We start from the raw sequence: 72,089 nt of genomic DNA on the forward strand, positions 1-72,089 counted from the left end.
AAAATAAGTTCTTACGGGTTCGAGCTATATTAATTTATACATTTTCTAGTTTTATTTGTGTACAAAGTACAAATATAGCACAACTGGTATAGATGAGATGTCTTGGCCAAGTCAATGGTAGAGCACTGTCAAGTGACGTGTGTTACAATAAGTATATTAAGTTTTAAGTCCAACACTTATTCAACCTAAAATAAAAGTGAGAAAAAGATTTCCTTACGGTTATATATATATTTGCAAAACTATAAAGTAGGATAGTAAAATCAACAACAAATTAAATCATATCGTAAAAAAAGATAGTCTGTACAAAATTTTAATATTACAATTATTATGGATAGATTTTAATTAATACAAATAAACACAAGTAGTGTTTTAACACTGACATTGGTAACACAACTATATGGATAGTAATTTAGAATATGATCAGTTATCAACCCAGAAGTAAATGAATATTTCTTGGAAAGATGAAGGGTTATATAGGTTATATCAATCCAAATGGCTACTCTTGCCAGCAAATTACTCCTGCTTTCAGCCCAAATGAGTCTCTATGGACGAATGAAACTTAATCAAGCGTTCCATCTTGTGTTCTGAATATCTTGTTATTCATCTCCACCAAACTGCTTCATCTCCATCTCATTCACTGCCTTTTGTTTATTTCATCAACATGTAATTCAAGGAACAAAAGAGTGAATAGATTAGTTCTTTTACAATAGAGAATTTGGTGTAGCTAAACTTAGTAGGATTAACATAATGTTTAGTTATTAATTAAAAATTATGATAAACATATTAATGTTTAATCCTCCTAGAGCTAAACAGATTGACAGTTTTTGACAGTATACACAATTTAGGCATATGCCTAATTAAATGTGAGTATTCACTTTAAAACCGTAGGCTATGATTTGAATCTAACTTTGATAGAGCATGAGTAATTTTTGACACTTCTGATATTTTTCCCACCTCCCTTGGACCTTGAGCTTTAAAATGAATCCTTAACACCCATGCTACCTTTTTCTCCTAGCTCGAGAAATTTCGTGGGGACCGATTCACTTACGAAATTATATATATATATATATATAAATTACTGACTGGCATAGTTGGACAATTAATGTGGCGGTGAAGTAGAGCAATAAACTGTAATTATCAAGTACAGATCCAATTTAAATTTGGTGGGTTTAAAACTCTTCTTTTGCAATTCAAAATTGATAAAACACCAATGAGGTAGGATTGGACAAAAGTATTAGATCGTAACCAACATTTTAATATGTGTATATTAAAGTTAAAATCTTTGACTTTCCCTTACCTGAAAACTTTAGTTTAATTATTTCGGACTAGACCACGAGTGATGGAGAATTTTCACACAAAAATTCACCCTCGTACCCTCAAGTTAGGAGATCTGCCAATAGTTAGTTTCAAGTAGAATTTAGATGCAGAACTACTTTAAATGCATCAACCACGGAAGGAGTTAAGACACGGATGTTGTTCTTAGTGTCAAACTTTTAATTGAATTTAGGAGTCTGTAATGGTAACACGTGTCTGCAGCCTCATCCATGGCAACTTTAAACTATAACATATGTAAATCTAAGGAACTAATCAAATTAAAACACTAAAAAATTGTTAAACTTTTTTATGTTTGCATTTTATTATTTAGTATATGAGTCAAGGGCGGTCCCAGGGGGGGTCAAGGGGGTCGTGACCCCTCCCCAAACAATTTTGCACATAGGTAGGAAACTTTTCTAATTTTATAATTAAGTCAACCTGAGAACAAAGTTGTTGTGAAGTTATTGTCTGATACATTAACCACTATGTTGTTGTTTCATAGCTATAACACATCCAATTGGTATTGTGCTATTCCTAAATATGATATCGCGTCCTCTTATAATTAAGAAAATATAAACACTTACCCTATTTAAATATTGAAAGTTTTAAAATTTACAATATTAGGCCTATAGGTAATCATTGAATTACAAAATTCTGTTGTTTGTTGTTATTCTATGTTTGCCACAAGTGTATGACTACAATGAATTTGTTTGAACGATTTGACATAGCAATAAAGTTTGGGGGTTTCGACCCCCTTTGACGCCCCTGGGACCGCCCTTGCGAACAAGAAAATGTTTTGTTTAACATTTTACTTCACCTTGGTTACAACAAAACATAGCTGAAACTAATAACTTTTGAACAAAGAATCATAAATAAGTTTCCTAGCAACAAAATTCATATTTGAAATAAACTTCAAACAAGTCACGAGCTATCTGTATCGTGAGTAATATATAATAAGAAATTGAAGAGTAAAACTGTAAATTAGAAACATGTAGATAAGTTTGATCATATCCTTAGCTTTACATGAATTGATGAATTATTTATGAGAAAGTGTAGATTATTTTGTACACGATTAAAAGTATCTTAATCGAATTTCTAGCTTAGCTTTGTTAAACTCATCCCATTTCTATGATAGTTTGATTAGACATAAGTTTGACTTCAAATGTTTTTTTTCTGATTGGGATAGGAAATCCTAAATTATTTAAGTTGAAATGTAATTTAAAAATCGTACAAAAATTAAAATTGATTGATAAGGAAAAACAATTACTTTCTGGCCCATTTTAGGTTAATTATTGAACACTATTGGTTGTTTGATGACTTCATAGTTCCAAGCTCTAAAATCACTAAACTTGAAAAAATGAAAATATAGTTTCAAAATGAAATTACATGAAGGATTGTAGTTGGTACTGCATTTCATCAACACTCCAATTCATAAATTTGGAAAACTACTACCTATATAAGTTCATTGAAGATATTGTCTATTATTATATTTTTAATAACAAATATTGAGTTTGAAATTGTTTAAAGGTACACTTATTATTTATCAATAGCTAAATAGTTTTGATTTTGGAAAACAATAGTATGTTTTATTTGTTGTTTGTTTACATAAAATAGAATAAAAACACTTTATACTTTTAATTAGCATATTTTTTTTTGAATGGACAGCTATAGATTTAACCTTCAGTATCCAATAGTCAATGAACCTCAGTTAAATCATTGACTATTGGATACTGAAGGGTTCAATGAGAAATGTTTTGTTAATAAAAACCAAATTTTAAACTTCCTTTATACTGACTTATATATTTACAAAATGAAAATGATGTTGAATTAAATAAACACAATGTTACAAGTTTTTTTTTTATACTTTCTAACTAGTTTTTAAGTAGCTCAGTGTCTTGATGAAAGAAAACAGCAATAAGATCAAGGTAAGTCTGTTTAGTTATTTATAGGCTAAAAATTGTTAATTGTTTATTATTTCAAGATGCAAAAATTGTTAGAAGGTCCTATTATTACTTTATTGTTTTAAAGCTAATGTGCCTAACATAAAATAACAATTTTAAGAATTATTTACTAGCTGGTTGGCTAGATCAAATATTTTTAAATCTTATACTAGAGGACCCATGCTGCTATGCAGCAATGAAATTCAAATTTATGATTTTTGGTAGAGTAATACAGTATCTTGAACTTAACTGATTCAAACGATCAATAGCTCAAATTAAAGCCTATAATTTACTGATTAGGCCTATTTTGAGTCCAAAACATATAAAAATAAATAAACAATACTGGAGCTATTCATTTTTAATCATAGAAAAACCTTATAAAATTGTTATGTTGGTTGTTTAACTTGTGTTTGCTTGAAACTCGTCCGATTTTAATAACTAATAGCTTAAAAGCCGGTATTTCACTGAAGGTTCTTTAGACCAACAAATATCGGATTATATAATTATACTGGTGAAATATATCTTAAATTGAAGTAAGAATTCGAAAATAAATGAAATTTATGTGGTTTGGTCAAGTTATACAGTAGATAAATAAATATATGCCGATGCTTGATCTGAAATCTGTGTGTGCATACCTTCAATTTGAGACCTCAATCATGAAAATCGTTCGGGTAGAAGAGGCAAACGAACTCGGAAAAGAAAGGTCAATTTTTTAAATATATAAGATTTTATGGAAGATAAAACAAAATGATGAAGAATACAGTATTACTGCTTTTGACTGAAGAGGGATCATGTAAATAACAATATTTCTCACACATATTTTCAGTTCCGGTACGTCAAATATAACAAATCAAGCTTTAAAAAACACATTTATCAATTTAACGAGTGTTTTCATTAAAACTGTATCCTTTTCACAACAGTTTTACCTCAGCAAGTATTTAGCTTATGCAAGTGACAGAAATTATGTTACAAGTCTTTAAGGAAAATACTTTAAAATGTTTGTAACTCGCCCCTTAATTATACCTACTTGTTAGGTACTTTTATTGACATACTTTTTTGAAATAAAATAAGTACCTAGTGTTATCTTATTAAAAACGATACTCTCATGTTTCTTTTTTCTTGTGTTTCAGATTGTTTGGGAGGAGACTTACACCTGCATCTTGCAGCCATGTTAGCTACTTTTTACCAACCTTTCAAAAATCTTCGAAGGACTTGACACACACACACAAACTACACCAGGGTGGTCCAAAGGACATTTTGCAGGTTTCCTCTTAGAGTCTTTTATAGGACTCATTGGAGACTTGTAACGTGTCGGCCCTGTCCCATGCGGTTACTTCATCTGACAAAGCCTAAACGTTTTCAATGCAATCATCTCATATCTCTAAAAACTTCAGACCTAGTTACTCTATGAATATTCTCTGTTTGTCTTCACATGTTATTTTACGACTCACTTGTCTTGACCCGTAGTGTTCAGACCACCTTGCAACCTCCCTGTATCCTTTCCTGTGACATCTGTCACCGCGACAAACTACACATAGTTGGGTGAAGGAGTTACCTGCTTACGAGCCTGGTAAACTTACTTTAACACCCATTACACCTCAGAATAGTAGTTTGTTCACTCCCTCGTGTGTGGACCAGAAATGTTCTAGGTGTCGGATGAGGCGACTCACACAGTTTACACTCCGCTTCAACAAAGTATTTATTTCTACATGGTTGCAGATTTATAAAGGCCTTATCACTCTGAATTGAGTCAGAAGAATGAAAAGGAAACTTTGGACACAACCCTACAACAGGTAGCTTTCCATGTTATTTTATTTTGGTAGCGTTGGTGTTTTGGAATATGGCAGAAATAAAAATTTTCAAAAGTAAACCTTTACAGATAGGTAATCAATCAGTAGGCTAAACATATATGAAATGTCTTTCTACATCTCACAGTAGTGTAATTCAAAATACATCCATCAAGAATCAAGAATTTATTTGACCCTACAGGCTACAACAAATACATGCTCAGTCTCATCATAAAATAAATTACAAAATGTTGTAAAAGTTCATAGGTAATAAAAGTTAAGTAGCCCACAACAAATAAATTACAAGGTACATTTACGTAGCCAGGATATACACAGTCAGCAATGGCCTACATTAATGAACAGTCCAGATTTAAAAATTCAACGGAGTTATAAATAGGGCTGTTGATCGAAAAGTTTTTATCCTGTCCTTTAACTTGTTTAATGGCAGGTTTTTGATTACAGTAGGAAGAACATTGTACAGCTTAAGTGCAGTTACATCAAAACGTTTTAAGGTCATGCAATAATTATCGTACTTAATAAATATGTGAGGTGAACAGTAGATGGTTGAAACCAAAAGCAATGTTCTTTTTTGAGAAATAAATTAATAAGTACTCATTTATTGTGTTCCTAAAGACAAGTAAAATTAAACTTGGCAATAAGAATGATATCAGTAGGAAAATGTCCCTAATGACTAATCTCTACAATAACAGCTCTAATGGTAATCAATAAAACATAATCCCCACTAAATGTGTTTTTTTTCTTCTAGACAAGCAACAAGCATCATCTTTCAACTCCTTGCAACTTCTGAGCAGACTGTCAGAGAAAAACACATCCAGTTCATCTCCATAGGTTTCCAAATTAAATCAGGTAAATACTCTACACAAAAATACCTGTATCAGTCTCGATTTCTTTCTGTGGCAATCGGTAAGTGGAAACATTTCTTATTTAGTTAACCAGCATAAAAACTTGTAACATTGTGATTCATCTTAAAGAATTTAATTTTATGGTCTAAATAATCCTCAGTCAAAGGTGTTGAGTTAAAACTAAACGAGGTTTTAGTTTGTTAATTTTACTGGAGGAGGGAAGTATGATAAGAGGTGATGAGATAACGAACATACCTACTGTACTGACCACCTGCCAAATAAGTGTAACATTTGCATTAAAATAATTTAAACAGTAAAACAAGACTTGATTATGTTTAATTTATGTGTTTCCATATCTTTCATCTGTATTTAGGATTCGGTGGGTAATTTTGAACAAAACTCCTCCATAAAAACATTCATATATTATATCTAATGCATTACATAACATGAGAGGGTATAAACAAAATGAGTAAAACAGCACGTGTACATTAAAAGTAGAAAAATACATATTACATCATTTATAAATTCAGTCCATAAATTCAGCCTTGATTTATGTAGGCACCGCATCAGGGTGGCGTTCCACAAGCATTCCTACACCCTGTAACAGAGTTTAACAATTAGGTTAACTTTTGTAAGATAAATGATTTCTTAATATTAACTATAAATTCTACTGTAGAGACTGGGACATTGAGAATTACTTGTATAATTATTTTCCGTTGAACATTGCTGAACTGCTAGTGATTTTGTTTTCGTTTCATTGTAAAACTAAAGCACACAAAATAACTATTATGTAGGCCTACTAAAATAAAAGCACATAATGATGTAAAATGTATTACACTCTTAAAAAGTGGTCAAAATTGATCAATTGGAAATTCACACAGTTGCCAAGAATCTAGGTTTATATTTTAGAAAAGCTATGACATATTCATATATATTCATATTCATATTCAAACATCTTTATTCGTAAATCATGTACATTGGTGGTACAGTGAATAGTGTCAGAATACTTAAAATAAAAATACTATTTCTATTTATGGGAGGTGGAAAATTCATTAAAAGAATATAATGCTAGATTTATTAAATGCCACTTTAGAATTTTCTTGAATTTAGATAGGGTTGTTTCTTTTTTTATGAATTCAGGGACAAATTTTTGAAAATCATTACCAGCGTATGAGGGTTTTTTTCAAAAAATTTTAATTTGTGAGGCTGGACAAACTCCCTTCTCCTCCTAAAATTATATGAATGCACTGAATTTATTACTTGCTCAGATTCATTTTTTTTTTTTTGCGATAAGAATTGTTTTATAAATATATTGCCCATAAACTGTAAAAATTTGTAATTTCTTAAAATGTTCTTTTGCTGAATCATCTCGTTTAAGATTAAGCATATTTCTGATAGCTTCTTTTTGTCCCTTCAGAATACTATCCATATTTAATATTTTTGTTGACCCATATAATGCTAAACCGAATGAAATATGGGAGTGAATGTGTGCAAAATATATACTTTTTAGGGTTTTCAAATTACAATGAAAGGACATTTTTGATAATGCGAACATTCCAGAGTTAGTTTTGGTTAAAACTTTCTGTGTGTGGTTTATCCCAATTCAAATTTTCATCTATCGTTAATCCCAGAAAATTGATTTGATGTTCCTTTTGAATGTTATTTGAGTTGTAAGTTATTGTTGGATATTTTGTAATTCTGTTCTGTGCTGTTCTGAAATTTATAAATTTAGTTTTTTGTGAATTAATAAGTTATGATTGTAGAAATAGTTCCCAATATTCTCTAATTCTACATATGTAAGAATTTTAGCTTCTTCTGGAGAGTCAGATGATACAATCAAATTAGAACCATCATCGTAAAGACATAATTTAGAATTTTTCTTGTAGGTTTAAGTATCTTCCATGCCCTTAAGGTAACACAAAAAAAGCAAAGGCCCCAAAATTGAACCTTGTGGCACCCCAAATTTAATTGGTTGATAAGTTGATGATGATTTGATAATTCTATTATTGTACCTGATCTTCCAAATCTAATTATTTTTCCAATGGTGATGATATGTCTCGGTAATGTGGGCGTTCAATTAAAAACAATTATTTGATTTAGTTCTAAGTAAATATTAAACCTGTTAATTTCCATAGCTGAAATAAAGCTGAAAGCAGTCGGTGACTTACCTGTCCTCCCGCAGCACAAGCTGCAATGAAGGCTAGCTGTCCGTCTTCTCTGACTAGTCTGTTGGCAGCGTGCACCGTCAGCCTCACCCCTGTAACAACCATACACCAATGTAACAAACATTCATGGTAGTGTTAAATGGTTTTTCCAAAGTCTTATCGTAGGCCAACAAAAAACTTTACTTTCATAGAGAAATGTCTAGATTTCCATATTTAAAATTCAAAATAAGAAACAACAATCTGTAACTTGAGTTATATGAGGGTTGTTTACAGTAAATTAAAGTCTCCACCAAGGTCCTGTCGCAAATAAGCAAGCTAGTACAAATTTTAAACCAACTTTGTGTTTCTTACTTCATCCACTACCATTCAAGCCCGTTCCCACTCTTATGGGTCAATTAGACTCGTCATAATAATTTAAAAAAAAAACCTTGTGAAAGAGAATTGACACTCTTGCCAACAATGGGGGCCCTAGAGATTGCGGGGCCCAAGGCAAAGTTCAATAGCGGGCCTCTCTTAATACCTGAAATAGGGCTTAGCGGGGCACCTGAAAATCGCAGGGCTCCGGGCAGCGCTTTATTCGCGTTCATGTAGGGCCGCCTCTGCCTGCCAAAGATAAATCTAGGTTTCTACAGGAAGGAGGTCAATACCTTGTGATATCTGTATCTGTATCGTGTGGTATCTGTGTTGTGATATCTGTAGTAAAACAAGTATAAGCAGAAAAGTGTTTTAACGCAAACAATTACCATTGTTAAGGGAGCACAAAAGGCTGTACAAAATTACATGAGGCTGGGTTCATCAGAGTTCATCAGAGTTCTTTGATACAGTGATTAAATTTGAATTCTATACTTTGTTGATCTGCGTGTTTCAGACTACCAGGGCTGACCATAGTCCTAGGCAATACTATAGGGACAACCCCTTCTAATTAACAATCTCTCTTGTTTCACACCATGATCCGTCAACAAAATTCAATCAACTAACTTTGGTCACTACTTCAAAAGAAACTGATGAACAAAAGTGATTGGTCTTCACTCTTCACCATAGAAAAATCATGTTTAACATTCAATAAATGTTTAAGACAGGCCACCACCCCTTCCCCCCGTTTTTTCATACGTGTCTATCAACCGGTGATGAACTTCAGTAGCAATTGACAGCTAAAACCACCAAAATCTAATACCAGGCTGTGAGTCTTATCATCTTATGAGAACCAGCAGGTTTTAGCTGGGATGAGAACCAGCTAAAACATGACATTATTCTAAAATTTTAACTAGTTTGTGACGCAAAATTCTAGGGGGGGAATAAACTAGTATTCACCTAAGTCAGGCTAGGCCTACCCTAGAACCGGCCACACTCAAATTTCTTCCCCGGAGTGCTCAGAAGGAGCCGAGAAAACTCCAGGGGTCGATACAAAGTTGTCACGGCTTTGACTGATCAATTAATTTAAATCTAATCGAAGGCTCAGAGCTCAGGAAACGTTCAGGAAATCCTGCAGACACTCAGTTATATATCATCTATATATCACTCAGCTATATATCATCCTTACCTTCGTTAAAGTGTTTTGTTAAATTTTGCCTAACCTTTGGAATGACTCTGTAGGGCCGACGAGTATTCAACCTTAGCCAATGTGATGTAAATACTCTTTTTAAAATTTCGACTAATTAGTTTAAGACGTTGGTAATCGATCTAATATCGAATTTAAGGTAAAACAATTCCTACAGACTCGTCGGGGCCTAATTAATATAACTGAACGGATAATTTATCGTGATATGATTTAAAATAAATTTAGTATTCATTTTCGTAGCTGATTATTAAACTCAGCCTGCTCCCAGGACTTGATTCTTTCACCCGCCAAAGATGGGGTTTAGAACTCAGACGACAAGTCTCGGGGTATTAAACGACGAATTGACTAGAATAATTTAAGTGATAACTAATCAAACAGAATAAACGTAATTTCGTAGCAAATTAATTTAAACGAACCGAAAGATATCCACCGCTAGTCACTGGCAGGCAGGAACTGGCGGGTTTTATGCAAGTCGGCAAAAGCGAAGTTATTAGAATTTATATAATTCGAATCGGGATGTAAAGAAAGCGAAAAGGTACAATAGATTAAAATGAAAATAACATAAAACGTGAAAAGGTCCTAACTAAGTATGCTAGCTAACCTTCGTAACAAAATCGTACAGTCGTGTCGATTATCGTGCGAGCGTAGATGTAACGACGAAGTTACTTCGAAGACGGCGTGCGAACGAATAATCCTGTCTTTGAGTAAAATCCTTCGTTCCTGCCCGCTCGAGGCTTACGCGCTCGAGGCTTACGCGCTCAAGCGGCGAACTTTGGTACTACTAGATAACAGCTGATCGAATTCACTTGTTGAGCTGGTCTAGTTTCGTCTGTCGTCTGTCAACAAATAAACACCAGTTTGGGGTTATGTCGTCGGCAGAGTTAAATATCTGTAAAATCGGCCGGTTTAACTTTATTATGTGAAACGAAGTGCTATTATGAATAAATATGTAGTTGTGGATGTGTTTGTGTACTTCACTGTGAATAAAAATAGGCCTACGTTCTTTGGCCCATAGCCCAAGCTATGGCCAACACATAGGCCTAGAAGTAGGCTATTGTGGTTAAAAATCTGGTAAGTTCTGATGTTCATTTATTCGTAGTACGTTTTTACCCCCCTTAAAATTTGGTACCTTACAAGTTTGTTTGGATTTGACAGGAGCTCGATGCCGATGGAGACCTTAATTTATGGACAACACTTGTAAATATATGAACAGTGGAACTTGGATAACTCAAACACCAAAGGGACCAGTAAACAAGATAAACCTAAAGCGTTTGATGGCTATTTTTGTTTGGAAATAAAGGGCCTGAAAATTTTAAGGTCACAATTTGGATTGCATATTGTATTCAGTTAACTAAACACCAAATGGTTAATGATATCTCTGCTGTAAATGTTCTGTTTTGTAGAATATTTTTGGTTTGAAGATGTCATAGTTGTTAGATTGTTCAAGTATAAACAAAATCTACACATAGACAAAGATTTCAAAACAAACAGATCAACGATGTGTAGAGGTTCAATGTGAATGGTCAACTAAACTGAAAGAAATAGACTATGCTGTACAATATCGATTTTGGTAGTACAGTATATTATTTTTATAAACCTAAAGAGTATCTTGAAGAGTGTTTAGAAAAGTTGACTAACCTGTAGCAGCAAAGGGGTGGCCAATGCTGAGAGAACCTCCCCATGTGTTGAACTTCTTCATGTCAGGCACTCCCACCTTGCCCTTCAACCCCATGTAGTTCTGAGCAAACCAGTCAGAGTCCAGGGCCCTCAGGTTGGCTAGGATTTGGCCCTGGAACACATATTGGAGTAATGGTGTTGACAACACAGTGGAATCTTTTTAAGGCGGGTTACACACATATGCATCTCGCACGGTGCGACTAACATATTTGATGCCAGTAGCACTGTGCGAGATGCATGCATGCTGCATGGTCGTGGCACGTGCTAGTGGCAAGGTGAGGCTTTTTGGCACTCAGTTCATTGGAAAATGTCAACGTCGTCATCGGTTGATAAAATGCTGTAAGGCAAAGAAAATATTTGGTACCCTCTTATTGCCGCCAAAATGTTGAAAGTAGCCAATGCATGATCAGCTCTTGGAACATCCAGAGGAGTTACGAAGTTGTACCGCATGAATCCAGACATACTGTATTTATAAAATATGTGAACTTAAAGACCACAGTGACAAAAAATAGTAGAAAGCGTGATTCTGTCTGTGTTAGGTTTGACTCTCAATTTTATCACAGTATGTAGTATGTGAATGAATACATAAAGAGTTTTGCAATAGCCATGTGACTTGGAAATGTGTTCTGCGCATGCTTCAACTGAAGATGCACGCTTCATGCAGTGCCAAAACACCGACCGATCAGTTCCGAGTGGCGCTGCACGCTGCGCTAGCTGCACAATGCCAGTCGCATATGTGTGTAAGCTCCAATTGATTAACACAGGCTGGTCTTCAAGCTGCATGCTAGTAGCAAGAAAAATGCTAGTCGCACCTTGCGAGATGCGTGCGTGTAACCAGCCTAATTGTCTAAGGTATGTTGAAATTTTCCGATTATTGAAAAGTCAGATTATCAATAATAAATACATCATCCACTGTAAAATAAAATCATTAATTGTGAAAATGCCAACATTATTCAACGATTCCCCTTTGTCCAGCTATTGTATAAATGATATTTTTTCACTTATTACAAGTATGTTACACATGTTTTACTCCTGACATGTTAAGCACTCTTTTTTTATAAACTAACATGGTTCATAAAGATAAGATGTCTACTTCAGTATTCAAAGCCAATACTAAAAGAATCATTGCCCTTTAACAATTCTTTATGTGGAGATTGCTAGTGCTGGATAGAATAGTAAGCATCATATCAACCCTTTTACTATAGCCTTGACAATATAAAAATCAAACTATGTTTTCAACATAAAAATAGTTATTTAATTTAAAACTGTAACTAATATAGGCCTACTTCTACTTATAACAAACCACTGCACTTACAGCGAACGCCTCGTGGAACTCCCAAACATCAATGTCTTTGAGTTCAATCCCAGCCTTGGCCAGAATTCTCGGTGTAGCGTAAGCAGGTCTGAAAAATGTTTTCATAACTCACTACAGTACACTAGTTATGGCCCCGTTCTACTTACAATATGTGCCACAAATTGAACTACTGCATGCAAATGCTTGTATAATAACAGGGTCAATGAAAAATAACACTTCCCCCAACGTGGCTACTTTCAATAAAGTTTGAGGTAATTTGATGGAAAGTACAATATCTCTAGTGAAAAGAAAGCAGAAGATAAGTTGTTGTATGCTGGTTTAGTTAACTGATTCTGTACCCATATGTGAGCTTCTTAATGTACTGTGCTACTTGACAGGGGGCCATGTGGTTGACATAATATAATAGGGTAGAAAAATATGTTTTACAATTATCTAAACCTGATTATACAACCATTTTCAATGTTATATTTCCCTGTACATAAACTACATTATTCTCCAATGTGGGAATCATAATTACAAAATGTTCAAATCAACTCACCCCAAGAGCAGTTGGTCCTTGGGGTCTTGTGACACATAGATGAAGTCTCGCAGGTAAGCCTTTGGTTTCAAGCCCAGTTCCTTGGCCTTAGCTTCTGTCATGATCATGCAAGCAGATGCACCGTCAGTCTGTGAACATAAGTGTTTGCCGTTTGCTAATTATTAAACATATTCAAATTTAAAATATTTGAATCAGGATTTTAAATGTCATTTAGAATCTCAATTTTTTTACTGGAAGAAATACACAATCAAAATACATGATTCAAACTGCACTTAATTAATCATATTAACTAATCTTTACTTGTACTGCAATAGGTAGTCCTTGCTAGGCATGCACGTGGGTGGATTCGCACAAGTAAGGCCAGGGACACACTTACCGGCGAAACCGCCGAGCGCCGGATCCGGTGGATCCGCCGGAGGTTGAGGGTCAGAACACACTTGTTCCGGCAAAAACTATTTTGCCGGAGCCGGCGACAATAAATAGAGTGCAATGAACTCTGAATGAGTTTTGTCTTACACTAGTACAGTTCTATAGTACAGTTTAGTCTTAGTAGAAATGGAGCTGTCAAGACCTCAAAAGTTGGCTTTGCTGTTTTTGATCCACCACAGAAGGAAGAGAAAACACCACCGAACTGTTTGGGTGCATCCCATTCTGGAGATCAGACAGGTACATGGAGCTTTTTACACTCTTTTTACAGTTGAGAAAAGAATAAAATAAGTTTTTTAATTATTTTCGAATGTCTGTCCCCTCATTCAAAGAGCTACTATCGAAGATTACAGTGCAAATACAAGGACAAAACATGCTGGAAAGGCTTGATTCAGTGCGGCACAAATTTGTCGCCAGATGCTGCTGTCCCTCGTTTTGTTTCTGTCTTTGTGAATTTCCTAAGACCTACCACAAAGTTCTGGTTTCTCATGAACCTAATAAGTAAATCCATATCAACATCTACCATGATGATATAGAAAACTAAACAGACTAAAAATAAAAACTAAATTAACTAAATAGCAAAACAAAACTAAATACACCACTTGGACACTGCATTAAAATCATAAACAACCACCACCCTCGAGGGTTGAACCACAACTGAGGAGTGGGGGCAGTGGCAGTCCGGGTGTTTCGCCGGTAAGTGTGTTCATCTCCATTAAGCACAATGCCCCGCTACCCACTGCTCCGGCGAAACCGCCGATCCGGCGAGGTAGAGAATATCCGGCGGTTTCGCCAGAGCATTTTCCTGCCGGATCGGCAGATTCGCCGAACCGGAGAAATGTGGCCTGCCCCATGCATCTCAACTTGCTCCGGCGCCGGGTAAGTGTGTCCCTGGCCTAAAGTAGTTAAAAATAGATTTTATCTTCGTCTACTTCTCAATCAGTTGTAACTTGCGTTACCGCCATTTCGGAATTGCAATCAGACATCTTCAGCTGAAGCAGTGTCATCACAGTAGAAACACATAATACGGATTACATTTTTACATTTAATGAAAATAAAACTAAACAGGCCTGTTGCACACGGTACCGGTTGACATGATCTGAACTGGATGTTAGAGTTAAGGATGTCGATTTTTGAGAATGTTGGAGTCGGCATCCAGTTCAGATCATGGCAACCGATTACCGGTGTTAAATTTTATATTTGTATTTTTCTTAAATGTAAAATGTGGTCTGTGTAAAATGTGTTTCTATAACTAAGTTTGGGGATTTAAGCTAGAGTTTGCTAGTTCAACAATCATGCAGGCAGGTGGCTGTCCATAGTGAACAGATCAAAACAAAAGGGGGACTATAGTCAGTTTTAATCCCCTTGGATGTTTACAAACTAAATGACTTACCAAAAAGGATGCATTGGCTGCAGTGATAGTTCCATGGGGTTTGACAAAAGCAGGCTTCAGCTTGGCCAGCTGTTCGGGAGTTGACACTCGAATACCATTGTCTTTTGACACTATCTTGTCACTGTTTGGCACTGGAAATCAAACTGTATTATTAGTTAAAATTTTACTTAAAATTTTTGGACATAGGATTTGTAAAATGTCCTATTTATGGAATTCGGTATTAATAATTTGTCGATACCCTTTAAGTTTAAAATTAAAATTAATACAAAATACAAGCTTAAAATGAACCCAAATTTATACTACCAGATTTGTTTAAACTAAGAATTATTGCACGAAGATATTGCAGATGAATGACTGAATGCCCAAGCTACCTGCACACCCCCAGTGTACACAGCAGACTTGATGGATGAGGGCTTTACTGCTTTCAACTATTTCCGACACATGCTGGGGTGCAAAATACTATATCATTTTACCTTTGTAAGGCAGCAGATCAGTGAAGTATCCTTTGTCAAAGGCTTCCTGTGCCAGCTTGTGTGATCGTAGTGCATAGTCGTCTTGCTCTTGTCTCGTCACCTTGAACGCAGCCGCAAGTCTGTCCGCCGAGTGACCCATGGTCTCTCCCGAGGAGAACTCCGCCACTGCCGGGAGCTACACAAGAAATACCACATGAGATAACTCAACACTGAGAATTGAGACAGGACGTCTACTTATTGGATGAAAATAGACGATTAAGCTTTTCCTGTAGCCTAAATAGCTAACAGTAGTGAATGTATAGTAAGTTTAGTTTACCTGATATTCTTTGAAATTCAAAAGCCATGAGAATGAACAAAATGAACTACGAGAACGTATAATGTGCAATACGACTACAGTATATCAACCACATGTTTCATAATTAATTATTCAATATCCTATGTTGGCAATAAGGAAATATCTATTATATGTATAAGTTAATTATTAATAATAGTGTTAAGTCATCAACAACTTTACAAACTTTTATCAATCAATTATATATTGTAAAATAAATCTTTACAAATGAAGCAACCTTTTTCAATCATCAAACTCAACAAATATGTGTGCACACACAACTCCACGACAAGTACTTTTTGTCTTGATTAAATATATCATTAATTTAATGATAATCGCCCTACTATCTCACAATTCCAATTTTGGTAGTGTTGCGACTATATGAACTGAATATAAATATACAAAATATGTCTTAAAAATAAAATCTGTTAAAACTAGTTCTGAATTGAATAGAAGTAAAATTTACAAAAGAATCATAATTGATGAGAATTTCTAGGAATGGAATTTCTGACTTTTTTGAACACTTTCCATTTGGCTCAAGATTCCCTAACAAATTGTTTGTGCTAAGTCCTAATAGCTTTTTCAATTATACCGGGTGTCCGAAAAATAACTCCCTAGTTTTGATAAACGATTGTTTATTGTAGAGAATACATATTCTTATATCTAATACATGAAATTAAAGAGGGTTTAACTCAAGTTTACTTAAGTCAAGTTTTTACTCAAGTCATTTACTCAAGTTTATTTTGACATTAGTACACCTCGATATGTGACCCATTTGTAGCTCTACAGATATCTAACCGGTATTCGATCTCTCTCCAAGTGTTAGTTAACATATCAGGTGTCACTGATTCTACTGCAGCTACGATTCTTTGACGAAGATGGTCAATGTCACGTATCTTTTCTGAATAAACCAAGTTCTTAACGTAACCCCACAGGAAAAAATCCAGTGGTGTTATGTCTGGGCTTCTTGGAGGCCACGCGATCGGGCCAGCTCTCCCCATCCATCATGCCGGGAAACGAGCGTATCCCAGACATAACACCACTGGATTTTTTCCTGTGGGGTTACGTTAAGAACTTGGTTTATTCAGAAAAGATACGTGACATTGACCATCTTCGTCAAAGAATCGTAGCTGCAGTAGAATCAGTGACACCTGATATGTTAACTAACACTTGGAGAGAGATCGAATACCGGTTAGATATCTGTAGAGCTACAAATGGGTCACATATCGAGGTGTACTAATGTCAAAATAAACTTGAGTAAACCCTCTTTAATTTCATGTATTAGATATAAGAATATGTATTCTCTACAATAAACAATCGTTTATCAAAACTAGGGAGTTATTTTTCGGACACCCGGTATAAACTCTCTTATAAGCAGTCTTTTTTTAAATCTTGATATTTTTTTTTTATTTGACGTGAAAGGTATGTTGACAATTCACAATCTTAAGATAACCGACACTGATTTCCCTACTGATACGACTTACCTCAGGTATGAAGTAGTCAGGTCTAATGCTGGCTAACAGTTGCAACTTCTGCATTGGAGTCTTGGCCTTGTTGGCTCTAAGCAGAAGATTCCTCATCTTGCGTGAGTGACGGATCGGAATATCAGACATGTACTCCACTCCTCCTGCTACGATGATGTCGTACACTCCAGCCGCAATCAGACCGATACCTAACAATAATGTAACAATGAGATACAAGTGTCCGGAAAGCCATGAAATAAAATCCAAGGACAATTTAGCGTAATCTATATTTTAACTGAAAATGTTCATGACCAAACCTTATTGGCGCCTAATAAGTTCAAAATAAACCAACAGCAATAGTATTTATTGCTTGAACTTATTGAGCATCAAATTATAGAGATATGGACTGCAAGCAACTAAATTTTAAGAAATTTAAACTGGGCAAAATTGTTCTCAGTGACCTTTACATGTTCTTTTGGAAGTAAGTGAAAATCATTAACATAATTCTTACTAAGCATGTAGATTGCAAAAAAATGCCAAGCTTTTATGATTAGAGACAAAATAAAATGACTCTGTCAACTTATATGTTGTTGTGTTATTTTGTTTGGGAAAACTTTTTTAAGAGAAATCAGTTCAAGGTCTTTAAATGTGTGTGTAGGCTATGACTGAGATCAAGCCCGTCCCTTGAACCTAAGTCTTAGACCCCAACCTAACTAAGCAACTACTCTAAACGATTACCGGTTTTACTATCATGAAGCACTGTTAAGTGTTCATCTAAACAAATACTAAACAAAATTCAGATATACTAAAGAGTCTTGGTTATTAGACCTTCAGTTATCCAACTTTCCGAAATATCTAGCCTTTGTCTCGTATTCACAGTACTATCCTCAACATATCTCACGGTCTAGGCAGCAGTGCAAAGATCTTATGCGATCAAGGCGCCATTGGTCATCGTGTCTTAAAAACATGGTCCCATCATCAACATGTCTCACAGTCACTGAGCCATCTTAAACATTTGCAATCAAGGAGCCATCGTCAACATGACCCATGCTCGGGGCGCGATTGTAAATATATTCCACGGTACAGGTGCTATCTTCATCATGTATTGTGGTTACGGCGCCATCTTGAACATATTTCACGATCACGACACAATTGTGAATATGTCCATCACTCGAAGCGTGATCGTCAACACATCCTGCGGGCACAGCGTGAGCGCAAACATCTTTTTTTTAATTTTCCGTGTTATCTAACATTTCTGCGGCCGATTCACGTTGGATAATCGACACTCTAATTTAATTTCCTATATTCTACCTAGAAAAACATACAGTATCAAGGCTGCAATGATACTTTAAGAATAGGCCTTTAACACAGATAACTAACTGTATTTAAATTCATTTTCACTGTACATGACAATGTGTACATAAACTATGTAGGTATTTCAAATGGCAGTTTTAACAATATTAACTTTCCTAAAAATAGGGGTCTGAGGGTCAGACTTTTTTGGTTCGGGTCTGGTTGATAATTTTGGCCCTCGGGTTCCGGACCACAATCGGGTCGGGCCAAAATCATGAATTAACGTGTTTATATTTTTTATTGATAAAATGCAAAAAAAATGTTAGCTTATGTATATTATTTCATTTTCATATCTTATTTACAGCTTGGGAATTGCCCTCAACTTAACAATAAATAACCAAGAAAATAAAATGTGTACATCAAGACATTCTTTCCCACTTTCATAACTGTTGAAATAACCAAAACTAAATCACAACAAGTTTGTTTGAATTAAACTTAATATAAAAAGATCATAAACAAATCAATTTACATACAATTTTTACAATATTAGGGCCTGTTCTATAGTTGGGAAAGTTAGTCAAAAATTCTAACTAGTTAGAAGTTATTAGTTAGTCCAGTAAAAAGTAACTGATAGAAGTTATTAGTTAGTTAGTACAAAATAAAGTTAGTTTTCGTAGATGTCAGCTGTTTGTTGGACAGTTGTTTTAAAGGATTTCGTATGTAATGAAATAACGACACATCTCGGTAACTAATTGTGCTTTAATCAAACATTGTCACATTTACATTACATTTTACATTCATTACTACAAAAATCCATATCTATATTAATTGTGCAAGCCGATTCTTTGCGTCAAAATTGTGGGCGACTGGGAAGACGTAAAATGACGGGAGAGGGCTCAAATTAAAGGTCTCGACCCCGTGATGGTCGATAAATGAAAAAAGAATACTGGGAAAAACAGTGGAATTTCCAAAATGGTAACACAAAATTAGATGTAACTTAAAATGTTCTACATAAGAATAGCATTATAAGCCATTTACTGCTGATTTTTTTTACTTCAAATCAGCAGATCGTGTTTTCTAGAAAGCAATATTACATTTGGATTACTCATTTGCCCAGTCGATTCTGCATTGTACTGTACACTATATAAAACCAGGGATAACGTTACCTACAATAATTAAGACATTTTAGTTACGTCTTAGAAAGTTGAATAACCTCAATGGCCATTATTAGAAAACAACCCCTGGGAATAAAGATGAAATAGATTCGTACAGTCCAATGGATGGAAATACAATATTGTTTGGAGGAGATTTTAACCTGGTACTGCCTGTTGCTCCAAGCAAGAAAGGTTCAGTTTCTTAAAACTAACCAAAATTATGCATGTCGAAGATGCTGATGAAAAGTATTTTCGTGATTGACCAGTCTCAAAATAGTTAGTAATCAGGTGTTGATTAGACCCTTTTTTGATAGAATAATTGTGTAAAGTCAATCGTACCTTTAGGAGGAATACCACTACATAAACTTACACTAGCCTAATAGTAGTTTTTTTATGTTGATTAGAAACAAATATAGGGTTAAGTTTGGTCATGGAATGCCTTTACTTTACACCAATTTTGTTAAACCTTTACAATAGCAGCAAGCGGTTTTGGCAAAGTACCAGAGTTAAACCTCTAGAGTCATTCAAATTATTTATTCAAAATAACATCAACAAAAACAAATTAAGACAAACAATTAACTGTTTTTACACAAAAGATACAAGTACAGGGATATCTATTATGACACATAGATAATATACTTCTGTATTTGTTTAAATATTGTAATATTTGTTTTACACAATTAAGCTTTTTAGGGACTTATGTCCCTACAAGCCACTAGTTTACTTTAAATGCCTATTAAATTTTAAAAGAAGTTGTTTTTCTAAACTGGTGTCACTGATTCTTCCTTGACTGTTAGTGATGACTAGGCTTGCTGCACTGAACAGACGTTCACAGTGCGCTGATGATGGAATCGCTGTATTGAATTTTATAAAGAGGTTCTTGCAGAATTCTGACATTCCTTTCACGTCGACTGTGTCATGGAGATAGCATGCCAACTCGGATTCTGCCTTGGCCCTCTCTATCTGGGAACTGTCAGTGTTGCCGTTGGACTCTTTGGGTAAGTCGATCACCGAAAAAAACTTGTCTATTTTTGCATTCTTTGATTCTGGAGGAGCCTTGATTCCTGCTGTTTTGGTTCTAGTGGAGGGTTCATTTCTCACAGCCTTCAAAAACTCGTCATAGAGGGTGTTGCGTATAGTCTGCCTTTCTGCGAGCTGTGGCACCCAGTTAAGCTTAAACCTTGGAATTAGGCAGGCGCCTATTTCAAGCTCCTTGTTTTCAAAATACTTTGAGAACCTGCAAAAAATAATTATAAAAAAATATTATAACATGGGAATAATACATTTATCACAATTTCATACTAAAGACTAGAGATGGGTCAGTACTTCACGTCGGTTCCGCCGGTTCTTGGCAAAAGATGGTGAAATTAAGGTACCTCTGGTATTGATAATTCCGAAAAATTAGCGATATTTCCGCAATCACGCAAACAACAATGATGTTTGCGTGGCCGCGGGAGATGATTCTGCCACGACAGCGATCGTGGATGACGACGATGATGTCTACATGGCCACATGAGATGTTCATAATTTTGCCACGATCGTGGACGATGACTAAGACTTTTCCATGTCTGTGGAAGATGAAATGGTATTGGTATTGAGAATTGTTTTTTTAGGTATCGATATCCAGGATCGATAAATTTTGGTATCAACAGACCACCAATTCATTAAATATTTTTATCACTTCTGCTATATCATATATTATTTTCATTTGAATGTGTTTGGCTATTTAAGTTTGTTTTTTTTTGTACAAATAAGTTTTATTTTCTTAAATCCCTTAATTTTTGTACCAACCTAATACTAATGCAAAATACTGTAAAATTAAAATACTGTATGGATATTTGTTTTACTAAAAAATTAAGTAGCCTATCCTAAAAAAAAAAATAATGTTCCGATGATACCGAGAACCGAGAATCGATTTTGGTTAATAACCGGTATCGGTACCAACTTTGAAAAAGTTGTAACGACCCATCACTACTAGAGACATAACAAAAAATAGGTTAAACATCAAGAGATTGACAGTTAATGTCTGTAGCAAGTTAATATAAAACTTATCATGTGATTAAAATATGTTATTAGTCATTGTTGTATTTATTTAATGAAATTGGATAAACACAATTGGAAACGGCGATTGACTACAAAACAAGCATTTACCGTTTATCAAATCCTTTGAGAAGAGCATGTTTCAAGGGCTCACACCACTGGAGTTCTGACAAGGAAGTTAATGCTGATTTCACAACTGTGAGCGTTGGAAGAAGAAAGCCCATGTACATTTCTTTCTCACCCTGAAGAATGTCCAAACCTTGGGCAATTGGCTCCATCACCTAGAGAAACATAAATTTATACAAATAAACAAACTGAAAAAAGTCTCTTAATTCATAAAGTAAACATTTGAACACAAATTGATTTTGTTTATGCTTGTTTGTGTATAAATTCATATTATAAAAGACCAATAGATCATGTACAGATTTAAATTTGATGGAAAATGTGTACAATAGTATCGTAATTAGTTTAATGTTTACACTTGGTGACGAATACTAACCTTACAGTATTCAGCAAGAAACTGAATTTCCTGAGGCCTTTTAAACATAGGTATATCCAAGTCCTTGCATAGACTGTCCAGCTTATCTTCTGATTTTACAAGAAGCTCAATAGCGTCAAACTGGGAGTTCCATCTGAAAAAAAAAAAACAGTACTGTTTATGGGCGGGCTTGGAATGAAACTAGACATTATATTTCTTTTACTGATGTTTCATTTAGTTAGGCTAATTGACCATTTTCAAGTTACACTTGATTAAAGCGATCGTTCCAACATTTTGGTCATTCCTTTGATCCGAATAGTGCTCAGCTAAATTTAAAAACGCTGTTCGTTTTGCCATTTAGAAAGGTAGTTGGAATATCTAATTGGCTGGTGTTCCACTCATTTTTAACAATTTGAGAAAGTAGTCTTCTTATCAACAACTGATTGTTGTTGACATTATCGCAACCGGTCTTTACATGAAATTTATTTCATTACTAGTCTATAAAAAGAAATTTCAGAATTGTTAATCAAAAATAAATTATTGGAGTAATACCATACCTTGTTGCTCCAGGTACAAGAAAGTACCTGCCTAGGTGCTTTTTTACGATGTCTGCACCCAATTGAGACTCGTTTTGTTTATTGAAGATGGCTTGGCATTTGGAAAACGTCAGTCGGATAATTTTCCTATAAGCAGGGTCACATTTCGCAGCCTCAGCATCAGTTGTTGCTAACAAATTCAGGGTTTGGGCAGCACAGGAGTGGTGCGGAGGAAGACGTCCATAATCATCAGAGTCTTCCAAAATCGGTGCTATGGCTATAATGTCAGGGTCTGGCACAATGTCACCCCCATCATCTTCAGTGTCTTCACAACATAAGTCTGAATAGGGTCCCGAGCCCCCAAAAAGCCTGAAAAATAAGTATCCTGTTGTTAGTAGTTCAACATCAACGTTTGTAAAAATCTATGCCATTCTACTTTCCTTCAAATTTAATTTTATTAGAAAATTTTGCAAAATTGAGGAAAATTCAAAGTATTTAATTATTTGATTATTCAGATCAAGTAGAATTATTTGAGTATAATACAAACAACTATATGTTATGTCATCTAAATATATCATTTCAAGAGTAACAAGCAACGACAATATAATTATAATAGAATATTACAAAATAATAATAAAACATATTCATAATAACTAAAAACAACACTCATCCAAAATAGTAGCAACTCTGAACGTACCGAAATGCCTTTAGAAAGTTTGATCCGTTGTCAGTGATCATCATTGAACATTTGTTTTTTATCTCAAAATCTTCTAGGATTGATTCAATAGTGTCAGCAATTACATCATATGTAGGTATTCTTCTACATGCTATACCTCTAGATCTGCACTCTAACGTTGAAGGATCGAGCCAATGGATAGTCATTCCAATATATAATCTATAAACATTAAACACATATAATCAATGTAAAATTAAAATTACCAAAGTATTAAAATGAATAATAACTATCATAATAGACAAATATCTACGTTCACGGTTGTCAGCAACCGGGAATTCCGGGCATGTGGATGGTCTAATGCCCCTAGGTCTGTTGGTATTTATTAATCACTCTCAGGAATGTAAGACATGTAAAGCGAGATGTAAAGACATGTAAAGAGATGTAAGTGACTGTGGCGATAGTCGCACAGCGAAGGCATGAGTATGTGATGTAACTTTTAAAAATATATTCTCAGTGAGGAGTTAGTAGACGAGGCTCTACTTGGAAGTTTTGATTGTTCCAAGAACTAACAAGCATTCTACATTTTAATCTTGAATATACGAAGGTTACCTAAAACAAATGATAGACTACCATTTGCGCAATGACAATTCAAAGTTTGTTGGGACAAAATTTTCTGTTTATATACAATTTAATGTGTAAAAAAATTAAATGATTGTGTGAGGAAATTTAACCAAAACAGAATCGTAAATGAATAAAAAAAATAATGTTAACAAAAAAGTACTCGTACATTATGGTTATTTAAACCCCATTAACAAATTAAATATTATTTATGTGACGACTGAGTAAATTGTAATGTTTTGAGGTGCTGCGCATGTGTCGGTGTGCATCAGTAGCAGCGCAATTATCGCTAGACTGATACCCTAGGCAGTGGTCCGCGACTGTAGCTAGCGACACTTGCGACAGTCGCTCTAAGCAAAACAGGACAACGCAAACTCCGTCAGAGCAGTGCCCGGCTACTATTTCAGAGCAATTATCGCTAACCGACTATCGCTGCAATCGCTTCAAGCAAAATAGGCCTTAAGGGATGGTAATGGGTCTGTACCTCTGGTATGTATTTTGTATATTATAAATATAAACAAGGACAGAGTGATGTCATGGTTTGGTTATGTTCTGGTTATGAATGTCGAGGGGCTAATCATACCAGGTCAGCTGTTATTGGTTCTTGCATTCCCTGGATTGTGAGTCATGCAAGGAGATATATAACAGTGTGTTGATCTTTGGATTGTTTTTTGCTAAGTAATGTGTTTTCATAAGCGCATCATAAATCAGTTGTAGCACCAGCCAACTATAATTATTTGATAAAAATTAGTAAACTGGATATTGAGTAACAATAGTAATATTTACCTTCTAAAGACTGACCAGCAGTCGGCAGTGGCACAAACTGTTGAAACTTCACTTAAAGAGCTCAGCAATTCATTTTTCATTTCGATGAAGGATTTATCCAACATGTCTATTAGTTTCTTTTTATTAGGAGGATTGTTCCCACCACATGTTTGTATAAGATTTAGAAAATCTTCGTGCTCAACAATTGAAAATGGAGAACCAGTGCCAACGATAAACCTAAGCACAGCTTTATCTAGATCGTCAGTTGTCTTTGGAATGTCGTCACCCAAATGTGCCTGTTTTTCACATTTTATCACAGGTTCGGTAAGACCAGTACAATAACTTTTTCGTTTGCGCCCCCTCCTTTCCATTTTTTCATTAAAATCACAAATCTTAGAAGGATGTGTGACCTACAAAACAAATTAAATATAGTTAACACTAGCAATCAAAATTTCTAAGTACAGTACAATTACACTGAACTAAATTACTAAAAACGTTGAATTTATAACTCACAATGGACATCACAAAACGACTATCGAGTTGACTTAAGAGCTTGAGCTTGAGCTTTTAGGGTTAGAAACAAGCAAGTGTAGATGGGGCGTGTGGGCAAATAGGCTACGCATTGTGTGTGTCAGTGTGCCTCGGACTCGCAGTATTGCCAACAAGTCAGACACCAGACGTAAAAGTAGAAGGTAATAGTACGAGTTGAATATTTAATAATAGTATTTATTTTATGAATTAAACAAAAGCTATAGATTGCCTTTTCATTGTCATTGATTACATGTTTACGATTTGTCCATAAAATATTCGTTTGCTGATAACGTTGTTAAATTTTTTACCTTTCAAAGGTAGGTAGGCTACCGTATGTTTTCATAACAATTACATTATTTATACCCTTAAATGGAAGCAGAATATAATTAATTGCAGCATAAAATGATTGATCAAATTTGACTTATTAATGAATGTAAACAAATCTTGAAATATTCCACAATTGCAACAATGTTATTTAACGGTACAGATTTCAAGACTATAGAGTTAAGATTAAGATTAATAAATATTATTTTAATAAAAAAATAAAAATTATATTCATTAAAAAATTATATTTAACTTTAAGTTAAAAACGAGACCATCATGTTTTTCTCCACTTACCTTAACATGCGCTCTCAAATTTGAAGCACTTGTGACTGATGCCTTAATTATTTTTGTTTTGGGCAAACACAATAAACATTGTAACGAGATTCCACCCTTTTCATTTTTTTCAATCTGTTGAAATATGTCACATATAGTTGGCCACTGGATATCACACTCGCCCATTGCAAACAAATAATTTAAATCTACTGTAGGCCTACTAATTAAAACTATTCCACCGTAATAACTTATTTATTAAAACTATTTAACTACCGCTAAAATATATACAAAGTAAAAACAATATTGAACTTGGGCAGCTTAAATCCCGTATCACAGGATGACGTTACTACTGCAGAAACAAATGATTAAAACTTGTCACTGTCAGATGATGAACATCAACTAAAGTGAAGTGAAGACAACAATTTGATCCTTACTTCAATCGCCAAACAAACATTTCCCCTTCCAACCACCCCTCGGCGCTTGGGGCGTTGTTATTGGCTGCCACTGCCCCCCCCCCTCCAGGCCCACTGCATGCATTCCAAAGCAACTGGACTTTGACATTCTCTTTCCCCACCCCCCGCGTTCATTGTCCGCAAGGGCGCTGACCCCTCACGGCCGCACGCAATCCTCACTGATCACGTGAAATAAATAACCCGTATTTTAGATGCATTCGCCTGATCAAAAGTCTAGCGATTTAAAAATAACGAATATATTTTCCATTCGTTAGCTATAAATCTATGTGAGTAGAAGTTATTTCCAGCACTTTTTAAAAACTAACGAATAAAATATAAGTTAGCCTAAAAAAACTAACGAATATCGCTATTTGTTAGGATTTCTATTCATAATTCCCAAGTGTGCTGTCGTCTGGCTTCAAGACTGCAAGCAAGAAGAAAATAAAAATGCTGTTTCCACCATGCAATATGTATTGATCATTCCCTGCCTCCTCCCAAGACCCCACAACACATGTAGTGTAGTGGGGTCTTGCCTAACCTCCTAAGTATAAAACCCAAACACTTGCAACAGCATTATTAGTTACATCATCATAAACACATAATTTATCTATAATTGCCGTAGTAGACCTACGCTACAGCTTTACATAAGAATTATTTAAGTGGAGAACACATTTAATAAAATATACTGATTTACTATCAAACTAAAAATAACAAAAATAATAACACATTGTTTATTGTATAGTTAGTAAAAACTCCAACTGCATATCATGTCACGAGTGAACTAACTTACTGCACGAGATTGAAATCTAAAAGTTAACTGATTTTAATAACTAATAAATGAAAAAAAACATTTTAAAATCAATAAACTCAAGTAAAACAATATCATAATTAATTAGGTACACAAAAAGGAACTCTTAACTAATATATAGATGATTATTATATCAAGAGAAAAGAAAATCAATGCTAACTTAGCAACATACAGAGATACTAGTACCCTAATTAGCAATAGCAACGTAAGTCAATGTTTTTGAAACTGCAGGGCTTTAGTTCTCGGAAGGAAGGATAGTAGGAAAACCATTAATCATTCTCGCCTGCCAGGCCGAGGGCACTCAAGGTTATAGACCCTCCTCCCCCACCCCTCCTACAACACCCCTCTGCTCCAATTGCTGACAAAATTGTGTAACGAAACTAGGAAGTAAAGGCAAAAAGAAAATTTCTTTATTCAAAACATAACACTTTTACAGATTATTTACAAAGAAATTAATTCATGGTAGTTTGGGTATTGTAAATATTTGATTGAATCTTAAGAATTATGCTTTTTGAAACCCCATCTAACTTACGATAAAAATCATTTAACTGTTGTAAAACTTTCCTAAAATTAAAAAACGCATATGCCTAACCTCTTTGTTGAGTTACTTGCTGATGCCGTACCAGATTATCAGCACCAGAAGTGTTGTAACATAATGACAATAGGAAAATAAAGGAACAAGATACAGATACACTATATCAGATATTTCTTTTCTTTTCATTATGAAAAATACAAAAATATATTTTAAATAAGGTATGGAATAAACAATAAATAATTAAACTAGTACCTTTGGATATTTATAGTCTTAGTCTAGTCAACAGTTATACAAGGTAATGGTAATAATAATAGTCTTTGACTTTGTTTTCTTGCAATGTTGCGTCATTATTTTATTAGTAGGCGACTAGCTCGGCTAGTGGCAGTGCGGCTATTGTTCTGCTTTCTGTTGTGTCTTTTAAATGTTTTGAGCAAACTTAATGTTTAATTCTTATTTGAACATTTTAGTTCCTCTGCAGTAATATATATATAATATATTAGTCCTGGACCTGACTAGGGTTCAGTGTTCATGTCGTGTATAGAGAATTTTGCTTTTGCATTTCAATATAGGTGGCTTAGGAAGTGTTTTCCACTCGAGTGTCGTCAAGTTCGCACCTGACCTGGTACGTTTTCGAGCTATGACGTCATCAACATGGCGGCTCAGCAATTTTTGAATGCGTATATTTTAGTTTAACGGATCGCGATGATTCTTTTTTTGTTTGAAAGATATTTTTACAAACTATCTTTTTTGTATTTACACATTTGTTGTAAACTTAATATTCACCCCACAATATTGAAAAACGTCGTTGTTATTATTATTATTATATTTATTGTTTTGCTTATAACTTCTTAACCGCTGATAAAATCAAATACCACCCGTTGCAAAAGTTGCAGATAATTCTGGGTACCCTTTCCAATGATACCAAACAATATGTGATTAGACCTAAAAATAAAGCAAAGAGATTGAATAAACCGTAAACAGACACTGAATGTGGTGTACGGTCCGGGAAAGATTTAGTCCTGGGACCCATCTATATAAATAAAATTACAGTTTTGTCTGTACAGTGTACATTGCTTAGAATCATGCAGTTTTTGGTTATTTTTACGTTTCATAGCCTAAGGAAGCCGAAACGAGCCTTATCTCAATTTCTGTCTGTATGTCTGTTTGTCCATTCTGTGACTCCGTCTGTAACGCCAAAATGTCATTTCACGCGGCCTACTCCTAGAAAACTAGAGTACCGATCCGATCAAGGTTCTAATCGTTTTTCTGCATTTACTGGATTGGTGAGAGTGTCTTTGGCTATAAAAACATGGCCTCGCTTCGAAAACAAAATAACGAACCACTAAAAACCCAATTTTTTTCGATTTTTGTCAAATTTTCTCCCAATGTTTACTATTACATTTTATGAAATAACGATCAGCTGTTTGGATTAGTTCTCACTTCTAAACTAGCTGTCACTGATATGTTTACATTAAAAGTTGTTTACAAATACCGCAACCATTTCCGATCAAGTTTAGTCAGCACATCCAAACCAAGTGAGATTAAAAACGTTGTGCCTTACTTAACCGGTTTAGTTAATCGCAAGTGCAACGATTGTTCTTGAGTTTTGATAACCGGGGAAAATACCGTGAATCAGAGTTGTATTAGTGCAAGGAAACTTACATTTTTTTATCATCGGCACCAATACCGTAGTTTACAAAGGTTTCCACTCATTGACGGCGCTTCAAGGACAGTTGTGTAAAGTGCAAAGTAAAAAATCACAACCACAGTGGGTGATCGTGGATGTTGCTGCGATCTTGGAAGATCTGTCTGATTTCGCTGTGATCGTACCGTAACGGAGTAAACTCGCTTTTCCAGTGTCACTTTTGGTTTCTATTTACTTACATTTCGACAACGATATCGGTACTTTTCCTATTTAGGAAATAAAACTACGTACAAAACCCCAGATTTGTGCGTTTTTTGTAACATTTCCTCCGAATGTTTGCTAGATATGTACCTACCGATTATCGTTTAGAGATTGCGTAATCTTTTAAATGAGAAACCTTTGTTTGGATAAAGGTGATTTCTTCAAACTGCCATTAATATGTTAACATTAAAAGCTGCTTACAAATAATGCTATTAATGGGAAATAACTTTGATTTTCGAAAACTTAAAAAAAATTTAAACCAAAGGAGATTAATAACTTCGGTACTGCACCACATCAAGTGAAAGTTTTTTTAGCAAACCATAGTAAGTTTTTAAAGCTTTACGTTGTTAATGTTACATGTTTTGTGGCCTGTGTATTTATTTATTTATATATTTGCCAACAGATTAATTAACACCTATAATACAGTTTGATTAGAAGGACATAAATGGATATTATAAATACATAATGTGAAAGTTTGTTTGTTTGTTTGAAGTTCAATCACGCATTAACTACTGGGCGGATTGGGCTGAAATTTGACATGTTGATAGCTCACATTCCCGGTTAACATATAGGCATATTTTATCTCAAAAATCCTTTCGGGACCGCCCCAGTGGCTCTGTAGTTCCCCATGTTAACCGTATGAGTATTCATATTTAAAGAATTTAGTCAGCTGTTACAACTAAAAAGGTTGGTTCTATCGTTCTATGATATTCCAATTCATTAAAAAGTTATAAGATTTACCAACAGGATGCAGCACTATATCTTTTTGGCTTTTTTATGAAAACAGATAATTTGAACTAAGCAGCAACAAAAAACTGTGATACCCAATGAGAACTAACAGGGTGCACACTGGAGAAACCTGTTTCAGGAAACTTGTTTCATTAAATTGGTTTCAAATCAAATCAAATCAATCTTTATTCATTCATAATGTGTACATGAGTAATCATACAACGGAATAGTGTCATTTCCTTATAGCTAACAGGGCTTATAGCGTATAATACATATTTACAATTGGTTATACTCTTCAATTGAATAAATAGGATTTGATGTAATATAATTTTTTAACTTAATTTTAAATTTATTAACATTATTTTCTTTTTTTTTATTTCTTTAGGTAACGTTCTAAAAAACTTTGCTCCTGCATATGATGGTTTTTTTGTATAGAGTTGCAATCTGTGATGAGTGGGAATGATTTCCGATTTATTTCTGGTATTGTATGGGTGAGTTGGATGGTTTATTAATGGCTTGCTTGAATTCAAAGTTTTGTAAACCATAATTGTATCAAAAATATATTGTCCATAAACTGTAATAATTTGAAGATTTTTGAAATGCTCTCTACAGGATACTTCTTGATGAAGATTTTTAATTATCCGAATTGCTTTTTTTTGTAATTTTTGAATTTTATCAAGATTTTCGTGTTTAGTGGAGCCATAAAGACAGATGCCAAATGATATATGGGAATGTATATAGGATTGGTATATTAGTTTGAGTATTGATTGACTACATAAATCTGCCATTTTTCTCAAGGCACATAAACCTGAATTGATTTTTGATATGATTTTGTCCACATGTTCATTCCAATTTAGGTTGCCATCTATTAGTAGACCGAGAAATTTTGTGCTAAGAATTTGTTCAATAGGTTCGGAATCCATCATAACAACAGGTTCTGCTGTGGTTTTTGACTGAGCTGTTTTAAATGAAATATAATTTGTTTTGTCAACATTTAGCTGTAAATTATGATTTTTGAAAAATTGAACATTTCCTAATTCTAGGAAAGACAAAATTTCAATATGTTCTATTGTTTTATCTGAGATTTTTAAGTTAGTATCATCGGCGTATAAACATATACTGCTTTTCTCAGGGTTTGATAGTGAAGTTGATGTATTTTTTAGATAGCATATGAAAAGAAGGGGCCCTAAAATTGATCCTTGAGGAACTCCAAATCGTACTTTTTTAAATTGTGATTTATGATTTGAAATTACATTAACAGAACAACTAGTTAATTGGACAAACTGGAATCTATTGTCAAGGTATGAACAAAACCAATCTAATGTAGATTTGACTATCCCCAGAGACTTTAATTTACTAATAAGTAATGTATGATTTACATTATCAAATGCCTTTGACAGATCCATGAATATACCAATGCATGGGTCTCCAAAGTCGATTGAGTCAATTATTGATTCTATGAAAGCAATACTTGCAGTAATTACCGATTTTCCACAGCAAAAACCATGCTGAATGTCATCTATTAAGTGGTTCTTAACTAGAAATTCTGTTAATTGAATGTAGACTGCTTTTTCATAAATTTTAGAAAATGTTGGTAACAAGGATAACGGGCGATAATTTGACGGATTTTTAACATCATTTTTTTATGTAATGGAATAATTTTTGCAATTTTTAATTTATCCGGGAAGACTCCTGAGACAAATGATGAGTTTATGAGATGACTTAAAATACAGCTGATTTCATTTTTAATGGATTTTAACAAAAATATAGGGATTTCATCATACCCACTCGAACTCTTATTTTTAAGGGAACTGATGATTTCTTCTATTTCTAGTACTACCACCTCTCTTAATCTAAACATTGGTTTCATTTCCCATTTGGCAGAATCTAATATTACATCATTACTATCTGTACAATTGTTTATTTGAGATAAATCAATGTTATTTTTTACCACATTTACAAAGAAATCATTAAGGGCCGGTTGCTGAGCTCCAGATCTATAAGTCCTGGACTTAATGAGTCCAGGACTCAAATAAGCTCTCGGATCTAAATCGTCTTGCTGAGACACGGATCTATCTCTGAAACTCCAGGATCTATAAGTCCTGGACCTATTTGAGTCCAGAACTTAAAGCAATAAAGATTGAGGGAATTATAGAGTATTTGGCGTTGTGATGTTGGCAATGGGTGACAGCCGAGCCGGGCTGTCTGCTCCGCGCTTCGTAAACAATAGACATCACCCCACGATACATACTCGCGATTGGCTAATGCTAGAATTCCAAAGTGACACTTTCTTCAAAACTACTTATATCGTGCGTTTTTGGTCACTTTTGACAGTTAGACCTATCAGCTGAAAGTGACGGAGAGAGTGACAACGACCGAATCATAATATATATTTTTTTCAATTAAATTGAGTGGCAAACTTATTATTTTAATTTTTTTATATAGGGTCGTAATATTTGTAATGAAAATATTATAGTTAGAGGTAATGGCTGAGAAAAGCGTTATAGCGTTATAGTGAACAGCGTATCGTAGTGTTTTAAGTATAAGGTTGAAATAAAAAATCAATGCAAATCCAGTTAAATGCGATTTGGAGTACCACAAAGGTTCATTCATAATATAAATTAATGTTTTTAGATAAATTATGTTATTAGATCAATTATTATTTTTATAAATTATTATTTAGATAAATTATATATATTAGATAACCAAAATCGAAAAGAGTAGTTTTATAATGTGTTGATTATTCTAATTTAACAATTTCTGGGTAGGTGCAAACTCACGAAAGACTCAATTTACTGGAAACTATTTAAATGTCAAAACTTGTAGAGCCGAAATATTATAGCTTTTGTACAGGAAATACAAATGATATGGTCCATGTTATTTTTTAACATAAAATTCAGCATGAACAAAAAAATGGCCCTAAACAAACACAACATATAAACTAAAACTAAAAATACCAGGTCTGGGACCTGTTTCATAACAAAATACAAACTAATAATATTAGTCTTGTTATTTGTAAAACTGAAATTTTGTTTTATAACAGGAAAATACTAACTTACAAGCTACACAAATTACAAAATAAAGTAATATTGTATGCTTGTACGTCGCCTGGCCCAAACATTTTCAAATTTGTCAAATGTTTGAAATCAGTTCAAATAGACACGTATCCACTCATGAATAGTACCAACCCTAACACCTACTTGAAAAAAGTAATCTAAAGGCAAAGTGGCTAACAGAAAAACCTTTACAGTTAGGAGAGGGTAAATTGGGCTATGGACTTTGTAAAATGTGTGTGGTATAGAGCTTGTGTAGAAAATAAAATGTAAATATAAGGTTAAGTATTGTGTATATAGTTCTTGTGTTTTTGTATATAGTTGAATCAATTACATGAATAATATTTTAATTACTATTTATATTACATACTCTTTTTCCAAGTAGATTTTTGTAAATTATAAATATGGTTACAAATGGGACTGGTCGAATATACTGAGTTAAAAGTATGATAAGTAATGTTTTAATAAGCCCATGATAAAATACTATATAGTACAGTCGTAGTAAAAGTTTAATATAGTACATATAAGTGCATGTCGCATTTAAGTATAAGTGAGTACTACCATTAGTTCACAATCGAGTATGATATTCAATAAGAATGGAAGTCATAACTCTAACCCATTCGACTCTGCATGTTGGGTGTCTCAAACTACTTATAAGATAGAGCAGGAATTACATTTACTAAAATTTACTACAAGGATTTTTCTAAAACAATGTTTTATTGCAATATGTAAAAATTGAAACATTGTCATTTTTGTAAATTAAACACATCGGTTTCGTAGTAAATAAATCACGGGCAAACAAATATTCTTTTTTGTTAGCGGATGTTTGTCAATTAAAAAAAATAGCATGTCTTAAATTATCAATTCCAGTTTCTAGGATGATACATAATATGGATACCTAATATATACGTTCTAATATGATGATGATATAACGCGCAAACAAGGTTAATACACTCTGTTAAGTCTAGAATCTAATTTAAATCCTGCCCTTGCCGAGGATCTAAAATCGTAGTGTTTTAAGTTCTGGACTTAACGGATTTTACTAGATCCTTGTCTCAGCAAGAGACGAGAATCTAAGTTAAGTTCTGGACTTATAGGTCCTTGTCTCAGCAAGTCAATTTTTAAACTCCAGAGTCTAACCAGCCAAATAAACTCCGGAGTCTAATAAGTTCTGGACTTCGTTAACGCCCTATCTCAGCAAGCCATTTCTTAGACTCCAGAGTCTAAAGCCGGTTTAAGTCTAGAACTTAGCTAAATCCCGAGCTCAGCAATAAATCTTACTAATATTATAAATCTGAAAGTTTGTGAGTTTGTGTGTGTGTTGCTCAATCACGCATAAACTACTGGACGGATTGGGCTGAAATTTGGCATGATGATAGCTCACATTCCCGATTAACATTAAAGCATATTCTTATCTCAAAAATCCTTTCGGGATCCGCCCCAGTGGCTCTGTAGTTCCCCATGTTAACCTTATGATTTTTCATATTTAAAAGGAATTAATGAATCTTAACAGCTGTTTCAATTAAACAAGTTGGTTCTGTTCTATGATGTTCAATAGCATCAAAGTTACAAGGATTACCAACACGGTGCAGCACAATTTTTTTTTTTTATTTATGACAACAGCTAATTTCCAACCAAAAGGTGAGTGAGCGTTTTTATAAACACGTCAAAATGAGGTGTCCCTTGAAGGGGGTTTCTATTGAAACATTTTTAGTTGTCCCCCGAATCCCCCCTTTTGGGGGACACTCAAAAATTTTAAATGTAAACCCCCTTCAAGTGACACCTCATTTTGAAGTGTTTACAAAAACTTAAAGAATGGTGAAAACCAGAGCTCGCTATCTCTTCTCTATCCAAAATGGCAGCCAATATTAACAATTTTACCATTGATAAAAATTTGACAACATTTGACACACATTTGACGGGCTACCATTTTGGATAGAGAAGAGATAGAAACCTCTAGTTTTCACCATTCTTTAAGTTTTTGTAAACTCTTCAAAATGAGGTGTCACTTGAAGGGGGTTTACATTTAAAATATTTGAGTTGCCCCCCAAATCCCCCCTTTTGGAGGGACACTCAAAAATTTCAAAATGATAAAATTAAACTTCCTGCTAAGATTGCTCGACCACCTAAAGGATAAATCTGTATATTTACTTGGAAAAATATTAGAGGGGGGGGGGTCTTGACTTTTTATTCACCCTGTATATTAATATCCCCTGCAACAATGATACACTTATACTTATTGTTCAGAAATTCTAAAAGTACAGTTAATCTGTCTAAAAATGTTTCAGCTCTTGACTTACAGGGGATCTGTAAACTGCTACAACTACTACTTTAAAATTGTTAATTAAAAATTTACATATACAAAATTCAAACTGTTTTTCTTCTATTAATTTATTTTTCAAAGAGTCAGGAATTGTAACTATTTTTTGTTTCATTTCATTGGTAGATAGTCACATTACCCCACCTTTGCGTGACAGCTTCCGAGTAAAATATGACCCTACAGAATAGTATTCTATATTTAAGCGCTCAATTTCTTCCTCTTTCATATCATGTTCTGTCAAGATAACAATATGTGCTTTTATTTCATTCAAAGTTATTTGCAAAGCCTCAATTTTGGATTTTAAATATACAATATCTATATATACAATATCTTGAGTATTGGTTGGTATGCCAGCAATGGCATGTGACTCATGTTGGGGGGGAATTGGAGTGAGAGCTCTGGTATTTTGGACGTATTTTATTTTCAATTTCTTAAGTATTTGTTAGTATGCCACCAATGGAATGTGACTCATGTTGAGGGAATTGGGATGTAGCATTCCAGCCCTATCGCCATTATGCCCCCAGCATAGCAAGAATGGCCCTGCCAGTACATCTTGGGAATAGGTCTGTTTAAGAGAGAAAACTTCTCTCTTGGCATTCTGAAAACAAAACTAAAGGCTAAAATATAAATATCTTAGTTAAACTTGAAATAAACAGAGAAAAACTATAAACCCAAGAGAATCACAGTATTGAAAAAAAACGATCGTTCTCTGCTAATTAATTTCCGTGGATGCGATTTTTCAACATTTAAATGCATTGAAATTCATAAAATGCCCATAAACGAGTAGCCTACACCAATTTAAGAAAGAGAAAAATGAATAAATCTAGTTACAAATTATTATTGAACTTACAATTAAACTAAGTGTTTTAATTAACGATTTTGCAACTTGCCTGTCTCTTAAATAGGCCTAGCCTAAGAATTGAGGTTGATTTATCTTGGTTGTACATATTTATTGAACAACCCAAACTAAAAACGGACTTTAGCAGCGAATTCAGCCCACTCAAAAGTACTATTTTACCATATTTAATAGTCTTATTATATAAAAAGTTATTATTTTTATAACTTAAAAATATAATGTTTACTCTAAACCCCATGATTCTGTCACGGCATTTAGAAAATAGCAATCTTGCATTGCTAATCCCAGTGATGCATTTTTCTAAAATATAATTTCAATGACCAGCTTAAAATAGGTTTATAACAAAACAGTAACTCATATTCGTTCAAAATATACGTATATTGTCTATGTAATATAAAAATATACTAAAATAAAGCTTAATCCACTCACCTCTTTCCTTGTTTGAATCACTAAGAACCTAAAGGAAAACACCTGTTTCGTGAAACGTCATCATTCAAACTGATATATGAGCCAGACAACATGGCACCAGCAGCCATCAAAGACATTTAAAATAAACTCCAAAAGTTGAATTTACTTCTTATATAAAGATTAAACGTCTTTGACCAACAATATTCTTGTTATTGGCGAGAAAGTACGAGAATCACAGTATTTGGGTGAGTCACGGTATTTGGCAATTTACCTTAGATCAAACTAAATAAATACTTTACTTTAAAATGGCGACCATACGAATGTAGGTATTTTAAGCCAAGTATGAATGGAGTTGAGTGTAGGATGAGTGGCGCAACCTTATAGTCTTTTAGTGACTAAGGCCGACATGTTCCTTATACACAGCTGTTAATTAATAGCCCATACAGCCAATGGCAACTAAGGGGCCTACAGTTTTGTTGATAACTCTACTTATTTGAAGTAAAACAAATTTTATATCAAACTAATTTAATATTGTAATATCAGAAAACTAGCTTCATCACAACTCAAGACAAACTGAATCAAAACATAAATAAACAATTATTCATTCTGATAGCCCCTGGACTACGAATAATGACTTATATAGGCTTACCTCCGTCAGTAGTCCAAAATTGTGTCTTTTTCAACTAATGTTGTTCAAAGCTTACATGTTTCGTTGCACTGCAACATCGTCAGAGCTTTTTGTCAAAAACATCAAATGATTTATTACATAAAACAAAACACGGAACACGAAACATTTAAACACGTAATAACACGTGCCGTGTCGATAGCGCTATCGTGTTATTACGTGTTTAAATGTTTCGTGTTCCGTGTTTTGTTTTATGTATAAATCATTTGATGTTTTTGACAAAAAGCTCTGACGTTGTTGCAGTGCAACGAAACATAAGCTTTGAACAACATTAGTTGAAAAAGACACAATTTTGGACTACTGACGGAGGTAAGCCTATATAAGTAAATAAACAACAATAACAATAAAAATCTGTTACGCTACTGCTTGCAGTTGAGGCAATACTCAAGCTGTAAATAAGTTATGAAAATGAAATAATATAGGCCTACATAAATACAATATTTTTTCATATTATATTATCAAGTAATATTATAAACGCAATTAAAAAATAAAACAAAAAAACCGGTAACTATTGACTTTTGGCCCAAAACGCGAGGAGCACCAAAATTATCGGCCCGACCCAAACCAAAAAAGTCTGACACGTAGACCCCTAAGTAAAAGGTACAGAAATAACTGACATAGGCCTACACTGTAGCGACTTCATAAGGGTTGCGAGTACAGTAGACGCAACACAGACAACAAACATAACAAGTCCAGAATTATCAATAGCACACCTATCACTCAAGACCTGTAATGTAAGGAAAACGTAGAATCAAGTAGCCTATAGGACATACCTGTAGTGATTCCCTGGTTACTAGATATGCAGGCCATTGTCACAGTGTGTGCTGGGGTTTTGTCTGAGAATCCTGCACATAAAGCAGCTTCTCTGCCGATGTTGCTTGTCTTGACCTCTTGAATCACAGTTCCGTAGACGATGTAGTCCACCAACTCCTTTGGGATACCTGTCTTCTTCATCAGACCTCTGCGGGAAGAAATACATCGGGTTTTGAGAGAATTTCGTTTTGTACTAAATTATGGCTAACACGATAGCTAACACTAATTTTAATTGGTTGATTTGGCTAAATAAATTAAATGAAATGAAATGCATTTTTTTTTTATAATTCAACGCAAACAACAAGAACGATTAGTGTAGTTCATTTACAGTTTATTAATCTAAGTCACTCTGATAAATGTATTCAAATGCTATAATATTTTTATTCTTAGACTAATAAAAAATTTAAAAGAAAGAACAATTTTCAATAATATCAAATTACATTGATAGCCTTGTTGACGTTCGCAAAATCATAGCTAGAATCTTAAATGTTCTCAGTGTTGATGCTAAAATCGCCAACTCATTGATTTCACTAACTTTTGAGAAATTACGCACTTTAGACATTAATTAGCTACAAACAACATCAATAAAAACAAACAACAATGAACAACCCTACAAGTAAAAATTAATAATTCCCAAAATTTATGTTTGGAATAGACTGATTTTAATAAATAGTGGGGTTACAGTCGGTCTTTACGGTAGATAGCTATACTTACACCAATGAGTGCCTAGCTAGTTCATGGGGCATCAGGTTTGCGTAGTCGGTACCAGAGAGAAGGAAAGGTGTTCGAACACCATCAACGAAAACTATATTCTTCCCCGTTCTGTCAGGTACAGTCTTCCTTGGCGAGTAGACAATTCCTGTGGTCGAAAGGCATTGGATACCTGAAATAATTAAAACCATATAAGTTAATAGCGACAAAACCAAATACTTACTTAAAGACAATACTTAGCCCACTTAAGGTCTTTAATCTTTTGTGCCTAAACCTAAAATACTAACATATTTCACACCAAATGTTATAGAGGATGGCGTGTGGGAAGGGATGAGGAACTGCTCCCAACAACATGAGAGTCACACTAGTAGACACTAGTACAATAGTGTTAAGTCAATCAAATGGCAAACAACTGTTGGAATGACTGTACAAAATAACAAAAGGGACATGGTACAGTTGTGGAATAGTACAGTGTTGGAGTGGTGCATCCTGCTTGCCACCAGGGCCGCGTTAAGGGTCAGTGGCGCCCTGGGCAAACCCAAAAGCAGCACCCCCCTTATATATATAACTAAAAGGTTTTGACCACAGCGGTGTAGGGAGGTGAAAATGGAAGGGGGTTGACTCATCAGTTCGCCGATATCCACAGCAGGTGGGTTGGGGGGGGGGGGGGGGGAATTGAACTTGTTAGTTGCTATACAAGCGAATGCCTCTTGCCCTGCACCAATAGCTAATGCACTACGCAGTGATTATTGTTCAGTACAGTACAGTGTGCAGTTCATTACACACGTATTGAACGATAGGCCTATGCATATACAGTAGACTCCCTCTTATCCGGACACCTTTTAACCGGACATCGGTTTAACCGGACTACACTCGGCGGAAATGACATCTCTTTCACCGGACAATTTTTATCAGCACATTGGTTTAACCGGACTACTAGTAGATCGGCAGGAAGTGGGCAGTACTGAAACGACTGTTCTCGTGGGAAAGATTTGAGACCAGTGATCACGTGTCTAAATACAATGCTCTCATAAATTTAAGTCGAATATCACAGTAAACAGTCCATTTTAACGAGTTTTTGGGGACGTCGGTTTAACTGGAAACCCCGTTATCCGGACTGGCCTCGGTCCCGAGGAGTCCGGATAAGAGGGAGTCTACTGTATATGTATTAGCGAATTTCCCATATAGGGAATAAGCTATTACCGTAGTAGGCTACTCATGTAAGACCTGGACCCGGGACCGATTTTTTGTTTGTTTTGAGGTCCCTAGAGGCCAAAAACACCATCCGTTCAAATGCATATATATATATTTATATTCATATATATTTATCTATATAATTAATACGCTACATGAAACTTTGTCGGTTGAACTCCTCCGCCATTTCTTAGAAGATTTTATCCATTGACGTCTCATTGGAAAGAGCGTGTCGCGTAGATTTGCAAACTGGCCTTACATTTTTTTTAAAGTCCCTTGGGCTCTGCCCCAGTAGTTTTGAAAGTTCCCATGTAATCCTTATGGAGAACATATTTGTTTACATTTTGATCAGCTGTATAATTTAATTGCTGTTATTTTTCAATTCAATGAAACGCATTGTGTACATTTATTTACTATTTGAGTTTGTGTAAACATAACCCCCAAGACGGATCGTGTTAGTATGGTTCTATCTTAAAGTTGTGTATTTATCGTTGTTTTGTGTCGCTATGAAGGATCGTGTTAGTATGATTGTAACTTAAATTTGTACATTTATCGTTGTTTTGTGTAGCTATAATTTGTTTATTTGTTTTTTTTTCTTTTAAATGCCTCCGACGTGACGACAACGAAACATAGACAGGAGGCGTAGTCGTGATAACGACCGCAGCTACAGAACAGTGGCGCGTAATAGGCTCATCACAGTCAGCACCTGACCCTAGACAATCTCAACTATTAGGTTACAAATGCGCCTTAACACTACCCCAAAACGACTTTTTGTTCTCAATTGGCCCTCTATCAATGACATGTGTTGCCTGTACAGCGAGGCATTTTGAGAAGGAGAAAACCGGCAGGAATGCTTTAGGTTTATCTATAACGAAGATAAAAATGGTCTTAGCTACACACCGGTAATCTTGAGTTGACTCTTTTAAATTAATGGTAAATATGACTGTTATTCGTTTTAAAATAACTCCTGTAATACTTTGCAATTGCTTGAATTCGAGCAACATGTACACTAGTATATATATATATTTATATTTACAAACATCCTCTTTTAGAAGACAACTACTTTAATGGAAAAATGTGGTATTGGACAAAAAGAGGTCTTGTTGTCTTGGTTTGAATTGTTAATTTTGTCCTTCAGCTTTTTTACATGAATTTTCCAACCAAGTTCTTCATCTACATCAAGACCCAGATACTTACAACTGGTAAAAAGTTCATTTAAATCATGTGAACCAAAATATTTAATTATATCAATTACAAAAGAATTTAATAATAATATCTATGAATGGAAGTGATAAGGAGTACTTGAAACAATTTTTTCTGGGTCAGCCTGGCAAGTCACCTGAACAGTCGATCCGTCGTCCTTGCGCAGAAATATTTTCCCGCCACAAAACCCATAGGTGTCGAAAGTTCTTATCTTCCCTCACTTGCCTCGCCGCCCCTAGAAGTTGCCACCTCGCCGGTGTCAGAGCTTCGTTGACGTACACTGCCTGGTCCATTGGCATATCCATGTGTCTTGTAGAGTGATTCCTCTTCACACGTCGTTTTCTAAGGAACTCTTCTTTGTCCAGTCGCCGCACAAACTTGACGATGATACCAGGTGGAGCGTTGTTCGGCCCCGGTTTGTTGCCCAAACGATGACAAGCGTTAATCATAGATTCCTTCACCTCAATATCCAGGGCTCGGCCTACTGCCTTCACAACTTCCATGACATCCTCGTTAGGCTGTTGCGGGACACCGTGTATTTCGACTGCATTAAGCCTAGAGAATTGTTCCATTTCATCAACACGCTTTTCAAGTTCAATAACTTTTTTATTTAGTAGTTGATTCTCTGCGACCAGCGTATCTATAGTTTTCAAACATCTATCCAATGAGATCTTCTGTTCTTTAACATTTTTCCATTCAACATCTTTCCATTCTCTTTCCTTGTTTGGTGCTGCTTTTCTTTCATTTTGATTTAAGTTTTCTCACCATCCAAGCAGCACGTATCTTCTCTTTAACCTCTGTCCCCTACCACCAGCCGCACCGCCCGGATGCTGGAGGTGAGGAGCGAGGATGGCTGGAGGAGGGTGAAGAACATGGCAGCCGAGGAAGCGAACCTCCAGAAGGAGGCGGCCCCCTGGTCAGCCGATCCAACACCCAACCTGCAACCAACCCCACACCTACACCTACCACCACCGGACGAATACGACTCATGGTTTCACTATTGATGAAGATTCGAAAACTATTTGACAATTGTGTAATGCAATTCTTCAGGAAGTGATTTGTGTTACCAGTTACTATGGATACTTTAATGATAGTTTTAATTTTATAAGGTTTATATTATAAAAATCATTTTAGGTTAATTTTTTACCATCATCCAGTGTAATGTTTTACAATTGGATTTATAATGAGATGAATGCTCTTAAAATTTAACTATGAGTGAGCGAATTTAAAATCAGTTTTGTGATGTTAGATGATTATAGATCTGTATCTATCAAGCAAATAATCTTTTTACAATACTTATTAAATTGTTTATATTTAAAACAAACTTAACGGGCTAAATAGTCGGATTTCATGACACGTACATTCCAGAACACGTACATTCCTGAACGTACAAAGTACTGTAGTACAGAGTTTTTTTTCGAAATATTTTTGTAAGCAACTAACACAATAGTGTCAAACTTCGAAACAGTTTAACTTGTTTTAGGCAATGCATAAAGTATTCAATGTTAAAAAATTCAATGCTTTTACATTGAAGAACTGATTGTTAACTAAATATTAATATATCCTTGCTTTTACATCATACCTTGTTTGGAACTTCTCACCATACGTATCATCATAGACAAACCAACGTTTTATCTATGGTGACATTCAGTAGAGCAACCAACGGAAAAATAAACATGAACTATAATATGGAAGAGGGATTATCGAGTTAAAGTTTTATATTAAATCAGGGAAATCGGCATTCCGTAACTGTTATTATTTACGGGAAACTTCCGGATTATTTACGGGGAGCTTTAGATAATCGTGCCAAACGCTTTCATGAACCATGGTGTTATATAACCATGTTATTAACCCTTCACTCGTATTTGGGTTGAAATACGCACCTAGGTTGCGTACCCATCTCAAATAACTGATAATTGAAGATTAGTAATTCATTGAAAGTTGTATTCCATGAACGTTTAGTTCGGATAGGCCCGTACTGAAACTTTCATAGAAATCTCTAACCGTAAAACTAGTCACTAAAATATTTAAAGCTCGAATAATATTAACATTTTGATAAATATCCCACATGTAACTAAACCAGAATTGAATAACTCCCACTTCAGCCATCCCATTAACATACAAACATGTGTATTTGAATTCTCTGAGCGGGCTCAATACTCGCGCAGTGTTAATAAAATAAACCAAAACCCACAAGCCCCGTGGGCGCTGATATGTATAAAGCCCCGAAGCCGGTCCTGCTGCCCACTTTTTTTACTTTTTCGCAACCAAATGAAGAAGTGTCCTGCTTTCACTGTTTTGTTGAACTTTGACTTTTAAATTCCGGTTGCAGCCGCTGCATTTGCATTTACAGAAACACGATATGGTTCTGTATATTAGGATCAAAACAGGAGGGTATGGTTCAAGATTTGTGGATTGTGCAGTGGAAAAAATCAAAACCAGAATAAAGTTTCAACAAAATTGGATAATTATCATTGCTAGATTCGTTGGTAAACAACAATACATAATTTCTAATAGGTAACAATAATTTAAGTTTTTTTTATATATGAAACAAACCAATTTTATTTTGCGCTAATTAATCCTTACCAAAATTTGTTTACAATGTGAATGGTGATACAAAAAACAATCATTATTCTACAATCGAAGATTTTTTATCAAACAGATAGGCTATTCATATCTCAGATATTCATTGCTCGAGAGTTTTCAACTGAATACTTTTGGAATTAATTGTATCTTAATGTAATCATTAGTTCATAACATTATGAGGTTAATTTTGTTTCTGTATGTGTATCTGTTTGTTCCGCGTGAATAACATAACCACTGAACCGACTGATTACTTACACAGAGGCAAATCATGAACATAAACATTAATAATCACAAGAATTAAATATCAAAACCCAGAACTTCTTAGAAAGCTAAGAAGCATGGCTACTTAGAATTCCACATTTCAATTAATTTGTCATTGAAATAGTTCGAATTTGAAATAGTTGAAAAGTTGAAATAGTTCGTGAATTAGTAGTAATTCAGCCGCTTTTTTCATTTTTTTATATACAAATTTTAAATATAAATCACATTGGCTTGTTACGCTACCCAAATCCTGTTGCACTTTTTTACATCTTCTAAATCAATTTTATGAACTAAGGCTAACGTACAGAAAAGCTTGAAATAATGTGTTGTCAAAATGTTGGCTAATAATACTTAGGACAAAAATGTTGTAGGCTACTTGAATGAAAAATGAGCTAACATTGTCTCAAGTTATCAATAAATTAACTAAGTAACAGAATGGTGTATGCTCATTTTAAACTTCAAGGGCTGGTGCGATCACAAGGAGAACCCTTTCCAAAATCAGTTGCCATGGGCCATAGCAAAAACAGGGCAACATTTACTTAGACAAGTGTGATTGAAGATAGCCAATTAAGACACTTAAGATATGAACAGTAACAAAGTTAACTATACCATATTTTGCACTGATTGCTTACGGTACCGTGCGCCAACGGTTCCCAAACTATGGGTCGCGATCTACTGGTGGGTCGGGAAGAAGCCATAATTAAAACTGTGTTTTTTTATCGGGACTCTGGACCTCCGGCCTACTGGAGCGGTCTCCTGTGTACCAGAATAGTACCAGCGGGTAAGATGGACCAGGCTGTACGTACAGTGTAGGCCTAAAAATATTTTAAAATTATCCACTGTTTAATGTGATTGGTCCTTTTTAGAGTTAAACCAGGAATTTGAAATGCTAATTGTTCATGAAATTTTACTCCAACTTTTTATGAGTGGATTTTAGTAGTTTTTGGGTCTTTTCGTCATAAATACCACTCAAATATTGCGAGAAAAAAAATGTCTTCAATCTTCAATATTTTTGTGGCAAAGATTTTGCAATATTACCGTAATATGCAAAGGACCATTCTAGTCCATTTGTTTTTGTTTGATTCTTTACGACGTGTATATTACCGGTAGAGTGATATTTCTACGAAAGCGGACGATGATAACGATGTCACCATGATCGCCCAAGATAATCACGTCAGTACTGCGATTACAGAAAATAGTTAGGCCTCATATGGTATTGAACCAATAATGAGTAATGAAGAAACCAAGTCCAAAGTGAGAATTAACAATGAATATAGTCAAGAGTTTAGTATAAATAATGGAGTTCGTCAAGGGGATGGACTATCTCCTCTGCTGTTCAACCTAGCTTTAGAAGAAACTTTGAGACAAGTTCACCAAAATGCAACCCTGGGCTGGCAATAGGTAGGTAGAAAGATAAATAGTCTAGCTTATGCTGATGTTATTGCACTCATGGCGGAAAATGAAAGTGATTAAAAAGTTTTAGCAGGAACTCTCATAAGGAAAGCAAAAGAAATAGGCTTAACAATTAACGAAAATAAAACCAAGTAGGCCTATCTAATAGTAGGACGAAATCCACCACAAACACATCTTCCTCTGACAGTAGAATCCTACACCTTCCAAAGATGTACAGAATTTAAATATCTAGGAACAATTATTGACCAATATTATACAGAAGAAACTGAAACTAGATCACGACTGCTCAGTGGTGACGGATGTTATTGTCCTTGCAAAACCTATTGAAAAGTAAAATTTTATCCAGAAAAACCAAATTAAAAGTCTATAAGACTATTACTGCCTACGGATATTGTTGTATTAAGTCTGTTCTTTTATCATGTGTTTAAATATGTTTGTTGTCAGATGTTTTTGTAAACATTAGTTTAGTTTGAAAATAGAGTTTGTTCAAGCAAGATGTGTGAATAATATTCTTGTATAAGAAATAGAACATGGTGGCAGCTTAGTGGATTTTTTATCGAACAAAGTCTAAAACCACGCATGATGTCAAGTAAGGGCAGAAAAAAACAAAATACTCGTAGGCAAAGGTATGAGGACAATGAGGAGGATGCCCAAAGTGAATTCAACTACATGTCAGAAAGGGATTCTAGAAAGACTGAAGGTGAGTCACTAGGTTTTGCATTGGGACAGACAAACCGAGAAAATAATGCAGTAATGTGTACTCCTACTCCTATGATAAATCTGACGTTACCAACTCCAGATACCTTCTCTTTTACTCCGAATGAGTGGCATTCCTGGAGGAATCGCTTTCAAAGGTACAGACGGGGGTGCGGTCTAGATAGCACTTCCGACGCTCGGCAAATCGATGTACTTTTGTTTACAATGGGTAGTAGGAGTGAAGATATTTTCGATTCGTTTTCACCAAAACCGAATACTTATGACGAGGCTCTTCGGGCCTTTGATGCATACTTTGTGCCAAGACGAAATATCATTTATGAGAGAACAAAATTTCTGAGACACAAGCAAGGGAGTGATCCATCTGAAAAATTCATAACAGATTTGCATGGTCTTGCAAAAACGTGTGCATGGGGTGAACTGAACGATGAGATGGTGCTTCTGGTCCTCATTATTGGTATGAAAGATGAGGCTCTAAGTGATAGACTCCAGCTGGACTCTCAATTGACTCTGGAGAAGGCGATTAATACCTTGCGCCAACACGAGGAGCTAGAACGCCAAAAACGTGAGCTCGCCAATACTAATGTTTTTATGGTGAATCAAACGTCAATACAAGTCGGTAAAACAAATCTGTCTGAAAGAGCTGGTGAACAGAAATTCACCGAGGATGCTATGAGAAAAAAGTGCAGGAAATGTGGTTATAACTGGCACGGATCACTGGCCGAATGCCCTGCTAGGAAAGCCAAATGTGACAAATGTTCCGAGATTGGACATTTTTTTCGATGTTGTCCCTCCCGCGAAAAGTGGATGAGAAAAAACAAAAACGTTGTTAAGGAAATCGAACAGCAAGATTCAGACAGTGGTTATCAACAAGTTCCTGAGATTTTCATAGGGAATATAGACAGCAGTGACAAAGCCTGGGTCCAGGAGGTAAAAGCAAGCTGTGGAAACCAAGATTTAGGTCTTATAAAATTTAAACTTGACACAGCAGCTGATGTAACCATGATTCCAGTAGGAGTTCTTGGTGATTTTATTAAGACTCTGCCTCTAGGAAAGTGCAAATCCCCTGTGTTTAGCGCAAAGAAGAAAGAACGAATCAATATTTTGGGAACTTTAAGGCTAAAGCTTGAACATAAGGGTGTATCAGTTTATGATCTTGCGTATATTTCTGAGGAGATCACTGTTCCACTTCTTAGCAGACGTTCCTGTGAAGAGCTGAACCTGGTGAGGAGAATCTTTTCTGTAGATTCACATGATATTGACTGGGCTACTAAGTATCCTAATTTATTTCAAGGGCTGGGAAATATGAAAGGAGAGTACAAGATTGAAATGAAGGAGAATGCAGTTCCTTACGCTATATCCACCCCCAGGGTTGTACCAATACCTTTAAAAACGAAGGTGAAAGAGCAGTTAGACGATATGCTTGAGAAAGGAGTGATTGTTCCAGTTGAACACGCGACTGATTGGTGCGCACCAATGGTAGTTTGCGCAAAAAAGGGAGGTGGGGTTAGGATCTGCGTAGACCTATCCAAACTCAACAACAGTGTGAAACGTCGGTTTTATCCTATCCCAAAGATCGAACTTTCATTGGCCGAGATCGCGGGAGCCAAGTACTTCAGCAAGATCGATGCGAATTCCGGGTTCTGGCAACTGAACCTTGCAGAGGAGTCACAAGATTACACAACATTTATCACCCCTTTTGGGAGGTATAAATTCCGTAAGTTACCTTTTGGAATTACGTCCGCTCCTGAAGAGTTTCAGCGCCGCATGTCAAAAGCTTTAGAAGGGGCAAAGAACTGTTTAGTGCACATTGATGACTGTCTGATATGGGGAAGAACGAAAGAAGAACACGACGAGTGTCTTAGGGCCGTTCTAGAGAGAGTGCAAGCTAATGGAATCACCTTGAATAAGCAGAAGTCGGAGTTCTGCAAGAAGACTGTGACATTTCTGGGGTTTGTGCTGTCTAAGGACGGAATCAAGCCTGATCCAAGCAAGGTACAAGCGATTGTGGACTTACCAGCTCCAAGAAACGCTAATGAAGTACAAAGATTCATGGGCATGATCACTTTTCTGGCAAAATTTATTCCGAACCGCAGTGAGATTTTGGAGCCAATTACGAGCTTGTTAAAGACTAAAAACGATTTCCTTTGGGGACCAGCTCAAGAAAACGCTTTTGTCACAGTAAAACAGATTTTATCATCAGAGCCATGTTTGACTGTTTACGATCCGCAAAAACCCTCGATTCTTTCTTGCGATGCTTCAAAAAAAGGTCTTGGAGCGGTTTTACTTCAAGTTGAAGGAGAAAACAAGAAACCTGTGGCATATATATCTCGGACTCTAACGCCTGCTGAAGAAAACTATAGTAACATTGAGAGAGAAGCGCTTGCGTGCACATGGGCAAGTGACCGTTTGAAATGTTTCCTGATGGGTAAAATGTACACAATTGAGACCGACCACAAACCGCTTGTCTCAATTTTCAAAACACAAAATTTGGACGAGCTCTCACCGAGGCTACAGCGGTTCCGAATGCGTATGATGAGATACGATTATCGCATGACCTGGACCCAGGGTGTCTAGTTTATTTCCATTATAAAATTCAAGACTAATTCCAGACTTTTCAAGACTAATTCCAGATTTTTCAAGACTAGTTTTTTCAACAATTAGTGGGTGTTGATACCAAAATTTATCGATTCTCGATTCTTGATACCGATACCAATTTTTATAGCTTAACCAAATTTTCTGAATAAAACTACACCAACCCCTGTCTTTGTCACAAAGTAGTATTATGATAATGTGGTGTTTTCAAGTAAAGAAATAATGCAGCAATAAAAAGTTCTAACTAGCAAATTTGGTTTTTTTTTATCATGAAATCTTCCACGTACCGTACGTTTAGACATCAATCATTGACTGCAGCGGTTACAGAAACGTGATCGTCGTCGTCCGCAATCGCGGCAAAATCATGAACATTTCCCACGGCCGAGCAGATATCATCGTCGTCTCCCGCGGTCACGGAAACGTCATCGTCGTCGTCCGCGATCGCGACAAAATCATGAACATTTCCCACGGCCGAGCAGATATCATCGTCGTCTCCCGCGGTCACAGAAACGTCATCGTCGTCTCCCGCGGTCACGGAAACGTCATCGTCATCTCCCTCGATCGCGGTAAAATCATGAACATTTCCCGCAGCCGAGCAGATATCATCGTCGTCTCCCGCGGTCACGGAAACGTCATCGTCGTCGTCCGCGATCGCGACAAAATCATGAACATTTCCCACGGCCGAGCAGATATCATCGTCGTCTCCCGCGGTCACGGAAACGTCATCGTCGTCGTCCGCGATCGCGACAAAATCATGAACATTTCCCACGGCCGAGCAGATATCATCGTCGTCTCCCGCGGTCACGGAAACGTCATCGTCGTCTCCCGCGGTCACGGAAACGTCATCGTCATCTCCCTCGATCGCGGTAAAATCATGAACATTTCCCGCAGCCGAGCAGATATCATCGTCGTCTCCCGCGGTCACGGAAACGTCATCGTCATCTCCCGCTGTCACGGAAACGTCGTCGTCCGCGATCGCGGTAAAATCATGGACATTTCCCGCGGCTGTTAAGACATCACCGTCATCTCCAGCGGGCACGCAAACGTTATCGTCATCGTCCGCAATCACGGCAAAATCATGGACATTTCCCGCGGCCGTGTAGACATCATCGTCGTCTCCCGCGGTCACAGAAACGTCATCGTCATCTCCCGCGGTCACGGAAACGTCATCGTCGTCGTCCGCGATCGTGACAAAATCATGAACATTTCCCGCAGCCGAGCAGATATCATCGTCGTTTCCCGCGGTCGCGGAAACGTCATCGTCGTCTCCCGCAGTCACGGAAACGCCATCGTCGTCATCCGCGATCGCGGCAAAATCATGAACATTTCCCGCGGCTGTTCAGACATCACCGTCATCTCCCGCGGTCACGGAAACGTTATCGTCGTCGTCCGCGATCATGGCAAAATCATGAACCTTTCCCGCGGCCGTGTAGGCATCATTGTCGTCTCCCGCGGTCACGGAAACGTCATCGTCGTCTCCCGCAGTCACGGAAACGTCATCGTAGTCTCCCGCTGTCACAGAAACGTCGTCGTTGTCTCTCGTGGTTTCGGAAACGTCATCGTCGTCGTCCACTATCGCGGCAAAATCGTGAACATTTCCCGATGCCGTGTAGACATCATTATTGGCTTTTGCGGTTACGTAAACGCAAGACGACGATCGCGGCAAAATCATGAAAATTCCCGACTTTGAAATCAAATTTAAGACTAAATCCCGACTTTTCAAGACCATTTTGAAATTCAATACTAATTCCCGACTTTCCCGATTTTCCCGACTACTAGACACCCTGTGGACCCCAGGAAAAGACCTTGCCATAGCAGATCTACTATCAAGAAGTCCTATTCCGGCTGACGAAGATGGCGAATTGACCGAAGAAGTGGAAGCCTTCGTCCACGAAATCAGTCTGATTAGTATAAACACTACAGATGAAAATGTGACAAAGGTACTTCACTCACAAATGAGAGATCCAATCTGTGCACAACTTAAGTTACAAATTTTAGACGAATGGCCTGTAAAATCAAGTTTACCTAATGAGATTCAAGAGTACTTTAATGTGAAAGACGAGTTAAGTTGTATTGATGGGCTATTGCTTCGAGGAACTCGGATGATAATACCTCAAGAACTACGAGCGGAAATGCTCGAGAGGCTTCACAGTGGACACTTGGGAATCACAAAAACAAGGAAACGTGCTTTGGGAACCATGTGGTGGCCTGGAATTTCTCAAGAAATAGAAAGGAAAATCAAATCGTGTCCAGTGTGTATTCAGAACTCAACTAATCACAGTGAACCATTGATTCCGAGAACTGTACCGGATTACCCGTGGCAAAATGTGTCTGTTGACTTGTTCAAACACGAAGACAAGTGGTATATGGTTATCGTGGATCACTACTCAAGATACTTTGAAGTCGAGGAAATGCATCGAATGAGGGCTTCAGATGTGATTCGGGTTTGCAAAACCACATTTTCACGTTTTGGAATTCCTCAACGTGTTTATTCAGATAGTGGGACACAATTTCACCATATTGGCTCAAGTGAATTTAAATTGTTTGCAAAGGAGTGGGGGTTCTCCACATTCAGAAGTAGTCCCCACCACCATCAGGGAAATGGGGCAGCTGAAGCAGCTGTGAAAGTAGCAAAAGGGCTAATGAAGAAAAACAAGGATAAATTTGAACTTGCCCTACTTTCTTACCGGACCTCACCTCTTGAAACCGGCTTTTCCCCATCTGAACTTATGTTTGGAAGGAAATTAAGAGACAATCTTCCATCTACTTTGGTTGGAAATCCTGTGGAAAATAAGAATTTTCTTGAGAGGGAGAATAAGTACCAGAATAAGTACAAGATACAATTTGATAAACGACATGGAGCGAGTGGTTTAAGTGAATTAGAAGTTGGAAGCATGGTATGGATCACAGATCTACGTCGACACGGTAAGGTAGTCAGGAAATTGAACGAACCACGTTCCTACCTTGTGGAAACTGACAAGAGAACTATTCGCCGAAACAGGAAGTTCTTAGTTCCTGCACCGTACTACGGAGGAGATGGAATTCTTTCAAACTGTTCATCCATGGTCCTTAATCGTCCATGCAACTCACGTGATCGTCCAGGAGCTGGCACAGTAACCCGTTACGGAAGGTCCATTAAGAAACCGAGGCGGTACTGAGGTTCATAACGATGTGGACATCTTGAAGCGGGATGTTGTATTAAGTCTGTTCTTTTATCATGTGTTTAAATATGTTTGTTGTCAGATGTTTTTGTAAACATTAGTTTAGTTTGAAAATAGAGTTTGTTCAAGCAAGATGTGTGAATAATATTCTTGTATAAGAAATAGAACAGATATGAAAAATGGTTACTAACCAAAGAAGATGAAAAGAAGCTAATAATTTTCTAAAACAAAATTCTCAGACAAATATGTGGCCCAATTGAAGACGAAGGAATTTGGAGGATTAGGACCAATAAAGAATTTTGTGAGGTCTACAAAGCGATATTACTGCCTTAATTAAAAGCCAAAGACTTTGATGGGCAGGACATGTCTACAGGAGTCAGTCTTGAGAACAGTGACGGATGCTGTACCTGTAGGAAGAAGACCTTTAGGACGCCCAAGTCTGCGATGGTGGGACCAAGTCCGGAGGGATATGAGAAGGATGTCCGTTTCAGAGGAGATGATGAAGGACTGAGAAAGATGCCGCAAAGCTGTTGGAGAGGCCAAAAACCTGCTTAGGTTTGAGTGGCCAGCTAGGTAAGGTGAGATAGGCCCTAATATGGATTTGTGTTAGATACACAATACACAACACTTCTTAAACCACTTGTTAAAATATGAAATGTACTTTTATTTAATCCCAACTTTTCTAAACTTGAGTTTGTAGATGAATTGACAGGAAAGGCTTAGTTAAATTTAACAACTACCGGTAGGCCTAACCTAATTTCTGATAGTGTTTAATTTAACCTATATGGGTTTTATGTCATTACAATAATTTAAAGATTTGTTTGTGTTAAGTTATAGAATTGTTCATCTAGAAAGTGTTAACCGCAGATTCCTCAATAATCTTTATCTTTTTTAAATAATAACATAGATAGGCTCCGATATTGCTTATTTTGAGTCTGACTCGAAGTAAGTTACATTAATTTGTTAGTAGCCGTACTGAGCCCAAAAACTTCCACAGACTCCTATTTTACTGAAATCAAAAGAAAATTTTATAGATACATTTTATGACATACTTATTCGACTCTGAACTTTAAAGCTGAATAGTTATAAAAACATTGATTGTGAACTAAGTAGGTACAGCTTATGAAAAACACGTGGAGAGTAGCACCAATAAGTTAAAAAGAAATTGAATTAATTCAGTATGGAAAAGAGGGAATTGAGTTGTTTAACTTAATACGTATTTGCGTGAGAGGGAATCTTCTTTAAAAATTTAATAGGTACCTACCTACAGAAATAGGCTATGTGTGGTGAATGCCCAAGTAAGTTTATTTGTCAACATTCAATCCAAAGTCTCTTGTAAAGCCTGGACTTCAGTTCTAAGTAATTTAAACATTTTCAAACAATAATGTTTCGGACTAGAAATCGTATTTTGAATGAGGTCATCCTCACGGTTTCCATGTAACGGTGTGTTTGTTTCTCAATGCACATGATTAAGTTATATTAATAAATTTATAGGTTAACTTAATAGGCACTAAGAGTAGGCCTAGTAAATAATTATAGGTAACTTAGCCAAATAATAGGCTATTATTTAATGTATAAGTGGAGCGCGAGAAAACATTCCAATGTGGTGGTGGGTCACCATACCAAAAGGTTTGGGGAACCGCTGGTTTACACAATATCAAAGCCTGTAACTTAAGTTAAGATAACTTAGACCATACAAAGCTAAGTTAGCCTACATTAAGTAAGTTACAAAATCCTAGAGACTTTGCCTCTGTAAATAGGTAGACCTATGAGAATGAGAATGAGAATGATGTTTCCTGGAAGCATAATATGTAGGCTACAAGGAAACGTCAATGACCTAGGACTCCTGACTAGGCTAGGCCTACCTTGAGGCAAGATTTATGGATTGCATATTGGCATAGTCTGCTCTTCGATGATACAGGATCTTAGATCTTACATTCCGCAGACTATGGTATTCGTTTTGAATGTCTGGAGTCTGGATAAACCTAGGCTCTAGATTGAGGTTAACACATAGGCTACAGTTCAATTTAGACTTGAAATGACTGATACATTCTCCTATTACAGAGGCGTGCAATGGATTGGTCATAAATATCTTAAAATAATTAGTTACTTACCGCATTTTGAATTAGAAACAACTATTCCACGGCCGACCGAGCCCAAACTTTTCAGAAGCATAGTCGTCATTGTGCACAGTTATTAATATCACGAATTAGGCAAAATTCAAACACAAGTACAAATTAGATAAACTAGGGTTATTCGAAAAACTCAAAATAATTAATGTGAAAAAAGTATTGAAACTAATTAATTAGATTTGGCATTTGCACTTGGCAGGTTAGAAAGAATAACAGGTGATTACGATGATGACGTGATGACAATCAGATTTTTATGGCTGGCCGACTAACAGTCTTGAGACAGGATACGGAGGAAAAATAAAGGACACGTAAGGATTGATAACTGACATGGACGGATGTCGCATAAAAGCAAACTACTTGTATCAACCAACGTTCCGTTCACTACTGTGAATTTAATTGGCGGAATTGAATGACAATGCGGAAACAAGCCTATGACCTTTGAACGCACAATCACTTTTCATTGTGTAACGCTCTTTTTATCATGAAATTTACAAACCAAAATAATAACTTTAGATCATAGGGCACTTTTGATGGCAAGTTTTCAATCAATCTAGATTGTAGCTAAAGTAAAGTACGGTATGTTAGTATAACAGTATGGTATAAATTGATGCAAACATAATGAGCAGCATTTACTTAGCAAAAAGATTAAGCTTAAATATATGTTTATACAGTACGATAAATTGTGGTGCTCTACGTTTTAGCGAATTTCACTAGGGAAGTGGCTAACTACCGTAGGTGGCGCGGTAATTGGTGTGGGGACCGATATAATTTTTCATTTTGATGCTCCTTCCTAGAGGCCAAAAACACTATTTGCTCAACTTTCAATACGTATATATACATCTCGAGACAAAAATTGGATATACATATCTAGGGTGTATCACATGGCGAAAGTAAGACGGTCTCGCCTAAATGAACCGAACCAATATAGCTAACTTTTTTATTATGAGATATAGAGTTAATTTCTTATGAGGCACTTTCATCTTTAGCGAATTTCCCTATAGGGAAGAAGCTATACAGTAGGTGGCATGGTAAGACCTACGCTTGGGACCGATTTACTTTTCCATTTTGATGTCCCCATAGGCCAAAACCACCATTCGTTTAAATTTATATATATATATATATATATATATATATATATATATATATATATATATATATATGTGTCCGTAAACAATTATTGATAACTTGAGTACATTTTCCGATTTTTATGAAATTTGGTTTCAAGGTGTAAGGCGGGATAAACGTGAATGTCGAGTTCGTGAACCAGCATGATCTGACCATGGGGACGGGGTTTTACGGGGGGTTTATGGGGTAAAAATTGGATTTTCTAATTTTGTTGACTCTCTAACAAAATTTCCCAATTTCTCTCCAGACCTTTTACAAGAGCTTTAAAAAAAAAATTAGTATAACAAAGTGTTTTTGTACAATTATTAGCTACGACGGAAATTTAAAAAATCGTGAATTTAAAATTCCTATGTTATTCTTATAGAGAATTGTAAAATGTTGTAGTTTGCTTGTTTATATGGATATATTATTTTGATCAAATTTGGTTAATAAATTTATTTTAAACTAATTAAGTTACTAAAAAACACACTTTTTTACCCTGTAGCAGCAAGCTTATGTACTTACAAAAACTAATGTTAATTAAATACATTTAATTGAAAATCAATTCAAGCAACTGGAAATTCACTTAGTCGGCAGGTTTGCGGCCGGGGTATTTATGCGTTTTTTTGGGATGGGATGGTTTCGAATTTTAAAATTATGCCCGCCAATTTCCAATATAGCCGTCAACTTTGTTGTTTCTTATGGAACACCCTGTTTTAGTTTTATAATGGTTTTAGAATGGAAATGCTGTTCTAAGCTACTCGTTTAGGAGTTGAAGCAATATGTTACACGTAAGAAAAAATACCCTATCTTGTGGAGTACATTTTCTGCATCCTGTAGCTCACAAACTAGTTAGTTAAGAGAGAAAATGCAAATAATAAAAGTCTTAAAACTGCATCTACATCAAGACCATAAAATGCAGTGTTCCGGTGGTTTTTGAAACAATGGAGTCAATATATTTTTAAAATATTTTATGATTTTATTATAATGTAGATATAATTTAAAGGCTATAATTTATTCTTTGCATTTTCTCTCTAAAACTTTCTCTTTTAGGAGCTACAGAGTATGCAGAACGAAAACCATAGATAAAACATATACTCCCTTAGTTTAACCAAAGATTACATATGCTTTAAAGTTTACTCAACATTTAAAGATGTTACTTTCAATGGATCCAGCTAGTCTAATTTTTGACCCTCAAAACCCAAAATTTGCCAATTTCTCTCCAGACCCTTTTAAAGAGCTTTAAAAAACAAATAATTTAGTGTATAGGTTTTAAAGTATACTACAGAGTAAATACCTAGGTTTAAGTGTGTGTTGCAAGAAGTTTAAAATTTGTAAATATTTAGTTTTAAACAATATGTAAATAGTATGTTTAATGTGCCTCTGATGCAATCTATCTGACATTGTTGGTCAAGGATTAAGGATCCAAGTGTCAAGTAAGTATATCAAAGTGTTTTTGTACAATTATTGGTTACAGAGAAAATAAAAAAAAATGTTATTTTAAAATTCCCATGTTATTCTTATGATATTGTAAAATGTATTGTTTATGGATATATTTTGATCAAACTTGCTAAATTTATTTATTTTATACTAAGTTATTAATATTTTACTAAAAAAACACACTTTTTACCCTCTCTGTAGCAGAAAGCCTAGCTACTCATAAAACCTAATGTTAATTAAATACAGTACATTTAATTGAAATCAATTCAAATGGAAATTTGCTTAGTCGGTAGATTTGCTGCGGCGGGGGTATTTTTATTATTTAGGTGCAGTGGAAGAACATTATGGCTATGGTAGATGTGCCATAATGTACATAAATATACTTAAATTTTTTTAAGTATATTTATAGCATACTGTAAATAATTAAAAGAACATCATTTTCTTAAACCGTGTCCTCTCCCATTGCAAACACAAAGCCAAGTATATCTGCCATGAGCATTTTATACTAATACGCCAACCCCGTACTAAGGACGGGTAACCCTACTCTGCTAGTAATTAATGTAACATCCAAAATAAAAAATAAAAGTTAATTGATGTTTATGTGATTCTACGTTGTTTTGTTAGGGTTTATAAACAGTGATATTCCTTATCTTCTAATGTTTATTAATTGTAAAACTATTTCCTGAGTGTGCTTTAATGATACACACCCCATATCAGTTGAAATTGAAACTTGATGTTGAAAGATAAGATTCTAGTGTTTATTTTGTGTGTGGCAACAGGTCAAGTAAACTGTAAATACACTTCTGCTGACTACTTAAAATCTCTAGATGATGTAATATGTAGATACATCAATGAGCCAACAGCAGAAGCGTACGAGCATCTGTATGAAGATCTCGACCTTTATAAAGATGCGCTGGAAAGTCTTTTGGAATGTGTGAAAGCAAAGGATATATCTGTACAGGAAGCTGTAATAAACTACTGGGCTTCGGGTAAGCCACGGTTCACCCAAGATTACGAGGTGTGGGTTTACAAGAAAATGCAAAGCTTCCTTCGTTTCACTGATTTAGAAATGGGAAAGTTTTTTGGCAAAATCGAAGAAGTGAAATCTATGTGGGACAAGTTCAAAGAGGAATGTGAAAAAAATATTGAGTTCTGTGCTCCACCAAAATCAGGAGAAAGGAAATGTCTGTATTTTTAGGTAATGTACAAAAGCTTAAATCATCTAAGTTAGAGTGAAGTAGTAAACTAGAATGAATTAGTAATTTTGCTATTGGGACAATCAAAATTTATTACATGTTGCCATACATTTTTTATTGTTTCCGTTTGAGTACCAAAAGTGGCTACAACTTCCCTATCAAGCTAAAAAGGACATTTTTTAAATTGAAGTAGTTGAAGTAGGAGACTTAAAGTTTCCACACTGAACTTGCTAAAGTGACTACAGTAATTACCATATAAAACATTGTGGCTGTAAACATTAGTTCAACTGTGATTCTTTAGGGTTAAGTACAACCTGGAAGTCCTGAAACTGTAAGACATGTGAAAAACAAAAAACAAAGCTGTACAAAAGAAGATATTGTTTGAAAAAAATGGTTATTTTTCAATACTGTTTTGCGTAAAACTGACAAGCCAGGTTTTGCATTACAAATCAAATTGTAGGTTGAGATTAAAATTCATGACATTTGAGATTGCACTATTCTCACAACAAAACTCTGTTGCAACATAATGTAAACCGTCCAATTTAGAACCAAATATGATACTGATGGATTACATAACTATTCATATAGCATGTATTGATGACACAGACCCCTTCACATGTTGGTTGTTCAAACCAAAGATTTCACCATAGATGTTGGGAGATAAGATAGTGTTTCTTTTGTTACTGACAAGCCAAGTTAACTCTAAATACACTACAGCTGATTACTTAAGCTCATTAGATTATGTCATAAGTAGACACATCAACAAACCTACACCAGAAGCTAGCGATCGTTTGTTTGAAGACATCGACAAATACTTAGATACTTTGGAGAATCTATTAGAGAATCTAAGAACCAAAGATCAATCCATACAGGAAGCAGTTGCTAACTATTGGGCTCTCGGTAAGCCAGGGTTCACCCAGGATTACGATATCGACGTTTACGAGAAAATGCAAAAGCAACTAAATTACACTGATCAACAAATGGGATTGTTTTTCGACAAGATCGAAGAAGTGAAAGCGGTCTGGGAAGAGTTCAAGGAAGAATGTGAAAAAGACAAAGAGTTCTGTGAACCAGTTCCAGTATTGATCAGCTGATAAATGAAGATTTTATTTTTCCTAAGTTTACATACATTTGTGTTATGCTTGAAATTGGAAGATTTCATGATGAAAATTGACAACTTTATAGTTAAACAGCTGTTATTACCGAAAAAGAAATTTGCTGATGATATTTTACCTAATATTAATTTGTATAATGTAAATTTGTACAATATAGCTAAAGCATTACGAAGACAGATTCCAAACACAACGCAAATTGTTGACACCTTGTATAAAAGAGGGATGACTAGGTTTGTTACGAGACGGAATGATTTTAATGATTCGGTTATTCGGAAGGTTTTTGAATGGGAAGACTATCACATGTACCATCTTAATTATACAATTGAAACTACTGAAAAGCTTAGAAGGAGGTTAGATTTTTGGCACTGTGCAAATCTAACTAGCCTAAATAAATTGGCAACCTGAAAAATAAATTTCATTATGATTTTGTTAATTTTGATTACGGTTGCAACAGATTGTTTCTAAGTTTCAGAAAAGTTTCTAGAAATCACTGATAAGATCAGAAACAACTTAAACTGTAATAGTAGGTCAAAATTAATTCGGTAAAAAATGGGAATTCATATTTTTTTTAATTTTTTTTTAAATTTTTTTTACTCTATAACGCTTCAAGACTACATATATTTGTATTTTATTTTTAGAAAAATTGTAAATGTTTTATGTATTGTGGAAATAAAATTGATTTGATTTGATTTGAATTACCTATTACTTTACATGTCCAGTATTTGAGATTTCAAAGCATTACTACTCAGCTTACATTTAATTTCATACATACTTCCTGGGCTTTTTGTTTTCGATATTATCCAACTATTCCTATTATTATTCCATCTATGAGATTATTTGTTTGTTAGCTTCTACAAGCTTTCATTGCTCAACAATATTTTGGTAAGAATTATCTTAGTGGTAAATAGTTTTTGGGTTAGAGTTTTTGAAAGTTGTTAGTTAATCTTTTCTTTGTTGTGCTAAATATTTAATAGACAAACACACACTTATTTTATATAGGAGTAATTTAACACTATAGTTAATAAATTTCATTTTCAGTACAGTTATTTGCACAGACCTAATTCTTTTTCTGGTTAAGTAGATTTGTTATCAAAGTTAATTATGTCTTTATCTCTATTTACCACATAATTTGTATTTTAATCACCAAAGTATGCAATGTTTTCAACAACTAAAATGTTTTGGTTTATGTTTATTGTTAACTTATCCATTTGCCACTCTTTTAAATATACCAATGCAGATTACATGGACTCATTAGATTTTCTGATTTGCACTCAGATAAATGAGCCGACTGCATCATTTTGTGACAGTTTGTGTGAAAACTTGGACAAATACTACGACAATCTCCAAGCTCTTCTGGACAGTTTGCGCGAAGGGGACACACACAATTTTGAAGCCATCTCAGGTTTTTGGGCTAAAGGAAAACCCAAATTAACTGAAGAACTTGACCCTGACAAAGTGGAAAATCTCAAAACAAGTTTAATTCAAACAAACCAAGACATTAACATGTTTTATGAGAGAGTTGAAAAAGTTAAAGTTTTGTGGGATGAATTTAAGAATGAATGTGAAAGTGGAAAAAATAAATATTTATGTGAATCAACACCTGACTTTTTTAGTTAGTTTTGAATTAAATATCAATTTGTTATGTGTATCCAGTTTTTTGTTGCTTATTATTACAAAAATATTAGAAAAGTAAGCTTCTCACTATAATGTGGTCTTTAGGGAAAAACCGGTTCACATTTTGGGATCTATATTAGTGTTCAATTAGGCCTATTACTATGGCACTCGGCAAAGAGGTCCAAACATCAGCCTACATCATGTTAGTGAAGCGACACTGTTTTACTCTAAACACCATAAACATGTTATTGGAAAACAAGTTTTTATAAGCAAATATAATCCTAGGATATACCATAACCAGTGTCAAAGTTCTTTTGAAATCTATAAAAACCTGCTTAATCTATCAAGCAGTTTTTCTTAGGTTACCAGAAATAATATAAAAAAATAATTGAGATATCACTAAACTTATACTACCAATAACATACATTTTCACTTACACTGTTGGCTACCAGCCCATTGAGATTCTAATCTTAATCTGTTCCACAAAATACTGAACAGAAATCTCATAATTTTTAAAAGCGGAAAAGAGAAAACTGACATGTAGAAACTTTGTAGCATAATTTATTGGACAAGATTACAATGGCTGAATAAATATATGTACATTTTCTAAGTCTTCTACTGGCCTAAAGGATGTTATTTGTCGAAGACGTCTCCGTAAGCGTTTGTAGGGCGGAACGGGTCGTGTAATTCTGCGATAGGCGACGGTCGGGGGATGTCATCCAATGGCCTATTAACAGATCACAAAACTTAAATAACATATATTCAACAAATAATCACATGTAGAATTACCTGATTGATACTATTTTTTGCATTAATTTATTTGTTGCATCAAATGCAATATGTATTAGAAAGTAGAACGTATAGTAATAAACATTCCAAGTGCTAATATGCAGTGGCACTGTTCCGAATCTCGTGATTCAGTTTACAGAAGACGATACAGACAGCGATGAGAAAACAGATGGTGACTGAAACACAGAATTCACAGAAGGATTGTTGTTAATTGATACAATATTAACAATTATTTAAACATTAAATTATTTTATTTTTTATGGGTATAACATTGTTTTATTTGTTACAGGCCACAAAATAAGGTAGGCTTAGTCTCAAAACCAATTAATACAAATTAAAAAATTATACAATGGATCCATAATTGGACTATGCACGAGGTAGTAAACGAGAAAACATAATTTACTTTCCTTTTGTAAAAGTTTCCTACGCCAAAGGCTGATATGTCAGAGGACAAAACAGAGTTTAGTGTGATAAGTAGGGTTATTATGAAATATTTAGCCTAAACAACAACAAGGCAGAAGTGACAATAGCAGCTGTTGACCTTGTACCCCCAGTTCTATTTGAGTTGATTTTAACATAGATTTGATTTAGAAAATGTATTGGTCAATATTTATTTGTGTTCAATAAATATCGATATGAAACTGTATTGTACGTAGTTAAATATTAGTAGATATTTAAGATACTTTGCAGTTCAGAATATAATTTACTTGTTTCATTAGTATTAAAGATGAGCTTTTAGCTCCATTGCTGCCTACTAACTGCCAGCCAGTGTCTAAACAGTGTTATGAACAATAATAATGATACGAACAATGTTAGCAGTTTCAAAAGAATAACTGCTAAAATCTTCAATTTCAAAATTTTTGAATCTAAAACTCGCTGATGGAATCACAAAACCGGAGCTTTCTTAAGGTTTTGATGGTTTTGACACATCACTACCCAATACACACGATAAACATCAATTTAAAAATCTTAAAAAATGAGTTTCAAAAGAACGAAATACAAATTATTCTTACCTTGACGAGTACAACGTCTTCTGTTTCTTCTCAAACTCTTCTCTATTCCTCCTCCTCAGTTCATCATAAGAGTTGGACTGGGCAGACTGTGGAGGCAGCACAAAGTCTTCAGGGCTCTGTGGGTTAGCTGTACACAACACAGTAAATTCACCTGTTAATCATCTTGATACAAGCTTGTTAATAAAGTCAAACATCCCATACACACAGCGCAGAATTCCACCATTAAACACTACACCTGTCCCATTTGGTCCAGTCCTGTCCAGCCAGAAGAGGTGGCTACAATTGTACGATATTCGGAAGGACACATATGTTCTACACAATATTTTACATTTAAATAACTTAACAAACATAATTATCACAATGAGTTCTGACAAGTAATATTCTACAATATTATACACTATAGGATTCTTGTTATATTTGGTTTGTATTGTAACTATTTAGTTCATGCTTACATAAATAGTTACCGTAGTTTATTTATGGTCCAAGGTGAGTGTAAACCCAGCTTAACAGGACGCACAGTTTCCTTTTATAACAGGGAGGAATCCCTCCCTTTGGTATAGAGTGTTTTGTTACTAAACTTAAACTTGACTTGGAGTGGTGAATTCCACTCCTCCACGAGGAAATCTGGATATAGCTGAGAAGTCGCGGAACCCCCCCCCCCTGATCATCACCCAAATTTGGGAAGTGAGTGGCTAAATTTGTCCGGGCCGCTCTGCTTGCATCCGCCAAATGGGGATGAATGCTCCTTGGATATTTCCGCATTATGAAGGATCGCACAAGTGTAGTCACTGCTTTATTGTGTTATTGTGATGTTACTGAATGACATCCAATCCTGTTGGTTAATTTTGAACCACATTCTTTAGCGTGTGAGTCATAACAAATACTTGAATATTTTATTGATGCAGCACTCTGCCACTTGGACAATTAATTGGTCTGGAAATCTCATTACTTGTATTTTATCCATAGCTCAAATTAACAAAGCGCTACAAATAAAAGATTGATGTAGTAAGAAACTACCCTTGTGTGAATAATTTGATGCTATTAATATCATGGATTTCTAAAGCACAAAAGGAAATATCTTCGATAAACTGAGTATTATAGGCTAATGCTGTTTTTACATATTATGTATTTGATCTCTCTAGTTTTCAGCATGAGGAAAGATCAGTTAAAGGTTTTTAAAGGGGAAAACTAGCACTGGATTGTAAACTGCCTTTTGTTTCTTTATTTGTTTTTCCATTAGTTAGCTTGAAAAAAGATAAAAAATAAAATAAAAATGAATGCCCCACATTTGTTTCAAACATTGAAGTATTTTTGGCTATACAAACATACACATTCTAATCACAATACTTTTATACGTCTCTCTGACTCACACCAGTACTGTAGCATTGCATCCCCATTAAATGGAAAGTCTTACGAACTAAACACCAATCCAAAACGTTCTATATTATAACTTTACTTCATATCTCTTCAACTCACAATCAAAGCTGTATCTGTATGCATCTTCTGACTGGGTGTATGGTCGATCAGTGTCCAGGTCCGTGAATGTTCTAGTAGACAGATCGTCTTGATAAGCGTCTCTGGGCTTATCTTCTGTTAGAGCAGGCATTGGATAGCCTGGCATGTCCAGGGTCAACCTAAACACAAAATAATTTGGGTCCTTTTTCAATAGTTAAATTAATAATGTAAAGTTTATGGATGAATCTGATCTATGGATGAAATGTAAAGGTAATGAAGCACAGAGTCCAGCCTAGTCTTAAAAGGCTTGAATGATTGAGCAAGAAGTAAGAAAATCTAGACATATCGAGCTTTTATCCTTGCAATATTATTGTCGGGAGCGTTTCATAAAGTCCAAATTTCACAAAGTCCAACGGTTAAAATATTAAATAAACAGAGCGTTTCACAAGGTCCAAATTTCATAAAGTCCAAAACTATAACATTCAAATAATCACCGTTTCACAATGTCCAAATTTCACAAAGTCCAATGTTAAAAAAATCAAATAAACAGAGCATTTCACAAGGTCCAAATTTCATAAAGTCCAAAACTATAACATTCAAATAATCACCGTTTCACAATGTCCACATTTCACAAAGTCCAACGTTAAAATATCAAATAAACAGGGCGTTTCACAAGGTCCAAATTTCACAAGGTCCAACGGTACAGTCTGGGCCAGAAGTCTCTACAGTGGTTGCCACGGTTAGATAGCAGGCACTGTCCGCCGGCGCTCAACTACTGATTATTGATTACTCCCTGTTGCAGCAAACCTAAGTACGGTACTTGTTAAACTAATGCTATTTAAATCAGGAATAAATGTGATCATTTTAAGGAGATATTCTAGTGTAAATCAAATAAGGGATATGGAAATTCTATGAGTCTGCAGGTTTGCTGCGGAGGGGTAAGTAAATACCACTATTTTACACTCTTTACAACGTATCTACGGACCCACAATGATGTTTTGTGACGCGCGGCAACAACACTAGATCGTGTAGTGCCTAAACCGAACCACGGCAACCTCTGCAGCAACTTCTGGCCGAGACTGGACCTTGTGAAATTTGGATCTTGTGAAACTCTCTGTTTATTTTATATTTTAACATTGGACTTAGTGAAATTTGGACATTGTGAAACGGTGATTATTTGAATGTCATAGTTTTGGACCTTATGAAATTTGGACCTTGTGAAACGCTCTGTTTATTAATATTTTAACCATTGGACTTTGTGAAATTTGGATCTTATGAACCTCACCCTTATTGTCATTGCAAAATGTATCAGTAAAGATTATTATTACAAAGATTATTATTAGACACAAACATTTATAATAATTATAACAATCAGAGGAGATGTTTATGGTTTGCCCCCAATCACTGGTGATATTCAGGATAATTTTATATCTACACATTATAGACACGATGACGATTTGATAAATGTGCCACATACAACAGTATAATTTCTTATCCTATACTGCTTTTGTATTGGTAAATGTATCAGATATGCTTTAACCCTTTGAGCTTTAAATGCTGATATGTTGGATTTAAGAGTATAACTTACATTATCAAACTTCCACTCACAACATATGTATATGAAAGCTCATTAAAAACTGCTGAAAGCCATCTATCAGATAGCTTGATTTATAGTTCAGAATAAATGTTAATTATTTTAAGAAATATATTCTGTATATACAATTAATTTCTACATTTAAAAGTCCTTGGAGCCTAGAAGTTTTAACTTGTAAAACAATTAAATAAACTACAAAGAAAATTCCTAATCCCATAGTTATATAGTAAATATCCCATAGTAAATATTTCAGGGGGTTTATATTGGATTTCAATGTGTAAGCTATAACAGGGAGAAAATTCATTTCAAGACAAAATTAAATCAATTTAGGCTAACTTACCGTCTAAGAGGTTATAATGAAGGTGTTAACAAATTCAATCCTTTAAGCTTTATGGAATACTAACGTGTCCTGGAATCCTCCTCTGCCCTGTTGTCTGCGAGCCCGTAACATGGCCCCCAGCTGACTGGTGGGGCTGGCCATCAGTCTCTCAGCACAAGTCTGTTGGTAGGAGATCTTACCGGCGAAATACCCAGCAAATACGGCAACAATAACTTTAGGCGTCGGTCCCCATGAAACACTTCCTCTCATGTACCCTTTGAAAATATTGAACACCATTAAGTTTACTGATTTTAGTTAATTCATAAGTTAACTTAGATTAATTTGATTTTGGTACATTGTTGCAGATATGTTTGGCTGAAACACAACTTGCTAAGGACTTTATGCTTTCAAAAGGCAACAATCATAATTTCAATTTGTAAAGTTGGTGATGTGACTGTGCTAGACAGTGTTGGAAAGTCTTAGTTTAGCTTTAAAGGGGTTATAATCAACAATTGTGTTAAAACAAAATTAAGTTAAGTTATTCAAAGTTAAAAAATGCAACAAAAAATACTAGAAAAACAATTAATTATTACCGTAGTTCAAAAATATTTTATACAGTAGGCCCAGTAAAAATTCCAATAGATTAATTAACAAAGCAAATAACTTAGGTTTTAAAAAGTTTAAAATCAAACATAGTGATATAAATTATAAATGTTAACCATTTTCCGGGTTTGCCCCTAGTTCCACCCTTTTGACTGCGATTTATTCCGTACAACATTAACATATTTCTTTAGTTCCTAAAGTTATGTTATTTTGTTTGCTTTTTGCTATCGATTCTTGCCTTATGAATAACATTATAGTCTGAAAATTATAGACCAATATCAATTGTTCCGATTTTCTCAAAAGTTTTTGAATCTCTGATGCACAAACAACTTGCTGCTCATTTTGATAAGTTTAATCTGTTATCTGATTCTCAGCACGGCTTCCGCAAAGGAAGATCAACTACATCAGCTGTCATGGAGATTGTTGATTACTCTTTAAATGCATTTGAGAGCAAAGAATCAGTTGCTGTGTCATTGTTAGATCTGAGCAAAGCATTTGATTGTGTTCCTTTCAATATCTTAAACTTGACAAACTTAAATTTTATGGAGTTCAGGATCAATCACTTAGCATATTCCGGTCATACCTGAATGGTAGGAAACAGTATGTTTCCATTCAGGGTGCTAATTCCAATGTTGTTGATATCAAAATGGGAGTGCCCCAAGGTTCTGTGCTTGGGCCTTTCTTCTTTATAATAGCCATAAATGATCTTCCAAAGAATCTAAGATCTGAGTCAGTAATATATGCTGATGACACATCAATTTTTGCTAAAAATTCGGACAAAATAGAGCTCTTCAGACAGGTGGGTGTGGCCCAGGGAGATGCATTGAATTGGTTTTCCACGAATAAACTACTTTGTAACCAAGGTAAAACTCAAAATATCATCCTCAGCACCTCTCTAAATCTGGATTTACAATCAGTCAAACTATTGGGTATTCATATCGATTCTAAATTGTCTTGGCATGTCCACATCAACAACCTTTGTAAAAAAATTTCACGGGTCAGCTATCTATTTTGGAAACTCAGGGAATCTGTGTCAGATGAATATCTAAGAATGACCTACTTTGGTTTATTTCAATCTCACATATCCTATAGGTTGGTTCTCTGGGGACATGCAACTGCTGTATCAGATGTTCTCCTGATACAGAAAAAGGTTCTTAGAACTATGTGCAGAGCTAACAGATTGGACCACTGTAGACCTTTATTTAAACAAATGAAAATGTTAACAGTAATTAACTTATACATACTACATATTCTAATTTACACTAAAGCTAATCTTCACCTTTTTCCCACCAGGCAAGAAATACATGAACATGAAACACGCAACAGGACAAAATTAGATATTCCACAGCACAGATTGACAAAATTCGGCATATCACACAAGGCAAATTGCATCAAATTTTTTAACAAACTACATGAATCATCAAGGACCTGCACACCCAAAGTCTTCAAAAAAAAGGTAACTGCTTGGCTTTTAGACAATCCCTTTTACAATACATATGAATATCTTAATACATGTATAGAAATTAGATTTTAGTTAGTCTTTATAGATATATGACAATCTGTTTTAATTAATTTCATTAATCATATGTGACAATGCCCATTTCATGTACATGATCAACGGCAAATAAATCATTTCATTTCATTTCATTTCATTTCATTTCATTATTTTAGACAAGCTACTGTGCTAAAGCTGGGTTTTCCTAGGCGCGGAAGTGGACAGCGGAGAGAGGAACGCAGAGAGCGGACTCCACTTCTCTTAGGTAATGTAATGTTACTGTTTTCCTAGAAGCAGAGCGGAATACCATGTAAATTTCAATTCCGCTCTCCGCGTTCCTCTCTCCGCTTCCGCGCCTAGGAAAACCCAGCTTAACAGGACGCACAGTTTCCTTTTATAACAGGGAGGAATCCCTCCCTTTGGTATAGAGTGTTTTGTTACTAAACTTCGACTTACTGTGTGTTCCAAATCGGCCAACCCACTGCGTGACTAAATAAACTTGATATAAAATTTGTTCATTACTAACCTGCTTTCACCGCCATATATGTCAGCCCTCCAAGGGTTGTTGCAAATGGTATACATCTTTGAAAAAATGCATCACGATTACATTCACCTATTATTTTCTTATCTTCTGGGGTAAGAACCAAAGGCTGAAAAAATAAAAGAATATATTCATATAATTGTGTATAACATTGATTGACAATGATCTGAAGTAGGTACTTAACTTAGCCTTTTTCTCTGTGTAGGCCTTTAAACCTAGTAAATTAAGTTATACCCTGTTTGCTCAAGAGAGTGCGGCTGGAACTCGCGCCTAACTGTGAAGGACACAACTCTCGGATAATAATTTCAATAGTCCATCCCAATCCCTTGCAGTTGAGCTAACAGGCTGTAGGCGTAACTTAGGGTGAAGTGGGGTAAGTTTAACCAGGGGGCAAGTGTAACCGCAGCTTATCAATCAACTGATAAGAGAGGTTTCAGCTTAATTGCCATCGTATTGTGTTCTCTGGACCTTGTTTTAAGGTTCTTAACCAATAATATGTCAACACACGGCCACAAGGGATGACCAGAATTTTAAACGCCATTGCAGAAAATGAAGATGATAACTACAGAGCCCGGTGTATTATCAGAATATTCCCTCACGATCATACGGAAGACGATGAAATCCGGGAATTATGCGTGAGTTTTAAAACGGGAATCATTCGTGAATGTTGTATTTCTACCTGAAATTTTCAATTTACCGCGATCGCGCGTTTCCGTGACTGTGAGAGACGATAATACGTCTAAACTTGGCCAAAAGGGATGATCAGAATTTTCCGCGATTGCAGAAGATGAAATCTACAGAGCCGCTAGGTATGTCCACACTACCCCGAGAAAACAGGAAGAATTTTGCCGCGATCGCGGAAGACGATGATGATCTCCACACGACTGCTGTATATAATTAGGGTTTTGCCGCAGAGGCGAGAGACAATTACGATGTCTTCTTCACGACCGCAGGAGACAATTACCATGTGTACAGGACCGCGGGAGATACAATAATGATTTCTGCAAGGCCACGAGGGATGATCAGAATTATGCCGTGATCACGCAAGACGATGATAATTAGCCTACATGACCACGGGAAAAGATCAGAATTTGGCCTCGTTTGAGGAAGATGATGTTGATCTCCACAAGATCACGGAAGATGGTTACCATTTTGCCGCAATGGCAGCAGGCGATTAGGCCTATTATGTCCACGACCGCAGGGGACGATATAATGATGTCTTCACGGCTGCGTGGGGTGATCAGAATTCGACCACAATCGCGCAAGGCAATTTATAGGCTATGTCTACACGACCGCGGGAATAGATTGTGAGAATTTTGCCTCATTCGCGGTAGACGATGATAATCTTCTCACGTCCACGGGATATTTTAATACATTACCCCGCGATCATGGAAGACGATAGCTATATCTACACAGCCGTGGAAAATAGTCAGAATTTTGCCGAAATCGCGGGAGACGATTACCATGTATACATGGCTGCGAGGGATTATCAGTAAGTTTACCATGATCGCATGCAAATACAACCACCATTATTTTTCCTTTTCAAATTTTTTGGGGCCCCCCCCAAGCAGCCAATTGCCTCGCGCTCTAGGTACGTGCCTACGGTGCATAAGTTATTCGGTATGGGCTAAAGGGGTGTGTACATCTAGGAAGCAAGTTAATGGGCCTTTTCAACATAGGGCCTAACTTATAAAACATAAATGTATTCTAGAAAAGGGAAAGGGGGTGCAGGACGGGGTAGGGGGTGCGAAGGATGAGTTAGCCTAAGATAAAAGGCAGTGGCACATGTTCCCAAAAACAATTTGCAGGATTCAGTCAGCCATGTTAACTTATGTTGTCACTGCCCTGAATCAACTGTTTTTAACTAAACTTAATGAAGCCTAGGCCTATCAAAAGTAGGCATAGAATAGTCATAGATCGATAACTTACAATCAAACTTTGTTATATACCCTAGGCCTAGTTTTTGGTCAGATAACTTAGACTATAGGCCTATTGTTTGTACATTTATCCAATGAAGTCGGATTCAATGTTTAACCAAGTAGGCCTACAATATTCAAAATACAAAAAAAATATAGAATTTCATCAGGCCTATTTTGAAAGGCTGGAGAATAGTTTCCGATGATGGTCAAATAGATTTACACTTGTTTGCAAGGATACTTACTGTAGGTGCAGTGGCCTGAGGAGAATGCAGAGGGTCAGCCGGGATTGTTGTGGTGTTTCCAGCCATTTATTTACGATTTTAACTAGACTCACACAAACACAAATCTTTGAACAGATTTATAGACCAATGATAATGATGATTCAAATCCAGCAATATTAAGATTTTACATTAACCTAGAAATTGCATAATCAAGACGAAAGCGAAGTAAACAAAACATAAACAATAAAAATAACTCAAGTTGCGCTGCACGGCTGCACTCTGCTTTGCACTCGCACGTTACGTCATATGTTTTCAAGACAGACAGAAGGCTCCAACCCAAGACTGCCAACGCTAACAAAAAATACACCCACCGCAGCAAACCTGCTGTCTAAGCAAATTTCCATTTGCCTTAATTGATTTTCAATTAGGTCTAAATCTATTTAAATAACATTAGGTTTAAGGAGTACCTAGGTTTGCTGCTGCAGGTAAACTAATAAAATGTGCTATTATAGATAATAATCTACTTACGTATCACGTATGCCAGTAGGTGTCAATTATTAATACTTGAATTATGCTGTACATGTTTCAAGCCTAAATACGGCTCATCTTCAGCAGCATTTTTCTATGTACAATTTTCACATCGAGAGATGATTGTCGACTATATACAGACCACATATACCAGCGAACACATAACAAAATAGAAGCGCTACTCGGAGCGCAGGAGCGTGGCAGTCTGACTAGCCGACGAAACGGACAAAGATGGCGGCGCTAGCCTAGTCCCGGCGTCTGCAACGCGCTGGTCGTCTGCTATGCTTCGAGTCAGTGTTGTTTACATAGGCTTTGTTGAAATGTAAAAATACTTTTGTATAAAAATTACTTAGGTTTTTCTGGAAGTACATTGTCGTATTAGTATATTGTTGGAAATGTCTTAAAGTAAATCGATTGTTTTTACCGTAGTAAATCGATCTTTTTATCGCGGGAGAAATTTTCGTTTACAAATATATATCTGTTTAAAAAACATCTTTGTTCAAATTATAAATCTGTCATATTAGTGTTATTTTATTTCTTGTGTCACGACAAACACGATGACATTTTGAACGACATTTTTAGCGTCTTATTAACGATGTTAGCATACGTTAAAAAAAAACATCACCATAAAGACTATTGTGAGTAAAAATTTTAGAATGCATGGAACTGTTAACAAT

The 72,089-nt window shown here is 35.5% G+C and overlaps 2 protein-coding genes across 2 annotated transcripts; both read right to left on the reverse strand.

The window, feature by feature from the left end:
* Positions 1–6,307: 6,307 nt before the first annotated feature.
* LOC128994063 (trifunctional enzyme subunit beta, mitochondrial) lies at positions 6,308–54,857 on the reverse strand. Its single transcript, XM_054418290.1, has 11 exons — positions 54,449–54,857; positions 39,211–39,379; positions 38,457–38,644; positions 17,265–17,452; positions 15,450–15,624; positions 14,977–15,107; positions 13,158–13,285; positions 12,620–12,707; positions 11,266–11,416; positions 8,073–8,161; positions 6,308–6,502 (listed from the first exon to the last, which is right to left on the reverse strand). The coding sequence occupies exons 1-11, from the start codon at positions 54,516–54,518 to the stop codon at positions 6,455–6,457; spliced, it is 1,425 nt and encodes a 474-aa protein (XP_054274265.1). The 5' UTR covers positions 54,519–54,857; the 3' UTR covers positions 6,308–6,454.
* Positions 54,858–61,480: 6,623 nt separating this feature from the next.
* Positions 61,481–71,150, reverse strand: LOC128994823 (OCIA domain-containing protein 1). The gene is made up of 6 exons (XM_054419622.1): positions 70,906–71,150; positions 68,730–68,853; positions 66,191–66,380; positions 64,214–64,371; positions 62,738–62,864; positions 61,481–61,662 (listed from the first exon to the last, which is right to left on the reverse strand). Exons 1-6 carry the CDS (start codon positions 70,969–70,971, stop codon positions 61,569–61,571), a joined length of 759 nt encoding a protein of 252 aa, XP_054275597.1. The 5' UTR covers positions 70,972–71,150; the 3' UTR covers positions 61,481–61,568.
* Between the last annotated feature and the right edge of the window lie 939 nt (positions 71,151–72,089).

This window comes from Macrosteles quadrilineatus, unplaced genomic scaffold (assembly GCF_028750875.1).
Source record: "Macrosteles quadrilineatus isolate MER2022 unplaced genomic scaffold, UCM_ALF_1.0 Scaffold_5__1_contigs__length_97177068, whole genome shotgun sequence".
Taxonomy (NCBI): Eukaryota; Metazoa; Arthropoda; class Insecta; order Hemiptera; family Cicadellidae; genus Macrosteles; species Macrosteles quadrilineatus.

What these genes read in the sequence shown, in the direction of transcription:
- LOC128994823 (XM_054419622.1), bottom strand. Translation starts at nt 70,971, where the DNA reads ATGGCTGGAAACACCACAACAATCCCGGCTGACCCTCTGCATTCTCCT. An exon ending in CTCAGGCCACTGCACCTACA is followed by an intron (nt 68,854 to 70,905) that starts GTAAGTATCCTT and finishes TTATTTTTTCAG; the next exon opens with CCTTTGGTTCTTACCCCAGA. An exon ending in ATACAGATACAGCTTTGATT is followed by an intron (nt 62,865 to 64,213) that starts GTGAGTTGAAGA and finishes TGTTGTGTACAG; the next exon opens with CTAACCCACAGAGCCCTGAA.
- LOC128994063 (XM_054418290.1), bottom strand. Translation starts at nt 54,518, where the DNA reads ATGACGACTATGCTTCTGAAAAGTTTGGGCTCGGTCGGCCGTGGAATA. An exon ending in TGTTTCTAATTCAAAATGCG is followed by an intron (nt 39,380 to 54,448) that starts GTAAGTAACTAA and finishes TAATTATTTCAG; the next exon opens with GTATCCAATGCCTTTCGACC. An exon ending in CAGCCAATGCATCCTTTTTG is followed by an intron (nt 13,286 to 14,976) that starts GTAAGTCATTTA and finishes TTATGTTCACAG; the next exon opens with ACTGACGGTGCATCTGCTTG.